The 62570-nt window shown below is 42.1% G+C and overlaps 4 protein-coding genes across 4 annotated transcripts in view; 2 read left to right on the top strand and 2 right to left on the bottom strand.

Annotated features, from left to right (window-relative positions):
• Window positions 1-3969: 3969 nt before the first annotated feature.
• igf2bp3 (insulin-like growth factor 2 mRNA binding protein 3) lies at window positions 3970-25634 on the top strand. The gene is made up of 16 exons (XM_083925550.1): window positions 3970-4428; window positions 5397-5457; window positions 10992-11040; window positions 15432-15483; window positions 15718-15781; window positions 16531-16809; window positions 18338-18472; window positions 18678-18800; window positions 18909-19044; window positions 20133-20264; window positions 20478-20543; window positions 21429-21548; window positions 21692-21766; window positions 22020-22151; window positions 22324-22437; window positions 22744-25634. The coding sequence occupies exons 1-16, from the start codon at window positions 4254-4256 to the stop codon at window positions 22843-22845; spliced, it is 1815 nt and encodes a 604-aa protein (XP_083781676.1). The 5' UTR covers window positions 3970-4253; the 3' UTR covers window positions 22846-25634.
• Window positions 25635-26990: 1356 nt separating this feature from the next.
• gpnmb (glycoprotein (transmembrane) nmb) lies at window positions 26991-35443 on the bottom strand. Its single transcript, XM_083925549.1, has 12 exons — window positions 35252-35443; window positions 33941-34096; window positions 33721-33861; window positions 32807-32980; window positions 32557-32718; window positions 32100-32423; window positions 30875-30931; window positions 30525-30722; window positions 28575-28680; window positions 27997-28217; window positions 27780-27870; window positions 26991-27662 (listed from the first exon to the last, which is right to left on the bottom strand). The coding sequence occupies exons 1-12, from the start codon at window positions 35319-35321 to the stop codon at window positions 27509-27511; spliced, it is 1854 nt and encodes a 617-aa protein (XP_083781675.1). The 5' UTR covers window positions 35322-35443; the 3' UTR covers window positions 26991-27508.
• A 5156-nt stretch (window positions 35444-40599) lies between these two features.
• LOC310955615 (polypeptide N-acetylgalactosaminyltransferase 15-like) lies at window positions 40600-45803 on the top strand. The gene is made up of 10 exons (XM_083925548.1): window positions 40600-41504; window positions 41701-41867; window positions 42158-42362; window positions 43267-43434; window positions 43835-43952; window positions 44429-44623; window positions 44723-44854; window positions 45026-45127; window positions 45211-45354; window positions 45442-45803. The coding sequence occupies exons 1-10, from the start codon at window positions 40978-40980 to the stop codon at window positions 45631-45633; spliced, it is 1950 nt and encodes a 649-aa protein (XP_083781674.1). The 5' UTR covers window positions 40600-40977; the 3' UTR covers window positions 45634-45803.
• A 9376-nt stretch (window positions 45804-55179) lies between these two features.
• kcnh8 (potassium voltage-gated channel, subfamily H (eag-related), member 8) overlaps window positions 55180-62570 on the bottom strand; it is a gene marked incomplete at both ends in the record, with an annotated part of 51482 nt that continues 44091 nt past the window's right edge. Inside the window, 5 exons of the mRNA XM_083926014.1 lie at window positions 55180-55749; window positions 59887-59966; window positions 60244-60350; window positions 60752-61041; window positions 62170-62208. Coding sequence (XP_083782140.1) covers window positions 55180-55749; window positions 59887-59966; window positions 60244-60350; window positions 60752-61041; window positions 62170-62208 — 1086 coding nt within the window. The remainder of the gene's footprint in view (window positions 55750-59886; window positions 59967-60243; window positions 60351-60751; window positions 61042-62169; window positions 62209-62570) is intronic.

Genomic DNA, 62570 nt, shown 5'->3' with positions numbered 1-62570 from the left:
TTCTCACACTTTATCCCCAGGATTTGGCTTTTGTTTGAGGAAATGAGGGTGTACGAGACGGGCAAACGAGCAAAAACTACAGTTTCTGCCCTAATGTTATTCTTTTAAAAAATAACAAAGCTATTTGTGGAATATATGCACCATATTAATACTGCACCAGGTTGCATTAACTGGTCATTTACTGTAAAAACAAAAAAAACAACCACATCTTCATTGGCATGTGTTTTGAGGGGAACACACCGCCATTTTCTAATGAGATGAAGAGTGTCATCACAGGACAATGTGTGGAGAAGACACACACAGTTTTTTTGGATGTTTTTCAGCCTGCATGAAACTCCTTGGTGTAAATAGAAAACATGTCTGGACTCGTGGAAAAAAAACCCACGCGTTTACATCGATAAGGACATTGTTTCTATGAGTTAATGTTACTGTAGATCCTCCTCAACATGGCGTTCACCACTGTGTTCCCTGACTCTGTCCGAAGCGGTCAGTCACTGGATTAAATGCTTACAACTCTAGTGGAAAGAAAACATTGTTAAAGATTAGAATCGCCTAACAATAAAGACGAAATAAAGCAATCTCACCGGAAAACAGAATCCATTGATTGAGTGTAGCCTAAAGGGGTTGGTAGAAATAAAAATAAAAAAAGGAGCCTTGCGCTTTGGCGACGCAGACTATATCTTGGAGTGAGGCCAGCAGCTCAGAGTTTGTCTATAAACTGCGTTTTTACTTAAACAATACCTCCCCTCTCCCCTCGCCTTCTCCCTCTCTCTGGAAATATCCTACACTATGTATAACCACATCGATTTTGTCAGTTCTTTATCCCCTGCACTGACATTAACCGCAGAAAGCTTCCCACATAGGATGCAGTCTAGCCTGAAACTTTATGTCAGTTTGGCCCTATGGAATTTGACCATAGAGAGGAGTCCTGAAGCTGGGGGCGGGGAGACTTGTGTCTGTACATTCCTCGGCGATACATTCACTATTCCTCCTGCAGAGCCTGTAGCCACACACACACACACACAGTCAGAGAGAGAGAGAGAGAGAGAGAGAGAGACACGGCCAGGCTGCAGCCATGCATCAGTTCATTTAAACCGACACAGTCAGGCGAGCCCTCACATGACTGCTGTCTCTATATAGGAACAAATGTGCCATCTATACGGTGCCATCCAGCAGACAAGCGAGCAGAATTTCAAGTGGACCAAGTTCCTGTGCGTTTCGTTATTTAATTAGCAGTGAGACTCATTAAAGCCACATAAACTAGGTTCTAAAAAATTGTATGCGCCTAACTAGGCCGGCTGAAAGCGCCCACGTTGAATGGATCCCTTATATCGGTCCTTACATATAGAATAAAAGGTTGGATCTAACCTGAGTTCAAAGATATTAATACAACTTTCTGGAGTTTAAACTTTAAACAAATTATGAAACGAAGTTAGCAGGGGGTGTATAAGCTGTTTTTTACGCGCTCTCTTTTATTCTCTCGTCATTTAAGCTATTTATATGAATGGTCCATGAATGTAAACACAGCCTTAAACTTCCTGAAAAGTTGAGAAGAGTTGTTCAAAAGCTCCACGGATTTGCCCACTGGCTGGTGTTTTCGTTCTATCTTTATGTCTTGTGACAAAGTCGAGCAGAAGGAACACGGGGAGAAATGCATAGTTGGCGCGCTGATTCATATAGAATAGTGGAGCCGAGGAGCCAATGAATGAGCGCGTTGAGGCCGAGCCAGCAGCAGTAGTACGGAGCGGGGCTGCGGCCCTCTGATTGGACAGCCTCGCGGGCCAATCAGAGAGCTCTGTGTGTTTGTTCAGCAGCAGAGGAGTAAAACCCACTGAGACAGCCATGGCCCCAGCCTGAGCTAGTGGCAGAAGGGCCCACTAAACCAACACTCCCTTTTGTGACCTGCTTTACATGAGCATGCACACCTAGGCCTATTCATTACACCGCAGGGACCGAGTAGCCTGCTATCATTTAAGCTAAAATCAAAGCTGGTTGCACTGGCAATTGCAGGGCTGCAGTGGAGGTTACACCCAGCTAAACTTTCTTTTCCATAACTTTTTTTTTTTATTATGATTCACTGTGAAATACAGTTTAACCAACTTTTCAAACTCCATCTGTTTAAAGGCTAAATGACTCTGAAAATGATTTATGTAGGTTGCAATGAAAAACATACATTCGTATAAAAATGAATGAGGTAATACTGTTATGTAACTGTTTATAGTTTACGGTGCTACTTTCTGGCTACAATTCAAACGTCATTTTTTATTTGTCATTTATAGAAAGCTCTTATAACATAATTATAGGAATTAAATGAGGCCTGCCTACACATGACCCTGAAAAAAACCCTGACAGATTATGGGCCTACACCTCATATCTGAAATTATACCGTCACACGTGCTGTCGGTTGAGCACACAAACAATTATGTAGCCTTGAGACATAAGCCTGGAAATATTGAGGATACAACTTGATATTTGAATGTTATAAATATGCTAAATTTAAATAGCTACACCCGGATGCAACGTTATTAGGTACACGCATCCTAAACTAGTGCAGTCTACAATAATAAACTTACAGCCAACAATGGGGCAATACACTCTACCTGCACAAAGTTTCTAAAGTTTAGTCTTTGTTAAAACTGTTAGAGAGAGGTGTTGACTCAACTTTATTGTCTTTTTTCTAAATTAAGCTACAGTGGGAGGATACCACATTACGCTGATGAGTGTTTCTAATATTTGTCCACCCTAAACTAAATATTGGAAACATCACTCATCAACACTCAATGCAGTGAACCGACCTTTGTGCCATCAACAGGTATGGATTCAACCACCCATGAGTCCTGTAAATACGGCTGTTTTCATGCACAGTGACCTACGCCTGTGATTTACGAAAGATCACATTGACAGTCGTGATATATATTTTAGACATGGAATCCACACGTGATTTATTACCGGACTGTGATTTACGTATGACGCTAGGGGCACTTCGGCGTAGGAGACCCCTCCCTCTCTCTGTGAATGCAGATCCATGCCGGAGGTATAGCACAGAGAACTCGCCATGTGCATTTCGCTCCACATGGCCAACGCCTCCTCGTTGTGCCAGTCGCTCTGAAAGTTGGAAGAAGTGCCGTGGCAGCACTCATCTCGCCCCATACACCCCCCTCAATAGCATTGTGTGTGACCGCGAGCAAAAAAATCGGGCCTGCTGTTGGACTTTGAGTTATGGGTCGCGGAGGGCATGGCTCCACTCTGGTTGGAGAAGATGGATGCCGTCATGTGGATAGTAGTAGGCCTACGTGTCATTCCCATATTGCGCGAAAGCCCGAAGAGGGCGCAGGGGCACTCTCTAGTCAAGTTTTTTCCAAATTAAATGTGTCCAGCATGCAAATTTAACAATATAGTGCAACATCATTTATGAATGGCCCCACCCCCCTTTCCTCCTACTGTGTCATCAGTACTGTGCGCACTTAGCACAGTACTCGCAGCCGTGCGCACAAGCCCCCGCAATATCAGCGTCGTTCCTGCTATGGGCGTGCGCGATCGCACTGCCGTTTTACTATTCCTCAACCGACCAATGAGATTCGCGGCTTTGCAGAGAAAGGCACACGAATGTGATTCTAGTAAAGATACACTGGGTTCTCACGGAATCCCTTTACGCACATAGCTGGCCAGCTTTTTTCCCAACACCAATCCACTCTTCCCCTCCTTTTTTCTCCACTCCCCTCTGCTGTCCCCACCCCAGATTCCCGTGCAATTTTCCCCAATCCCAAACACTTAATTGAGCAATTGGGATTCCTCACGTGTGGGCTGATTTGTAGTTTGAACACGTGGCTCATTCAAAAAAGCCGGAATAGCGGATGATTTTTTTTCACCCCCTTCTTCTTTTTATTCTAGGCTCTAGACTTAGAGGCGGGCGCCAGCCTTACCGTGTGTGACATTCTCTGTCTCTTTGCCAAAGGGTTTGGAGGAAGACACAGCGTAGTTTCTCCTTTTCACCCAGCCCGCCATCGTTTAGAGGCACGAGATTAATAATTGAGCATTTATTTATTGCGCGATAGAGACAGAGGGGCGAGGGAGAGCAAACGCACTGTGCGGCTGCCAGTTTAAATCTATCTGTGGCTTGAGCGACCGGGAAGCACGCCACGGCCACTCCGTAGTAGTAAAGGCGATTTAGGCTACTCCAAACACTGCACATCCGCGAGAGCAAATAACTATCTCTCCCTCAGCGTAAAGATTGTCCCCTTTCGGAGCAGAACATGAATAAGCTATACATTGGCAACGTGAGCGGCGAGGCGAGCGAGGAGGACTTCGAAACTATCTTTGAGCAGTGGAAGATTCCGCACAGTGGTCCGTTTCTTGTCAAAACTGGTTATGCGTTTGTGGATTGCCCGGACGAGAAAACTGCAATGAAGGCCATCGATATTCTTTCAGGTGAGAAATCTTGTTTTTATTAATTAAAAAAAGTGATATTTGAATAGACTCTCAAACTGCTGCAATTGTGTGGAGGTTGTCTTTACTTGAGTCCTGTGGGGTGGTGGTGAGGGGAGGTGTATCCATGCATTTCTTTCTCTCACACAACCTTTACTTGGCCTTTTGACACCGTGGGCTCAGATAAAATAGCTGCCGTGGATTTGAATGAAACCCTACTCTTGTAATTTCACTACTTGATGAAAAATGTCGAGTAAACACAATCACGAGGAGGACAAAATACCCAGGCTGGCTTTCCTAATGCAGGTTCTGTGCCGTTCAGGGCAGTGGGGCGCACAGGCAGCGAGCTGTGGACGCCGTGAAGTGAACCTTATTGTGGGCAATATCACACAGCCCACTTTGGCACGACTAGCAACAGAGGCTGTAGTGTTGCTGCTTTTATTTACCAGCTTCAATTTGAACTTCCACTCTTATCCGGGTTTGAAACTATAGGCCTTCTTCAGTGGCCACAACTCGCTACACTGTGAAGCCATTTCGCCCATGGTGACACACCAGGTGGTTTAATTGTGTTGGTCAAATGTAGGCCAACTAACTGAGCAACACGACCATTTGCTTTTGTATAGGCTTTCACTTCGTCTCATGGTTTGTTGTTAAATTACAGTACGGCCTGCTCATAACAGGACACGTAACATTTTCGCTAAAGTCGTAGCCATATTTTTATTGCGAATTATGCTAATGTCTGGCTCATTTATGTGTTTTTGTGCTCTTAGTGGGTCACACACTTTTCAATTTGTGTTGCTAATATCACAATATGCTGATAATACCCAGGGTGTTGCCATGTGTGCGTACGCCTGTTTAGATTGTTTTACGCAAAACACTACATTTACACAAGCAGGAAAGCAGGCCCGTTATAAGGACGTCAAATAGTATTGACACTGATAGTGTTGTGTTTATGTTTTTGTTTTTTTTAGGTAAAGTTGAACTTCATGGGAAAGTTCTCGAAGTGGAGCACTCTGTCCCTAAACGTCAAAGGTAGGTCGAGATTTTATTATTTGATGTAATACAGTGCTTCTTGGTTCAACTCGTAGGAGCTCCATTTTTTTTTTTAATTCCTCTCACCAGTTTCTTAAGGGAGCCTTTTTATCCCCCCCAAGTGCTATTTATCTTTTATGTTGCTTGAAAACATTGTTCATTCAGAATTACCATTTTGGTCAAACGAGGTGTCTTTTTTAAGTCTGGATGCTCTGGGGTCAAATGAAAGGGGCGTATGGTGGTGTACTCCCTCCTCTCGCCATGGCTGTGTGGGGTGCTCCTTTTTTTTTTTTTAAACAGTCGTGCATTGGGGTTTTTAGCCAGCACATGCCTGTATTTCCTTTTTAGCTGTTATTATTTTCTCCTGTATTCGTACAATACTTATAATTGGAGCTCCAATCTCAGGGCGATGAGTCAAAAGCCCGAGTGTGCTGGTGGAAATGAGTGCAGAGTGAGTGCAGGCGCACAGGCCTTGTGGAGTCGTCCATTTGAGAAGGATCTGCCCGTCATTCTGCCCCGTGCTTCCGCCCTCCTCTGCACATTGTGCTGCTGTTGCATGAGATGGACTCCCAAACGCGAGTGGAATGGGAGCTCTGGGGCCAAAGTGACGGAAAGCCTCAGTTTCAGAGTTAGATCCCCGTAGCCACACTTGGAAAGTCGTGTTTATGTCAGTGATTTCCTGTAAATGCTAGTTTTTATGCAGTCTACGTAATCTGCACCGAGGACGTACAATATTGTGTTTTTTTCGCATCGTGTGCGTATTTTTTGGGTAGTGACGCAATTCGGCCATAATTAATGCTTCTCTTGAATTAAATTAAAATAGCTCTCGCTTCGTAATTGGTTTAATGCATATCTAAGATGTGTTATGTAATATGCATGGTTTGCACTGTTTCTAAAGTTTAAATTAATGTTCTGCTATTTTACACAAAGCAATAACCAGTAAGCCGAGTGGAAACCTGTAGGATACGTGGCACAAATGGATAGGCCTATGGAAATGGCGTGGAAATGAAAAAGCAGGGATTTATTTATTTGTTTTTACATCTTTACAAGCGTCCCCTGGCAGCTTATAGGCTGCCGGTCTAAATTGTATCGTGGGTAAATAAACCAGGTATGCTGCATTGGGAATTTTTGCGTCGAGTCTTGAGACCTTCCTCCAAAATTTTCCTGATCAGGAAAAACTGGTGACGTTGCTCTGTCTTTTTGAGTGCAGCCTGCTGTGGTGGCTATGGCAGCAACAGAGTCGAGTTTCAGCCACACTTCAACAAAGTAAAACGTGCCCTCGCTTTACAACATGGAACACAGCAGTAGTCAATGGGAACAGTATTCTGACACACACACACACACACAGCCCCTCTTTGCATTCCAACCTGCAAATATCAACTGGGGGGCTCAGCCAATCACCATGGCTTAACCTTTGATCCCATCAGCATAGGGGAAGTGCTACAGCAGACTATCAAGGTGGAGTACTTACAGTTTGGGGCACGTAAAGTTAGAAGTGCGTAGCCTGACATGCTATGCTGTGCAGTGTTTTTTTTTTTTTTTTCATGTGTCCAAAAAAATCATGTAATCAAACATCTTGATGTACATTCCTCTGAATTTGTCATGGATGAGGCCTAAAGCCCACTAAAATGATCTCCAGTGCAATAGCAAAACATCTGCTGCGTTCAATAGTGACTGCAGGAAATATACTGTATGCATTAACAACACAACAAAATTCCATCAATTAAAACATCTTGTCCTTGGATGCATTCAATTGTATTAGTACTATCAAACCTTTCAGCAATCTTGTGGACATTTACATTTCACTGCCTGACTTCTGAAAACGTTCTGTACTTGGCTTTGTTTTTTTTTTTAATCTGGCATTTAAAGCTGACACCCACTCGTTCTTGACAATATCTTGATCATTTATCTATTTACTCCCGAGAAGCCATGTAAATTGTGCGATAGGAAACCAAGCATTAATCAGAATATTACAGGTGTATTTACATTTCAGTTAAAATGGCCTATTCAACAATTGACAACTGTTTTGAAATGGCAATTATATTTCCATTTTCCATCCAGCTTTTTACAAAAGCATATTTTTAATTGCTTGTCAGTGCAACTGGGCCACATACATTTATTTTAACAGTTACTAAATGAGCAGTTTTATATTTCTCCCACAATGTATAATTTTGTCCTTGGTTATAAGCCAGACTGAGTTGCAGTAGTGTTATTATTGTGCACACTCTGACAAGAAGGTCAGATTAGGCTCCCCTTGTTGGATGAATTAAACAAAATAAATGTAGCTTGCCCATCACCACATGTACAGAAGGAAATAAAATGGCATGGCTGTTTGGAGGGGTGGTCCCATGTGTGCGGAAGGGGAAATGGACATTAAACATACTTTTGTTCATGTGTACAACCTCATTATTTATTTTATAACCTACGTAGCCATTGCTCAGTGAGTGGTGTAAAGTTTCAGCCCTTTTTATTATTTTTTTTCAACCAAGCATTTTAACACTCCATAAACTAAGACAATGGTGTAGATGGTATTCAGTGCTGTTTTCTAGAAATGGCTCCTGGCTCTTATTACAAGAATTCTGGGTCATGGGGTCACTGTGGGGCCCCACCTGCAAAAAAAAAAAAAAAGACGGATTTGGGATGGAGACTTGGGGTGCCAGAGAATTATGAATGTGGCCACTTGTTTTTCCTAGACTGCAGGCAAAGGTTTCTTAATTCTCCCTCCTGCCAGGCTCAAATCAGAATGACACTGCATGTATGCTTTCTCTTAAATGTATTTTGTGTAGTATAGAAGCAGACACATAGGTTTGGAATTCCCTAAGAAAAATACAATGAGTTGAAGATCAAAAGTAGTAAACTTATGCAAATCTAAAATTACCCAAGTGTTTAATTTAGCTTATTGGGTGCACCGTGTGCATATAAGGCCTGTGAGAGGGCAACGGAAACCAGACTGTGTTGAGTTCAGTCATTCAGAACCTCTGCATACTGAATAGTCGACGGCTGTGGATGGGCGTTGAGCACAGGTCTCTTGTGTTCCACACCATCCCTGATGATGCTGATGTAGAATGCCTCAGAGAGGGTGGCTTATTAAGAAGCTGAATACAGGTGTGGCACAATCTCACGGTGCTTGGTTAGACAATCCTGTGGTTTTTATGGATGCATGCTTGCGTATGCATCTATACACCCACATGGGATCTTGATGTCCAGGGTGCAGGCCCGTAGTTCTCAACCGGGCGGCGAAGGAGTTTGGCAAACATGTAGAATATTGGTCCATTTTTAAAAGTAAATAAGGAGCCCGGCCTCCTCCTGGCCATCACATGATGAGCCAACCCCAGTCACTCCTGGCCCTTCCCTCCCCCTCCCACTTTTAACCCTGCTCTACATGTTCCTGTCAGTGGACTTGTCCGTGTCCATGGCAACAGGGCCCTACCCCCACAGGGCAGAGAGGGCCCTTGTTACCCTAGCTTGAAACAGGGCTAGCGCCCACCCCCCACCACCACCACCATATATACACACACTCTCTCACACACACAAAACACCCCACCCCCCCTCCCCAAATCAAAGGCTTGGACTAGGGAATGTATACCACCCCCACCCCACCCCGTACCCTGGCTGACTTCTTCTGTGTATGGAGCTATAGGTTAATCCGACTGGAAGTGCTTGGTGCATTTGCACATTTCGCATGGTGTTCCCACCGCAATGCAGAGCATACAGAATGTGTGGGGAGAGGGGGCTGGATCAGCCAGGAATGGCACAGTGGGCCGGAAAGGGCTGGAATTCCTCTTGAAAGTTATTTGGGAATTTTCTTTACAATTTGTCCATCTTAGAATTAAGTAGCTTCCTATGTCTCAAAATAAAATACGTTGAAGTGCTGTTGGCTTAATTACAGTCGTAGTGGCTAAACTGAGGAATTTCAACTACAGCGGCCCTTGTTGCACATGTGCATTCATTTTACAGCGTAGATGTTGGTGTGTAGTTTTTGTTTTTTTAATTTTTTTAAAAACCATCATTTTGGTACATGTTTTTTTTTTTTTCTCAAATTTGAGTTCATATGTATGAGTGTGTGTAAAGGGTGATTTTTCTAAATGCTGGCAGTTTTGTAAGGTGTTACCTTCAACACAGCAGATTAGAAAACAACCACCACCAGTGAAGCAGTTTGTACAAGTCGGTCTGCATTTAGAGTCTTTTCATCAGCTAAGTGAAGCTTAATGGAAAGAACAAGATAAAAGTAGTATTACTACTTTTCAAAAAAAAAAATACACTTTTGTACAGACGATGGGAAATTACGTCTACACACAACATAACTTAAATTAGCCGCATATTTAACGAGTGAGCGCAAGGTTGATGTGGCAATGGAAATGGGTTGAGGGTCAGAGTTTGTGATTCCACATTGTGTGTTCATGCTTCAGCTCCCAGCCATATGTACATTGTGTTCCTTTAGATCTGTCCATATCAACAGGCGGTGGACTTTGGAGTGGCCTGCACTTTTCTCACATTTTTATACAACGTCCACATGCACTTGTGTGCACACTTGTGAAACTCTGTGACTCATTGATCCACAAGTTCCATTGTCTGCATGACCTCTACACATATTTGATATACTCATGCGGCTATATGCAAAGTGTAACTAAATTTGGGAACCTTCAAGCTAAAGATGAATTGGGGATTTTGGTCCTTGTTTCTAGTGACGGAGCACAGCGGCACCATTGTAGCCGCTAGTCTCCAGTTGCTTCTGCTTTATGCACACACTCTATGAACAAGCACGCAATTTAGAATCTTCCTATTTAGCGTGATGGCTAGTGGAGATTCCCCTTGGTTTCCGTTTGGCACCTGCAGCCCCACTACTCCCTCCCCTCCTCCCCCCCCATTTCACACAACAGCTGGATGCTCCTAAATGTCTATTTTTGATAAACAGTGGGCGTGGGCCTCGCAGTGGTTAAATCATCATGATGCAATCCTATAGGGCACATGCTTGACTCAAGCTGCGTATACAAGACGCTCCGATGCATCTTTGCCTTTCCAGCCCCCCCTACCCCCCCACTCCTTTCTGCTGCTGCAGAAGTCCTGCTTCTTTATCTCATTCTTTGCACTTTTGTGTGACACAATCGGTGATTTGGGATGGTATGGTGTGTTTTTTAGCATTTTTAATTTTGAGCATGCACAACTTGAATTAGGCCACTTCCAATTCAGACAATTCCAAATCATCCCTTTTCCTGCCTTTTTTCTTTTTCTCCATCACTTTCTCCCTCGTTTAACCCTGGGTGTCTCAGTGCACCTGCGGGGTCGGGAGTGGAATTAAAGCAGAAGTCACATCTGCAGCTTCTCCACCCTTGTCCTTTTCGTTTGATGGTGGAGGATATGAAGCCCTGCTTTGTTTTTAATTAAAATATCTTTTTGTCATTGTGTGCTTGGTATTGTCAGGTACTGATTGTCTGTCTGTCTCTCTCTCTCCCATCTCCCTTCCCATCAATTCCTTTTCTCTCCCTCCTTTATCCCCACACCACCACCCTCTTCCTCCCTTGTTCTCTCTCCAGGAGCTGTAAGCTGCAGATCAGGAATATCCCGCCTCACATGCAGTGGGAGGTGAGTGCTAACAGGCCGCTAACTGCTTCCAGGGCGGGGCACCACAGGGGCAGCCCAACTGGGCTCTCATTTAGTGGCCTCCGGTGTCACCAACCTTTTGGGTTTCAATTGACCATGTGCTTCATGATTGGTTTGATCAAGACTACAAGCTCAGGCCAGTTGGTGTGACCTGTGATTGATGGAACAGAAATGTTTGGAAATACCACTGGCACTTTAGTAATACACAGATCCTACGGTTCATTTTTTTTTTTTTGTGTACAATTTAGCTTCACAGGAGCTTGGGGAAGCTAGGATAGGTGGTCACTATTTACTAAACAAAGACACTGGGAAATGAGAAATAAGAGTAAGGTATTCCAGGTGATTTGGCTGGGTCAGGCACAGGAGGACACTTTAAGCAGTTGCATGATCTTTGTAGCATTATATGGCCACAGGTTTCCTGCTATGCATGTTTTTAAAGCTTTCTGAAAAAGCTAGCTGTTGATTTGAGCTGGTTCTTGAGCTACACAGGATCTGATCTGATTTAAAGGAATATTTCCGGTATTTGAAAGTGGGGTTGTATGAGGTGTTATTCATAGTCAGTGCGTTTACAACTGGTTAAAAGACCTAGTGAACTCCTTCAGTTCTCGATTTATTCATGCATATAAACTGCATTCTCGAATTATCGTGTTTCTCGTCTGCACATGCTTCGTGGGTTCAGGCCAGCTGTATGTTGGCGGCCACCTATTGTACCAGAGGAAGAGTTACTCAGTCATTTTCCCATGCAACCCCTGCTCAAGTATAGGAGGGGAACTTCAATAACCTGATTATTCCCTAATCCAGGGTAAGGCCATTTTCGGGTTACTGATGTGCATATAAATGCACTTACCTTCAGTAGATGGTGATTAGTGTGCCCCGGTTTGGAGAAGCAAGCCATGTACTACTGCAGATGGGGGAAGTAGCAAACATATTTTAGCCACCAAAAAAAAGGGCCACATAAGAAACTTTGTGAAAATGCACGTTATTTTCACAATATTTTCATCACTTTACCGACAGTCTTTACTTCTTTGACTACATTTTCTTAACCGTAGAACTTCCGTAGTCCTACGCATAAGCACAGTTGATCTGTGGCGCTTATGCTTCGGAATACGGAAATAAAATGTAGTCCCAAAGGAAAGGACCTTAAGGTATTGTGGGGAAAATATTCTAAATATAATGTGCACTTGCAATCAGATTTTCTTGAGTTCTTTTTTCCTTTTTTTTTTTTTTTTTTAAGCTGACTAATATTTTTTTGCCACTGCCCCCTCCTGCCCACAGCCGTATATCACTTGGCTTCTGTGCCGGTATTCAGGCCTGCTTCTCCAAACTGGGCAAATACAGACTATGGATTCCTACCTCATACAACCCCACTACCAAATACCCGAAATATCCCTTTAAATGGCAAACGTGACTTAATTGTTCTGTCATGGTGCCTTTCAACACTGCTCACATGTGCTAGTTTGAGAGTGAATGCATTTTCACACCATGTGTTTTCTTGCAAAAACACTCATGAAAATAAAGTGTATTGTGTGAGGGGTTGTGAAACAGTCATGCAACAGGGTTCTGATGAAGTGTGCTGACCCTTATTTGTTTTTTTAAGAAAAGGGCTTAAGTTAAACTACTTTGTGGTGTTATAGCTTTTGTTGTTGTCATAAGCACGATGAATCTGGAAATGATGCGGTTTGAATTTAAGATGCCCATGTTTAAGTGTGTGCTTGACATGTAGAAAATAAAATCAGCGCCTGTACAGTTGAATGCAATCAGTTCTCTGACCATGCAAGAAACATTAAATATCTGGCGTTATTGTTTGTTAAAAATTCCACTGTATCCTAATTTAAGGACATAGTTTTATGGTGTCCAAGATTTATATTACAAGGCATTTTTATGGTTCAACAAACAAAATTACCGAAGCCATCAGCTCTAATTACGAAATAACACTGTTAGATAAAATACAGTATAAACCCTACAAAAGTACTTGAACAATTTTAATGATACAGCACAGTAACTCATTAAACACATTTTGTTGTTTACTATCATATTCATATACAAACTACTGAGACATACAAACTGCTGAGAGAGGTCCTACATTAAGAGAAAAAATCTAAAATAGAAATTAATAACTTGCTGTAAATCCTCTCCAATAGTTGGACACGCAGCTATCCCATCATGGGTATCTTCTTTTCTTTAAATTACTACACAAACTTGACTTGATCTTGTATTTCTAAGCCAGGAAGTGACCCTTTGGTATATTAGGCAAATATACACCCACACATTTTCTGTCACAAAATAATCAGAAATCCATGTTTTGAATTGATCAAGCAAAACTGTCCTCGGTTGCATAACCTCAGATGCCTTCATTGGATGTTCTTATGTTAGGTTTCTACAGAGGATTTAAAGTGAGTTGAAGCAATTAAGTGGTGATCCAGGTCACTGTTAAATCTCCAATACGATCAACTTGTTTTGTATCCCATAAAGGGTTAACAGGCAAAAAGATGTCAAGTAAAACTGAAGAACATCAAAAGAAATTCTGGGCTGTAACATGGTCAGATTTCAAGGCCATTGTCTGATTTAGTTAAAAAAAAACACAAAAAAAAACATGTGTTGAGCAACAGTGGTCTGTATGCATTGCATGTCTTTCTAATGCGATAAGTGCTTAATTCAAACTTTGGTGTTCAGTGTCAGCTACACGTTCTTTGTTTCCACACCAATCTGCTGGGCACATCTAAATTTATCTGGACTTTTAATTTCAACATTCACAAATTTCAATGTAGCTTTTTTTTTCTGTAAACCTTTTGTGTCAAACTGATCCCAGTGTTAACCTCCATGTGGAATCTCATGTGCCAGTTACACCGCTTTACATGACTATTTCCCTTTCCTCTGCAGAGGTTTAGCTGTGCTAGCGTGTGCCTGTAGTTATGTTCAGTTTTAATTCTCTGCTCCATAAAGACCATTAAAGCCCAATGAAAATTGAATTGCACAATTGTTCAGTATTGTAAGGTTAATACATGGCTTTAGATTTCAGCCTGATTCACTCAGTGTGATCAAATGGCTACGGACAGGCTCAGTGCTTTGTAATGGTGGGCTCGCTTTGCCTATACGCATGTTCTTGAACTGCCGCTCCAGATCCACCCATGTTCTAGTATATGACGAAGGAGCTGTTTGCTTTCTTAAGAGGTGACACAGAGGTCCCCCCCCCCCTGAGGTGGAGGGGTTAGGAGAATGGAGGGGCAGAATATAATGCTATCTTTTGATGCAAAGGCCTTGTATGTATCTTATCAGGTAGATAAGACAATGGGTCATTGTGTGTGTGTGTGTCCCCGTACAGCGAGCGAATAGTTGTGAGTAGTGGCGTGTTCACGAGCTGTAGTGGGTGGGTGGGCCTGCTCAGTTTTCCTTTCCTTCCTTTCCATGTGCTCAGATTCATAGAATGTGTAGCATGAACTCGTACCCCTCCCCCAGCCACTGCTTCCTGCTGGAATGCACCCCACCCTTTCCTGAATGGCCTGGATTCCCATTGGCTGCGCTTGGTAGACGGACAGGCGGCGCATCCAGCCAGCAGCCGGCAACTCTTGGCTTAAGGGAACTTGTAACTTGCAGGAGGAGCCAATGATGGGGAGCAGTGATGGCAGGGGGGCGGGTGGTTGGTGGGTGGGTGGAGTGGAAGAGAAGGAACCCAGTCTTGTTGGCTAGAAAGTGGGGTTGAGCTCTTGGGGGTGTGGCCGTGGATTGGACTGAGCATGGTCGGATGTCTTAGCTTAGTTTAGAACCCTCGCTCCCCCTCTCGCCCACATTTGATCACATCTATGAATTGAAATCCTGTGGTGGTCTCTAGTTTTTGGCTGGTGGCCAGTGTGATGTGGCTTTCTTTTCAATAAAGTAAACATTTTTTGTTGTTTGCATTTTTGTTTGATTCCAACATGCTGGGATTAACAAAGTATTTAATCATTTTGCCAATATGTTACGTTTTGAGAAGAACCATACATGGCTTTTATGGTTTATTTTTTTGTGTGTGAAATGGTTGACCAAAAAAAATCCATGTCTATTGGCGGATTAATTGTCTGCTTGTAAATCTAACAAATTATAAATATTTATCTTTAAAGAAATGGTTGATTTAGGACTTTTTAAAATGAATCTAAAACCTCCTTGGCACACGAAGCAAGTGTCTGGAAGGGAGAGTCATAATTTGACAGGCTTTTACAAGACAGCAGCAAATTTATCCACGTAGCTCAACTTTTTCTTTTTTGGGGGGAATGAATGGATTGTGTCCTGGCAGTGAGCTGGGCTGGTTCCCACAGATGAGCTTCCGCTCACTAACAGGTTCTGGTCAAAATCCTTAAGTCTCAGTAAATCATGGCTTTTCTTGCACTTTCTCCCAGGTTTTGGATGGTACGCTTGCTCAGTACGGTGCAGTAGAGAGCTGTGAACAAGGTACGTACACACGGTTGTTTAAGCTTTGTCACAATTATGCTTGAAATATAATTCCACCACCTTGCTTCACATAACTTTTTTTAAAGAATTTATATTCCAACTGTACAATTTTGAAAAATGTTGCAGAATTTCCTAATTCATTTGTAATTGTTTAACCATGTAAAAGTAGCCTGTGTTGGTTTATCAATGCCATTCAATGCGTGTGAATTGACTGCGCTGTGTGTTCTCCCACAGTAAACACTGACACAGAGACTGCAGTAGTCAACGTTCGATATGCTGCCAAGGACCAGGCCAGACTGTGAGTACACGCACATGCAGTGTATTCACGTCATGAGCATCCAGCTCGTGTGTGTGTGTGACTGACTTAACTGCTCAAATTTTAACTTTACCCAGCATACTCTATTTGAAATTACACTAACTTCCTCTGTCTGGTGTTCTTACAGTGCACCTGATTTCTTCCATCCAAAAAGCAGTTTAATTTAATTTGTCATGCAAAGATGACAATGTGGGAGGTGGGGTTAAATTAGCTATTGGTGCCCCCTGGTGTACATGAATCGTACTACAATGTTGCTCTCCGCATGAGTCGTTGTTCAAGTCTCCAGGCATAATAGATGGTTTCACTACAAAACTAAATCCTTCAGTCTGACAAGGCAGGCGTGTATTATGTGGGAATGCTATCTAGTTGAGAGTAAAATTCTCGTAGCTTACGAGAAGCAATGTCCTGCCACTGCCTCTCAGTATGATGGTCTTATAAGGAGCTATTGCCTCCTTCTCCCTTTGTGCTCATCATTGAAGACATAAGCTGTTTCAATTTGGACCGAAGCCACTTGATTTTGTTTTTAATCTCCCCACTCTTTGGATTATCCCATTTGATAAGCAGATGGTAAAGAAATCAATCCTGATGTTTTATGTTTATTGCCTCAACATTTGTTTGGCCAATCAAAGCATTTCAATCAATGGCTGTCTAAGAGCCTACAGCTGTTGTTGTTGTTGTTGTTGTTGTTCAATTGTTCCTGTTTGAGATTGATATATCTTTATGCTCCCCAGGGCGATGGAGAAGCTGAATGGAACTATGATGGAGAACTATGCCTTGAAAGTGTCGTATATCCCAGATGAGATGGCTGCGACAGAGGGCCCTTCAGTGGGGGGCAGGAGAGGCTTTAACCCCCGTGGAACCCCTCGCTCCGGCTCTCCAGGTCTGGGTGCCCGGCCCAAAATGCAGTCAGACATCCCGCTGCGAATGCTGGTTCCCACGCAATTTGTAGGGGCAATTATTGGCAAGGAAGGTGCCACTATCCGCAACATCACCAAACAGACCCACTCAAAGTACGTACACAGCTCACTGATTCTGTATAATTCCTGACCTCTGTGGTCGGACCCATCTCTGTTCAGTTGAAGTAAAGTCCAGCATTAAAGTATGCAGATTTTTATATCATCTTTCCTGTCCTTTCACTACGCTAATGGTAGTTTCTGGTAAGAAAAAAGGTACAATGGAGAAATGCTATACTAGTTAAAAAATGTAAAGAGTAGTCCGAAAGCCAAACCCAAGTGACAAAAAACAAAATTACAGGTTCATAATGACATCTATAAAGAGACTGTCTGTAGACTATTGTATTTATAATTTAGAAATGAAAAACCCTCCTGTGTTATTAGCCCCTGAACCTTTATCCTCTAAGCTAAACTAAATTGATCACGGTGAATTTCAGTTATCTGGATAATTTTGACTATCGTGATGAGTGATTTGACAGGTGAAGTGACTGCAGTGTACTCCAGTTTTTCCTATAACCGTAACATTAATTTGGCCAACGCACCATAAGTAACGGTTCAAATCAAGTAGAATTTATTATAGAAAATACATTTTATTTGATGTAGCTTATTAAAACTAGAACGTGAAAGATCACTGCAAGTATGTATCAACCATAACAACAAATTGTTGCTGTTGGACAGAAACCTTGCATGTCCAAAACTGACACTTTTCAGGAATGTGAGGTTTTTCTCACAGTTTGGTGTTAAATTGACAAAATATGGAGCTACAAAGTGACGGAATGTAAGTTCGATCATTTAATAGGCCCTTGTTGTCCTGCGTTTAAAAATGTTATTTTTAAACCGCATCAAGACAACTCTTGGTATGGTCTTGACATGGACTTAAACACATACTCTTTCCGTCTAAGCATTATTAAAAAAAAATTATTAGACAGACTGAAAAATTGGGTAGGACTGGTTACTGGATCAGTAATTGCACATCTCGACATAAAAAAACTTGACATGGAGTTCCCCTAGACTCCATTCTTGGGTCTGTTCTGTTCAGCATATCCATGCTCCCACTAGTGCAGATCGTGGAAAATAATAAAATCTTTCTCCCCCTCTCTCTCCGGACAGGTAGCCTCTGTCATCACTGTGTGAATGTGACAAGTAGTGTAAAAGCGCCTTGAGTGGTCAGAGGTCTAGAAAGAGGCTGAGAGTCCATTTACCATTTAAAGACCACAAACCCAAATGTGTCCATGTGTTTAGAGTCAACCCCTGTAACGCTGTCTTGCAGCTGATTCAGGACGCTCCTACTGGAGTCCTCACTTAGACCAACAGAAGGGTTAACCTCAGTCCTTTGCACCGGCCTCCTATGTGTCAAATAATTGACTAACTTTACTATATCGTTACATAGCAGATAGTTGTTTGCTGCTTTTATTAATGCTCTCAGTATCGAGTTTAGCCCCTTAACTGTGTCTTAATCCTTTTAAAATCCAATTTGGGTGTCTTTATATTGACTTGCGGGTTTTTTCACATATTGCCTTATATCTTGACATACCTTGTTGTTGAAAGGTGCTATACTAATACATTTACTCTGCCTTTACTCCAGGATTGACATCCATAGGAAAGAAAACGCAGGTGCAGCAGAGAAGCCCATCACGATTCACTCCACCCCTGAAGGATGTTCAAACGCTTGTACAAGCATCATGGAGATCATGCAGAAGGAAGCCCTCGACACAAAGTTGTGAGTTTGTGCTCAAACAAAATGAGTGAGACAGAATATTTACCTAATTTAATTAAACACATCCTTGGCTTAATTAGATTTCCTGTGATCGTCATGCTCAACACAATCGCAGCTCGCAGCATGTGGACAAAATAGACATTTGGAGGAAAGTATGATCTTCATTTTTTAGGAGCATTCAACTAAGCACCCCATGTGTCTTTTGCAGTACTGAGCCGATCCCACTGAAGATACTTGCACACAACAACTTTGTAGGAAGATTAATTGGGAAGGAAGGACGCAACCTAAAGAAAATCGAGCAGGATACGGGAACCAAGATCACAATCTCCGCGTAAGACTACTTGAAACTGAAAGTGCCACTTGGCATAGCATGCATTTTTAATGTTGTCGTCATATGCTTTGGTGTCAGAAATTTTTACCCCTACATTGTTCTGTCCAGTCTTCAGGACTTGACTCTGTACAACCTAGAGCGGATCATCACAGTGGCCGGCACTGTTGAGGCATGTACAAGAGCCACAGAGGAGGTGATGAAGAAGATCAGGGAATCATATGAGAGTGACATGGCTGCTATGAACGTAAGCATTTTTACAAGGACAATTATAGTTCCTCCAAAAAGGTGAAGTGTCAATTATTTTTCCATTGACCAATTGCTTCAGAAGTGAAGTAGGCAGTCTGCTTCAGTTGACATGAAAAACGGAAACCATAGAAACGCTTTCATGTCCTAAATCAGTCATATATCAGTTAACTACACTCTTATAAAAATACACTGTTTTTCCAGCGGGATTATTAGCCAGGTTTCTCTAAATTCCTTGATCGATAATTCTTGTAATTGGGAATAACTAAAAAACAGCAATATTTGGATTACTTAACTCGGTAGTTGGAGTTGAGTTTGCCTTGAACACAGGGGATAGGAGTACTACACATGGGGCTAATACAGCGTATTACAATATGCAGGCTTTTTAGAAATGGACATAATAAATGTACTAACAAAAAAATGCACCAAGAACCTGCCAGGCTTGTCATTTAGTTTACAAGCCTCCCTGCTCAAATCAAGTTGATGCTTCTGAGGGCGCACTCACACTGTCCATTCATACCATGCCAAAGCACGCTCCATAGTTAAAGTCTAGTTTGTTTAACCAGTGTGAGTAGAACTGTTCCACACCCAGGCACAGCACGCTTGCCAGCTGCGGCCCTGTTGAGAGAGGTAGGCTTTTGTGAAGCACGGATGCTCATGTACGCACATGAGCATGGACAGCCGCCCTGATGTATATTTAAATAAGTCTGTTCCCTGTGACGGACATTTAAAAAGATGCAGCCGAACTGTGTGAGGTGGAGTGTTTACTGCAGATTTGGTCGGATGAAAATATTCAAAAACAGTCAGACAAAACTAAATCTCTGATGACGTATAAGCAGTCAAGCCGGGGCTCGGATCATTTCAACTAATGAGTGCAAGCATTGCTGGGCCACAGGGAAAGAGGGAGGGGGTTGGGAGGGTGGGGGGTAACAGTCACGCACGGCATCTGATCTGGCACTGATCATCTGGGCCAAGTGTGAGTTTGCTGGATTATCATTGCAAATAAAATGGATTAGTGGTGTTGATAAGCAAGCAAGCATGCAATCCATGTGTCATATTGTTAATGGAAATGTTCTAACTTCTCTCTAGCTGCAGTCCAACCTGATTCCAGGCTTGAATCTGAACGCTTTGGGTTTATTCCCCAGTGGATCACCAGGCATGGGTCCTTCCATGCCCAGTGCCCCAGCTCCTGGGGCACACGGAGGATGCCCATCTTTTGGAGTAAGTGACAGTCTCCGCGTCACATACAGTTACAGTAGGCTTGCCCCATACACTACACTAACCTTTACGAATCCGGGACTGGCTGTGTCTTTCATTTAAAATTTGCTCAATATTCTGCAACTTTTGGGTCAGGGTAGTGGAAACTACAATTCATTTAAAAACAGACGTGTGGTCGTTAGCAACTGCGCTTCATGTTTCTTTTTTTCCCTTTAGTGCAGTCCTTATGGGGGTGAGGGGCCATTTTGGGCTTCTATGCCATCTAGCAGCCAGCCACTTGCTGTAAGTCACCCGTCCCAAAGTGCTTTGCACGGCTTGCGGCTGCTCGCTGCGGGATTAGAGGGGTAGCATTTGCTACATGAAAGTTCTTCTCCAGCTGCCCCTTGAACTTTTTTTTTTCTTTAGGAAGGTCCTAAACTGTTTGCATGGGGGAAGACATGTTCTTTTTAGCGTGGCTACTAGTCATACTTTAGATCAGCAGATGTTTTACAGTTACTTACTACAAAATGTGCTGCATTCGAAGGGTTTTAGGAAAGTGAATGTTTTATAAACGGCACTTAAAGCTGTTCCCCAGATTTGGAGGCTGCCAAAGCAAGTTGTTAGTGTACCCTGAGCTGACACATTGACTGGAATATTGGACTCCATCCAAAATCAACAGTGCTACATGGTATCCCTCTTGGACGATGCAGACCATCTCCCTTTTCAGAGCTCAAGTCAATCAGACACTCTTAAAAACAAGTGATGTGTACCAGTTTCCAAGGTATTGTAAATGCAGTCTTCTCTAATGAAACATGAACTCTATATCAAAATTCCACTTTCCCACCTGATTGTTTTTTTTAGATGAAATTACTAGAAGCGTGCATGTGGCATACTGGGTCTGTGGTGTTTGATAACAGATTTAGCAAATGGACAAATGGTTTTATTATTATTCTAATTTTGTGGAATTTGGAACAAACAGCGTGCTGTCCCTCAGAAATAAGTAAAAACCCATTGGTTACAAATTCCTTGTGCCGTAGGGGATGAGCTCCAATGTAGCTAAATGACTTGAGCAGCATTTGCTAGATCCACTGTTTGCATTTTTGCCCATTGGTGGCTGAAGCAGGTGGACTGCAGATACATTCTGCGATCTACTGGTTACAGTAGCACTAAAGTGTTTATACCCAGCAGGGACATCCAGAGTCGGAGACGGTTCACCTGTTCATCCCTGCTCTTGCAGTGGGAGCCATCATTGGAAAACAGGGTCAACACATCAAACAGCTGTCACACTTTGCTGGAGCCTCAATCAAGGTGAGTGTTGGGACTGTAAGTGAAGATTAAAATCTCGACGATAACTGTCGATGCCGGCTGTCACTTAACTGATAGGAATTGGAAGCGCAAGTGAAGATTTTTCAGATTTTGTTTTTAAATGCTGGCTGTGTGCCCTCCTTCAGATTGCCCCTGCAGAAGGACAAGAGGTCCAACAGAGGGATGTCATCATCAGCGGACCGCCGGAGGCTCAGTTTAAGGTGATGTACCTCTTCACAGCCATATAAACACAAACACTTGTTGGAATAGAAGAATGGAGCCACATAGTTAAATTTGATGGTGGCAGCTCTTGGATTCTGTTTTTCTGTCAGAATCTTCGTGTTTCATTTACGGCTTTTATTAGTATAGTAGTGGCTCTTTACAGCCAGTATGGAAATGGGTTTTCTTGGGCTAAAAATGTCCCATTTCCCAAGTGCACCATCATAATTTTTACTTTAACCCGTTTGGCTTCAGGCTCAGTGTCGCATCTTTGGAAAGCTGAAGGAAGAGAATTTCTTTGGACCTAAGGAAGAGGTGAAGCTGGAGGCTCACATCAAGGTTCCCTCCTTTGCTGCCGGGCGAGTCATCGGGAAGGGTGGAAAAACGGTAACAAGGGCACCAATTCTTTAATAGACTGACTGAACAAACCTGAGGTCGAATTTTGGAAAGCTTAACTTAAAGTTTGTTCCAACCACAAATTAAAAATGAAGCTTGAAATAATTGTTCACATCCAATGCTTTACTCAGAGTAATTATTGTATTTATTATTGTGGCTGTAGGTAAATGAGCTGCAGAACCTGACCTGTGCAGAGGTGGTAGTGCCCAGGGACCAGACGCCTGATGAGAACGACCAGGTTATAGTCAAGATTAGCGGACACTTCTTCGCATGCCAGGTGAGATTTAAAAAAAAAGGAACCAAACATGTATAGCGCCTCAGAAAGGCAAAAGCCCTTGGCCTGATTTCCCAAAGGCCCATGCCTGAGAAGCTGTCTTTCTTCAGCTCTGTACTTGAATAAAGCTCCTTGCAGTAAGCTACTACAGAGAATTTGCTGTTATTCCCATACATGCTAAGAAAAGCATCGACTGACCATAACGCATAACTTGAGGATGTCCTGATCAGATCCTTTTTTTTTTTTTAAATAAAAAATTGAATCACTTTGTGCTGTGATTTGATCCGAATATGTTCTCATGTCATTCAGCTGGCCCAGAGAAAGATCCAGGAGATCCTGGCCCAGGTGAGGAGGCAGCAGCAGCCTAAACCCACATCTGGAGCCCAACCTCCACTGCCCCGTAGGAAGTAAAGCTCCAGCGGACCTGGAGGAATGGTGACTGAATCTGCCAGGAGACTCGACAGATGGATGGATGCAGCAGAGTCCAGGGGGAGAAGATGATGGGGGTCGTAATGCTCATCTCAGGGGTCAAAGGTTACCTGAACCCAACCAAACATCCACCCCTCCTTGTCTTACTCGATGAACTTTCAAGTCAGGCTAATAAGAGACCCTGTGCCTCTGAACCTCCACCCACCTCACCTCTCTGCATCTCTGAGAATGTACTTCTGAGGGCTCCCAACGTCACCTGCCCTCACGTGTATGCACCCCTCGACCGCCCCCTGCCCCCCTCCCCCACGGGTGTGTTAAATTTTTTTTTTTTTTTGGTCCTTTTTACACTAGACCCACAAAGAAGAAATAAGGATCCCCCTCCTATCACCTCCTTGGTGTGATACTTCAAACCTGACAAGATGTTTTGATTAACTTCAGATTTAGTTTTTTTGTTTTTAGGCTTTTTTTTATAAGTGTTTAATTGGTTGACGCTTTCTCATGAGTTTTCTGTGGAAAGGAAAAGGCATTGCATCAAGGTCCTGGTAGGACCAACAGAGGTTTATTTTGGGGGAGGGTTGGCTCAGACTTGGTGGGCCATGTTAAGGGGAAAGATTCTTGTTTCAGGACAGGACCCCTGAAAGGGTGGATTATATTGGGTGTCCTGATAGTGGCATTTTATAAATTTGGATGCATTTTATAGATAGACCTATATACATAGATGAATATATATTTAGAGGTGAGGGCAGCGCCACGACTGACACTTGAGGGAAACCGTGCCGAACTGCTGCTGCCCAGGAAAACCAATTTAATATGCATTTTACTTAACTACCTCAGGATCTAGTACCTCAGAAGAGAAAAGAAAATGATTATATATATATGAAAAAAAATGTTCCTTTCTTTTTTTATTTTGCTTTTGTGGTATTTTGTATACTTTATAAAGCTGATAGTCTTTGAACATTTTTATTTTTTTAAGAAAATTTAAAATTTGGTCAGCTGCCAACTGACCTTGCCTTCAACTCTGGTGCTTTAGGTGGCATTGTTCATGTGTATGTGTGACTTAAGATGACCCTGTACATAAAGTCTATTTGTACATAGCAGCCCCGGAGCAAGAGTTGGCGTCCCCTCAGCTGGCGGCTGACAGGTGTATCGAGAGAAAATCGCCTCAGTTTTTCCCCTGAGGGTCCACCATCTTCTGAAAAGTACAAAACAATTAAGACATGCAAATCATGCCAACCGTACATAATTGCAGCAATGCCATTTGGTTTTGGGATCGACATTATCGGAAATGGTACTTTAATTTGTCAAAAGAAATCCTTTTTGCCTTCCTAGGAAGGCTGTGGTCAGGGCAGTGCAGCGTGGACTGTAATGGTCCTCTCTCTTGCTGCCCTACAGTCAGCAGAGTGTCTGTTTTTATTTTTTTTTGTCTGTTTTGTTCCCAGGCCATCTGCCACCTTCTTGACGATGGTGTCCTAGCAAGGTCCAAGCCCGACTAGGTTTATTTTCATAGAGCGAGCTTCGTCAGTTTGGAGTTGCCCTTGTAGCCAGGCCATCAAGTCAATGTTAATGTTGTTCACTGCATGGTGAGGGTAAGGGGAGTCACACTCATAGACGCATTATTTTTTATTTTTTTTGCGCTGTAGGAAAATTATTTAAACAAGACATTCTCTGTAACCCACAAATGTAACTTGATGTTTCAATTTGTTGTTCAGACAGGGAAACCGAGCCAGAAAAGGCACACAAAATACTGAATGAACCCTGACTTAGGGGAAAGAAAAGAGGAAAGGAATCCAAAACTTAAATATACAATTTATTTCATTTGTTCTTCATGCCGAATGTAAATATATTGATTGTGGTAAAAGTGCTTGAGTGTATCCATGCTTCCACAGTAGAACGCCGTCTACCTCAGCTGAGGGGGTGGGGGGTTGTTGAGGCACCCCACCCTGCCCCCACTGAGCGCCAGCACGCACTGATACCTCAGTCCCCCCCCCCCCCCCCCCCCCCCCCCCTGAACACTTCTACACGGGCGCGCCATCCTAACACCATGCTTAACTGAGGGGCACAAGTGATACTTAAAAATATCCCAGACACCTTCCGACTCCCTGCTTCCTTCCTGCAAAACCACCCTCCCATCCCCATTCCCCCCGCCGCAGTTTGTTTTGATCTACCTCTTTAGACGCGTATATGAAGTAGAGGCATTCTTCTATCTGTTAGAATTTAGCCCCCCACCCCCCCTCCTTTATGCCTCCCCATGCTTACCCAGATATGAAATGAAAACTTTAATCATGTACTCTTTAGAATTTGAGAGAATAATCGAAAAGTGATCAAAAATATTTTTCTTTTACCAGTGTTTATATATACTCTTTTTGGCTTAATTGAAATCCTCAAACGATGGTTATATCTTTCTGCTTTCTATTTTTGGTGGTGTGGCTTACATGTATTTGAACTTTTGCTTGTTTTTTTTTTTGTGAAAAGTCAAATCACGTGTTTGATTTTGCATTCAGTAGTTAAAACGAGAAAATACAGTTAAAAAAAAAAAAAAGGGCCTGCCTTTTTTGTTTCTGATTTGTAAGACTTCAAAATAGATACAAGTCCTGTCTTTTTTTCCCCCCTTTGTCTTTCACAGACGCTACACTCACTCGCTGATTGGGTAGCTATTTACTTCTGTTAGCATTTTTTGGCTGTGTAACGTGGAACATCCTCTTGGTATGAAACAGATGAGGGACTGGGTCTCTGAGTTTTTTTTGGAAAAGTGATCTAACTTCAGCATGATATTCCCCTCTCTGCAACCATGCTTGTGCCCCTTCACCTCCCTTCACACACAGCTCCACTTGTCAAATGCCTCTGAATTAAAAAAAAAATAAAAAAATTAATTAAATTGTAGTGTTTGTTCTTTTTTCCCTGCCCCTCTTATTTCTTAACATGACTGGCATGCTTGTGGGCCATGGCGTCAGGTCGCAAGAAATCTACTGACTACTAAATGTAATATCAAGAAGCCGGCTGTTCTTGGTCAATGATAGAACCAGATATCGCTCACACGCTCGGTCGGTAACTTATGATAGTTCCTTCTCTAAGAGAAATTGTATCGTGAAGACTTAAGGGTGACGTCTTCAAATTTCAGTGGTCTTCTATTCTTAAAGTAAAACCATACAGTATGTTTCCTTGAATTCTTGAAGAAAAGCCTGTTTTTCTTGCAATTCTCCACGGTGAACAAAGAATACAAAAACGGGGGAAATATGTATACAAATACGTGTGTGTGTGTGTGTGTGTGTGTGTGTGTATTTAAATATATATATTTACACATGTATGTATGTATATATATATATATATATATATATATATATACACACACACACGTGTGTGTAGAAGTAACATTGCACTATAATTGAGTTTTTTTCTCCATTTCCTTGGAATGGTGTAAATCAACAGCACACTTTTTACCTGTTCTTTATCTTTGAGTAAACGCTAAATATGAAAGACCTGTTTAGAATTCATCTTTAATGTGGCTTTGGTACACTGCTAATGCTTTGTGTGTTGTAATGACAAGAACACTCGGGATGGTGCTGTATGTATTCATATGTATGACGGTGAAGATGTTAAACATTAGTCTCACTGTTAGGCTACAGGGAAGTTGTCTTGTCATCATGGATTTCTTTCTCTCACAGGCAAAACCATCGAACTGAATTCTACCAGTAATTTGTGATTGTACTGAAGCAAGGTTGGTAAAAAAAAAAACATAGATATAGTTTATTTTGGCCATTTCACGTACTCTGTACATATTCCAGTTAAATACAACCACACTTATGTGTGCATGAGTGTGTGTATAATGTGTTACATATGTGTGGAGACATGTGAATGTATAGTATTTGTTTGGGAGAATTTGGTCATGACATTTCAATCCTATAGTGTGTAGTGGTCAGAGTTCTGGCCATATTGCATAATTCCCAGATATGTATGTATGTATGTACTGTATGTGTCTTATGTGTTGTGTTGCATATAATAGTTGTCTCATTGAAAAAAAGAACATTAAGACATGAGAAATGGCTGAATGCCTTCAAAAGATGAGTGGTTAGTTCACAACCTTTATTAGAGTCCTCAGGTCAAGTTTCTAGATTTTTTTTTGTGTTCTACAGCTTAAAACTGTATTTTCAATTCACTCAACTGATGAGGAGCATGCACATATCACTAGCAGAGTACATATTATATTGTATTTATATCATACCAAATCAAGGATTTCATATTAAAATGTTGAGTTATAATACAGTATAAGGCACAGTACTGTAAAGCAGCACTCAGCACATTTGCAGAGAAGCAATTATTTTGATCAGAAAGCAGCCACGAATTGAACCCAATTCATCTCCTAGCAACTATCATCCAATGATGAGCAGGAACAAGGAGGTAAAAAAGGAGCAGTGCCTCAGTCAGACATTTAACAGCCATCATCCTATCAATCAGATACTACCGTAGCTGTAGCCAACACTTTAACAACTAAATTATACACTGACAAGAGATAAGTACAGACATGAATATATTCTAACTATCTTGACTTTTTAATGATTCAACGTGGCATTTGCATATGTTAATCATGATTTTTCTTCAGTATTGTTGCCATTAAGGGCAAACACGCTTTGGTGCAACTCTGTAGAGCCTACAGGTGGTGTCTCTCAGTCAGCAGGTGATGGCTCTCCTCGCTGGAGGGGAAGAATGCCTCCCTCAAACGAACCATGCGACCTCCGACCCCAACATGGTCGCAGGCGTCCTCCACCAGTGACCTACGAATGGGACGGTACACCTTGTAACGTCTGGAAGAGAGGGAGAAGGGAGATTAGGGATGAGAGAGGAATATTTGATGAGAAAAATGAGACACTCTGTGTGGAAGCACAAGCTTTAAGAGTAGTCAGTTGTGAAAGACTACTCACTTGCAGGCCAGATAGGCAATGAATGCAAAGACAGCCACCAGCACAGCGGTCGAAGAGAGCACCACCTCTGCAACGTGTGAATTTTTGGACACTACAGGACAGACAATTAGACAGAGAGAGAGCATTAATCCCTCCACTTCCTACAAAGCAGCTAGTTTAAGAGAATAGATTGTGAACATGTGTAGGGTATTAAAATAAATGTCTTTGTGCAACAGACCAGGTGCATCCTGGGACTTGTTGATGGTGACAGTGGTGCTGGTCACGGTCAGGCTCTTGGAGTCCTCCAGGGTGATGTTGACACAGTAGGTGCCAGGCTCCGGAAATGTTCGCCTGAGACGCACTTCACACTCTGGCGATGGCGGCACATCATCGCACATGATGCCACGCACCTGAGTACAGGTGGAGTCTGACACAATGGTACAGGCAGAAGTGGGGATGCTGAGGATGAGGGGATGGAAAGATGAAGGGTTAAATAAAAATCACCAATCACATTTTTAAAGTGCAATAACACCAAATGGCTCTTAGCAAATGGAATTATAAATCTTTAATGTACCATGATTGTGTGAATTTGACTGTGATTTTGTATGACAATATAGTTAAATCTATCAATGACTCAAGTCCTATTTCACTGAAAGGCAATGCTTTGTGTTGTATTTATTCATCTTTATGAGCCAGAAATGTTTAAAATGTGATTGTCTGGAGATGTTCTGGAGATGCAATTCTGGATATCATCCAAAAACAGTAAAGAAAAACACTAGTATAAAAATCTATAATGAAATAATTATATACACTCACTTGCCCAGACATTTCACCAGGAAGCTGATGTCAGTGTTGGTAACTCTGGCAGCTGACACATCCACAATGCGACTGTTTGGCTGGCTGTTCAGTGCGTGCTTGGGCTCTGCGGAGAAAAGATTTATGCAGTTGGTTTAAGATGTATAATCATCGTCTCATAACCTTAAAATTATAACGATTTGTAGGCAGGTAGTGTGTGTGTGTGTGTGTGTGTGTGTGTGTGTGTGTGTGTGTTTGAGTGTTTGACTCTAGCCAAAACGACACAAGAGTTTTAACAGGGAAAAACACATAACTATAAGGAGTAACAATTCTGGTATAAATATATGTGAATACAAAATTGAATTCGATATTTATTAGATTTGCGCAAAAATCACTGCACAATTCAACTTCACAGTCCAGTTTCATTTGACTGCCACTGACTGACTAATCACCCTGCTGAGCTCTGTTCTGCTCAGTTGAGCTGGTTTTCCTTTGAACAGCTTGACAACACAGTCACTTGTTTATTCCCAATGGCGTCTACTTGTTTACAGCCCTGTTTCCCAAAAAAACTGTATGCTGTGTCAAATATATGATGTTGACCACTGTGCTTCACATGTTCTTTTAACATCTAAGAGTTTGGGAACTGAGGAGTAATTTTGAGGGTGGAATGTTTTCCATTCTTGCTTTTCGTAGGATTTCAGCTGGGTTTCCTTTCTCGTTTTTTAAGTTTCATAATGCGAAAAACATTTTCAATGGGTAACAAGTCAAGACTGCAAGCAGGCCAGGTTAGCACCCGGACTCTTTCACTATGCTTTAAATGCTGTTGTATTACGTACGAATGTGGTTTGGCATGGACTTGCTGAAATAAGCAAGGCCTTCTCTGAAAAATATGTTTTCTACTTGGCAGCATATGTTGCTCCAACACCTATATATATATATATATATGTACCATCATTCAGCATTAATGGTACCTTCACAAATATGCAGGTTACCCATGCCATGTGCACTAATGCACCCCCATACCATCACAGATTCTGGCTTTTGAACTGTGTTCTGATAACAAGCAGAATGGTCCCTCTTCTTTCTGGCCTGGATTTCCATGATTCCCAAAAATAATTTCAAATTTTGACTTGTAGCTCAGGTCCAGAGACTGTGGCAGCATTTCTGGATCTGGTTTATGGTTTACTATATATAGTTTCCTGGTGGAGTTTCAACTAGCATTTGTGGATGCAGCAACGATGATCCCATGAAGTGATGTTTCTAATGCTGCTTTTCACTGCTGTCTGTGGGTCCGAAGATCCAAGCCATCGAATACTGGTTTTTCAGCTTTGTCCCTTGTTCTGCAGTCTTTCACAAAATGGTGAGCCCCTATATTCGAAAAGACTTAGCCTCTCTTGGATGCTCTTTTTTATGCTCACCTGTTACCAGTTAACCTAAATAATTGTGAGATGTTCCAACAGGTGTTTTCTTTTAACATTTCACAACTTTTACAGTCTTTAATGCCTCTGTCCTAACTTTCTTGGCATCATATTCAAAATGGCCGTATCATTAAAAAAAACAACAACACACATTGACCTTTCTCAGTTTCAGCATTTGATTGAGTTTCAGTGTTTTGCAAATCATCAAATTTGGTTTCTATTTACATTTTACATAGCCTCCCAACTTTTTTGGAAAGGGGGTTGTACTTGAAAATTACAGTGACAAAAATTACAATCCTCTGTAAACTTAAGGTTCAATTTGTTGAGCTATTTCAATTTCAAACCAAAGCGGTGGCCCAACTGCTTTGGCCCAGCCATGAAATAAATAAATTAAGAGTTAAATTATGATAGGGAAATAAGTATCCAATTATATTTTAAAGCCACAACGCAAGATTTAAAAATATCTGACTCTGGCACCATCTAGTGTTAGTGACGTAAAATACACCTTGACAGACCGCAATGCACGCTGCTTTGCCTACAGCCTTCCACCTACCAATAATGGTGATGTTCCCCATGAAGGTCCCATGAACGTAGCGGTAGCACACGTTGCTGTTGAGGCGCCTGGTGCGGAGCCAGGCCAGGGTGGTGGGGTTGGATTCCGGGGTCGCACTGGCAACTGTTGGGGGGATGGCCTCCGTGGTGGGAACACCTGTTGTCACGGCAGGAAAGGGCTGTCTGGTACTGGGTGGCACTGAAAAATGGATGTATGTGATGCAAAATATTGTATATAAGTTATTGGGTCTGCATTAATGTTTAATGAGCTCCAGCTCAGATACACACAGTCCCTCAGTCTCACTCTCTTTCTCTCGTAGGAACAAACACAGCTTGAGATGTGGAACTCACCTTGGGTGGTCTCCATCTTGACAGTCCCAGCATGAGTGGGTGGAAGTGTGTGAGCCTCTGGAGGTAGGGACATAGGAATACAGTTATGAAACAACTACTATTGTGAGGTAACACTTCAGTGATCTCTGCAGGGAAAGTCACTTATTGCTTTGTCTTGTCCATCAAGTTCAGACTTCAGGACCAGATGCGTGACAGCAGTGGCCTGGTGGTCCTGCCTGAGGTTAGCAGTGATAAGGCTTGCCTCGGTCAGTTCAGCCAAATACAAAACAAAATGTACCATGTATCATGCTGAGATACCTTTCCCTGAGATGTCTGCTCCCACACTTCAAAAAAATGGAGGTGAATATAGAGGAAATATTGCAGTTACTAGAAAATGTTATTTGGAACTTTTTTCCTATAAAATAAATAATCCCTGAATTGTCCCTAGAAAATCTCAAAACCCGGGGAAATGAAACCTATATCTAAACTATGAACGGCTATAGCAGTATGTGAGAGAATAGCTTTTTAGCCATTTGGGTGAACTGACCCTTTAAGGACATAATCTTTACCTATATAATATCGTTCAAGTATAGTACAGTAAGTCAGGCTGGATGTATACATGTTCAAATGTTAGCTGCACAGTATGTTTGTTCCTGTGAGACTACATCATGTGAATGAATGAAGTGCCTACTGTACGTACTAACTTGATTAAAACAGAGCGGTTTAAAATTATTTTTGGCCCGACTGAACTGGTCCAATATTGTAACAGGTGAGATTTCCATGTCTTTTTTTATTATAAGGCAGGTCAAGATGTAATATAAATACTGTGAAAGTATCAAAACGCTCAATCCACAGAGTAATGCACAAGGCCCGTATCCAGAAACCATGCCTTTAAACAAGCCGTCAGGACTTCTGTATGGTTTTGATGTCACAACTATACAATACATAGCTGGAAAGCTGCAATGACGGCACAGAGTCGTCATATGGGGCAGGCTTCTTTGGTAAAAAAAGACAGGTTCTCAAACACAGCATTTAAGACAGAGGGTCAGGTATATCGAGACTCACATTATGAGAAAAATAATGTGTTTTTTGAACATTAAAGCAACTTGTTCTTGTAGAAACCCAAAATACAAGTATGAACCTGTAAATTAGCATAATATGGGACCTTTAAAGGCCACTATGTGTATGATTTGAGAGTCATAACTACATATCATGTATGTTAGAGTCATAACTATGTATCTACTACCTGTGGGAGGTGTTGAGGTGGAGCTCCTCTGAGTCGGGGTGGCAGAAGGGGGAGGACACTCTACAGAGAACGCTGCCTCCACCACCAGCTTCACACTCATGCTCCCCAGCATGCTGTAGCTGTGTGTGGTGATGTTGCGGTGTGTCACCAGCTGGTTTCCATCTCTGAAGTCCCAGATGTAGTCAATGGCAGCTGCGGTTTTGAGGTAGCCACTGGGATCATGGAGCTGGACTTTGAAGACCACGTCCTCACCACGAAAGAAAACATTCTCAGACTGGTTGACCGCAGCCTTCTGAGAGATTGTGACTGCCACTGGGATCTTATCTAAAAGAGTGTGTATGTAAGGGGACTAATGAATAATGCATCCTCTATATTTCTTCTTGCGTTTCAGCTATATGGCCAAAAAATATATCAATAGATAAAGTTGTATGAGCTGTATGTGTGAGCTTGTCTCCACCTGTGATGTAGAAGACGGTGTTGTCAGTGGTGAGGGGGCTGTACTTCCTGCGCTCACGTTTCCTATAGACCATGACCTCCAAGACCTCTGCCCCCAGTGGGATGTTGGTGGTGTTAATGGTCAAACTGGAGGAGGAGCCGTCACATGTCTCGTAGTACTGGCCTGGAACAAACAGAGAAGATGAATGGAGGGTAAAACAGTTTGTTATTGCGCATGCATGTCTGCAAATCTGTAAACCTGGGAGACTCACCCATTGCATGCCACACGTAGACATAGCTCTTGCGGCTCCAGTCGTTGCTCTGAGGGAAGGGTTTTCCATCGGGGAACACATTGCATTTCGTCTTGTCTGTACACTTTCCAAAGCCATAGTCATCCAACCAGGAAGTCCAGTTGTACACGTAACCGGAGCGCACCTGTCCATTGGCTGCTCAGAAGAGAAGAGAGTAAGGTTGTTACTTAAAAATAAAAAATAAAGTGGCACTAATTTATATTTATATATCATAATCATTCCGTCAATAGTTATCTTCTAACATTGCAGTTCCCCTCAGTTCCATTTAGCCCCTTGTAGCTAAATGTTTTGGTTTTACGGCCTGCAATTTTATTGCTTTGGTTCTCAGTCGCAGTCTCTTCGCCCTTGTTTCTAGCAGCAGTGAGCAGCTGTTTTCAGCAAAATATCTTCGATTAACCCACTGTATGCTACTGTACCTTCTCAGGACCAAACAGCACACAGGCACATTTAGCGACTAGCTGGTGGACATTGTGAAGCACTAAACATCTAAAGAGCCAGATGTTTCGCTCAGGAGTTGGTCGAAAACAAAGCAGAGATAAAAGTGAACACTAGACTTATATTCACCACAGAAACTTAACTCCAAATGAATGCTTGTGTTGCTCTGAAAAGCAAAACTTGCCAACATATCAAATTTACAAGGTGATAAAATGTCAATGTTGTGTTAACAGTTTGTTGCGCTGCCTCCCAGTGGCCAAACAAACTTGAATAAGGCTGATTTAAGTGTGCTTGTGCAGCCATTCTGTATTACTACACTCCTGTGGTGTTGTGTGGCTTTCTAATATGATGCAGTGGTGTCTGGCGTGGATGATGATGTAATGTAAGGGGCGTGGGCTGGCCTGGCTTTTTGGCAGCACCTGAGGCCTCGAGCTCCGTACCATCCTCACAGTGCTCATCCCAAACAAGGTTCCCACTGGCATCCTCCTTCTGGCATGGAGGGTACTCCAGCTTTGCGGTGAATGAGATACAAGAGCCGTTGAGAGCCGGACTGTCACTGGTCAGACGAACCTTTGGTTTACCTGCAGAAAGGTGATGAGAAAGGTGAGAAACTCAAGACAAAACAGGAAGAATTCAGGGGAGAAAGATGACTTCACTCACCTCTGTGGTGCATGAGCTCTTTGGGCTTTGGGTTTAGTGGAGGGTAGAGGTAATCATCCCATGGGTTGGTGTCAGGATCCCAGCCAGGGATCGGTGGAATTGGAAATGGTAACTTCCCTGCTACTGCATGTTTGTGGGGGAACATGTCAGCGTATGCTGGAGAGGGAACAAAACACATTTTAAGACTCCCATGGTCCCTTCAAATATGCTGCAAGGATCACTTATAATTGGCTAGGGCTCTCCAATTAATATGCTTTGTTTCATTCATTTATTGTGCACATTTGGAGGTGTATTGGATTTAGCTTACTATTGGAAAACTTCACAGAAAAGATCTTAATTTCTTCATTATTTATATAATTATAAATAATGTATTGTATAATATATGTATTTAAATTATAGCTCGCTGAAGATCATTTTGCGAACATCACTAATGGTCTCAAGAGTAGCTCTGAAAGAATAAATAATAAAACTGACGGGATCAGCTTTTCTCTAGACGGTAAGGCAAGTTAGGTAACCGGTTTAGTCAAATAAAATTCAGCAGTAGAGATAAAAAGCCAAATAAAAAAGAAACAAAATCATTTGGAATTACCCTTTCAAGCATAGCTGTTCTGTGAGGGAGATGACCATACTTAATACAAAATAAAAGTGTGTGGCCCTATCTTCATCAGATCCTACCAAGTGTCTTTTATTTGTTAATCATTTTTTTTTCTCTTTGACTCCATGTCTTTGTGTCTGGCTTCTGTTTTAATTTAGACTTGAGCGAGAATAACATTTTTTTTAACGGATGATAGACGAAAACAACAAATTCCATCCGTGATTAGATTAAAGGAAGAAAAAATAGTTGTGATCTGTGCAGATCATCAGCTCACGGCACGGGAAACAGACTACATATCTAGATGAAAAAAATGTACTTTTGTTATTTTGATATTGATAAGGTGGGTGAAAAATATGTTTTTGAACGGGTTGAGGCTTCATTTTTCCGTTTCCTTTGGTCGTTTTCTGACCGGACACCGTCAGCCAGGACACACGCCTTAATTAAGCTCATGGGACTGAGTGCAGAGCTGATGACACAAACACACATCAAATGTAAAAAGTCCGTTTCACACTTTATAACTACTGCGATAAATCCATTTTTAAATCAAGAGCCATATGATTAAATTATTTCTATGATTTTAGTGTGAAGATGTGAATTGAAGTAGGACATTTAGTAAAGACATAAGGAGTCTATAGTCAATATTTCTATACTGACGGTTCAAAATACATAAGCAGGCAATTAGATCAGCTGACTAACTTTAAAGCAGCACCACTTACTTGTGCGTCCATCAGCCTGAAACACAAAGCAGGCAGAAAACAGGAGTAAAACACATCGCAAGCCTTCCATTTCCACTCTTCGGCAGGAAAATTAGCTGTTAATATATATATCTTTTTTTTCTTTTTTTTAAAAACAGCCTGTCCTCCTCAAAATATCTAATAATAAAGTGTCCACCGCCGACGGAGCTTGTCCCTCTCACTGCTCGTCTCCCAGCACTTCCCCCTGTTTGTCCTGATGTTCAATAATTTAATCTGGGGTGCCGCTGAGCGCAAAACATGTGATGTTTCTTAACAGGACGCATCTCATCCCTTATTATAAGCCTCATGGAGCAGGAAACTCATGAGAGACGAGATGCGCACACGCACGCTATTTGCGCACAGCCCCTTCTCCTTTTGCCCTGATAAGAAATGATTAAGGCTTTTGAATTCGAAAGAGCGTCCTTGTTTTCAGTCATTTAAGGTATTGCTAAGGTCAATACTGATTTATTATTGGCCTTCTTTGAAAATGTGACAATAATAAATGTGTCATAAACAGTTGGTGCAGTGCATATGTCGTTAACACATTTCTCTCAATACTTTTATTTGTACAGCTTCTCCTCAATATGCAGGAATTCATTCTGAGTTTATGAGAGACAGAATGAGATTGCAACCTGCCTATAATAGTCGAATTGTATTAGGCGAAATGTAATCCCTTTTTACATAATTGCATTATAGAGATGTCTTTTTGTTGGGGACTTATGTTTCGAGGGAGTTATGAGTTATGAACTCCTATCATGATGACCTTTAATGTCCGGGTGCGACAACTGAGCACATGACAGCATTATTTCATACATTTGTCTGATCGAGCTGTGTCACGGTGAGACGCACCGCGCACGGTTTGCGTGAGATGTGCGGTCATTGCGCCACACAGACGCACCCCCAAAAAGCAGAAGGAGAGCGTATGATGTGCAGCCGAGTTGCGCTTTTTTTTTTAAAACGACCCGACATGTGATTAATGTCATTATAGCGGGTCCTCTGCTGTCACAAGGTGGAAACGGCACCAAAGGGCTCTCCAAAACGGCAAACTGACTCACATTTACATTTCTGTTCAAAAGTCAAGAAAAGTGTGTTTTCATCAATCCTGCAACACAGAGGGAAATCTATTGTGTGGTAAACATCACTATATATTTAATTTAAAGGTAACTAAAGTTAGAGGAACTTTCACTGTGAAGCCAAACAGTACTGTGAATCTAGATAAAAGCAATTCTCTCATACTGATTTACAGTATTACATCCAGTCATAAACTAAATGGATTTAGAAGTTTGAAACAGCAGGCAGCAGCCTATATATATTGTAGAATAAACTGTCATATCCTTATGATTGGTGTCAAGAAATGAGAAAAATAAAAATGGCAATGGCAGTTTTTGAAACTCAGCTTTCAGAGAAAAAAGCTGAGCCGTTATTCAGAATAGCGTATAAGGTGATCATGATGATTTGTGTGTCTCACGCGCTCCTGGTTTAAATTAATATTACAATTAAATGATTATATGCGTTTATTATTATAATTATTATTATTATAAGAGCTTTGTTGTTGACATTCTTTTTTTCATGAAGGGCTTATAAAGTCAGTCAGAACACACCAGGTATATAGTTTTCATTGGTGATCACGTGTAATCAAACTAATCAAATGAGCAAACTCCTCCCATTGATGAAGGACAGGGGGTGTGACTTAAAGCTGGATATCTAGTAGGTTGACCCTCAATTCATTTTAATTATTATTTTTACTTTTGTCAAATAAGCATGACATTCAGAAAAAAACGTCAGTTAACATTAATACTGCTCATCCTCCAGTAGGGGGCACTACCACTCCGCAGCATCTCGTAGCCTGTTGACAATCTCTCTCTCTCTCTCTCTCTCTCTCTCTCTCTCTCTCTCTCTCTCTCTCTCTCTCTCTCTCTCTCTCTCTCTCTCTCTCTCTCTCTCTCTCTCACTCCCCCCCCCCCCTCTCAATACTTTCAGCAGTACAATCCTTTAGAGCCCATGCCTGCAACTAACTTTTATTAATGAAGATCTTCTGTTTTTTCCCTCGATCTTAGTCCATATATGTCAGATGTAGAGCAGGATGTCCATTACATTTGTCACAGTCCAATGTGATGTCTTCTAGTGTCTTGTTTGGTTGAAAACCCAAAGATGCTCAGTTTTTACAATTATAGAAGGCTATAAGATATTCAGCCAGTTAATCAGAATTATTTACATTTTTATTTCAAAGAAATCGCTTTAAAGCCCCATATTATGCTCATTTTCCGGCTTACATTGTATTTTGGGCTTCTAGTAGAACATATATACATGCTTTATGTTAAAAATATTATTTTTCTCTTGCTGTCTGAATACACCTGTATTAATCCTCTGTCTGAAATATTTGTTTTAGACTCTTTAAACCCAGTCTGCTCTGATTGGTCAGTGTTTCCGGGTCTCCGGCAAGAAACCCGTAAAAGGTAATTGGTTCTTTTAAAGGTCCCTTGGTCTTCTGAAGGTTTCTCTGCACCATAATTACAGCTGGAGAATGACTCTAGCTGCACTTTCTACCTATAGACCTAATCTCCAAAACATACTGCTAACACTTCTGGGTAGACAACTGCAGGCGCGCAGATATGTGAAAACAGCAAACTTGTTTATTTCTGTTGTCATTTTCATCCGTAACGTTAACATTGAAAGATACATAGTTAAGCATGGTGGGCCGACCTATCTGACGTTTCTGCAGTGCTTATTTGATGTAGGCTAGTGTGTTGCTTAGCTAGTGTCTTTAATAAACCAAAGCTTACTTTAAGAACATACAATCTATGATTAAGAACAGCGACATCTCACCTCTGGTCGGACTGACTACTATAGTTTTGGGTGGTGTCGTTAACTGTACTCTGTGGCCCAACAGGTCAGGTCTCCAACCTAACTTTAGTGAACATGTTGTTGTTTTAAAGTGTTACTTCAACCCCAGGTCTGACGCTAACTCTATTCACTGCATCATTTTAAAAAATGCAACAAAGCGTGCAAGGGACTGCTGACGACTACGGTGTTAAATTGTTCTACACAAAAGTTATTGTAAGCAAATTTTCTGTGTGGGTCTAGATACGGTATTGTTGTGACATCACAACTGTACAGAAGTTCTGACGGTTCATTTAAAGCTACAGTTTCTGAATACAGGCTGTGGGCATTTCTCTTTGGTTTGAGCATTTTGATACTTTCACAGTATTTATTTAACACCTCAACCTGCTTAAAAAAAAATAAAAAATTGCTTCCAGATATCAAACTTTTACAATATGAGGATCTTTAAATGATTAGTCTGTTAACAAAACTGTTGCAGATTAATTTCCTGTCTTTGGACTATTAGATAAAATAAATCAACCAATAGTTTTGGCTCTTATAACTCAAAACAATAAAACAAAGTCTCTGTGTCTCTTCTTTGTCAGAAAAAAATGAATGAACAACCCAGAAATACATTTTGCAGCCAAAAGTCAGTGTTATTCTGTGTCTTTGTGCTTCTCTCTCTGTCTCTCTCTCTCTCTGGATATCTATCTGTACATGTGTGTGTGTGTGTGTGTGTGTGTGTGTGTGTGTTTGTGTGTGTGTGTGTGTGTGTGTGTGTGTGCGTACGAAGGGTGGATGCATGCAAGTACTTGTCGTGCCTTCTCATTTACAACTCTGGCTTCTAGTCGAATGGTGGAATTCAGGCACATTCTTGAGAATGTGGACTGGGCCCGGGACCTTGTGTGTGTCCAGAAGGGTGTGTGCGTCCATGCTTCTTTGGTGTTTATGTGGGAATCTGCAAATGTGCTGGCAGTGGAGACTTCAATTCAGTGTATTTTGGCTACAGGGTGGAACATATGGGAGTGTTCACTGCGCAGCACTGGAAATACATGAAGACTTTCTTCCTTTTCAGTCTTGGGGCTTATAAACATGATTCCCACAAGAAGACAGAAGTCAATAGCTGGTCACTTCTAACTCTCTTTCTGTCTCTGCGGCCTTTCATGTCTCGTTCATTTCCACCCTCTTTGCAACACCCTCACCTTGTCATTCTTTTCAGACTCTGAAGCCATCCTTTGCTCTTTCAACTTCCACGGTCTGTCCCTGCAGGTGTCCTCCTCCCTCCTCTGTGTACTGTAATCATAATCATCAGAAGACATTCTGCCCTGTCATCCTGAGTGTCTTTGTGTATAATGGGAAGAAGGCAGGGAGCTGCTAATCCCACCCACTCACTCAGACACAACCTGACATTTGCCACCACCACCAACTCCAGGACAGGGAACGGGTCTCTGACTGCAGCCAAATTGGCTTCGAACTCCTCCTGGCTGCACTGTCAAGTTGCATGCAGTGGACTCTTACAGCTCCAGTCATCCACAACACAACAGAGCTGGAGAAGCAGGCTGACACAGATGGTCTTCATTTTTCAGTTATGTGGTGAAGAAAAAAAATAGGCCTGACCTCTTGTTGGCCATCACCAAAAGAAATATATCACCCTGAGGTGACTTGGAAAATGCATTAGGAAATTATTAGGCTACATGATATTGGGGGGCGTTTTCCCTTAAACGTTCCATAACACCATTTTGGTGCCACTGGCTGTGTAGGCTGGCTGCGTTCAATTCCTTGTGATAAAGTAGGAAACAATTTTTCACTTTTCAAGAAAAGGAGGAAGGAGAAAAAACTCTGAAACTGACACGGACTGAGGTCTTTTTCTCCGCTCAGTTGAAAACAGCAGTCTGTGCTGCCAATTTCTCCTCGGATAACCGGGGTGATCGAAGCTACGACCGCCCCGCTTCCCGGCAACGACAGACTGTCATGGAACTGCGAGGCGAGAACCGCCGCCAGCTGGCCGGAGAGTGCATCTTTGATGTGTGACGCACCGGGCGGGGAGACGCCTGCACCAACCGACTCTCTCTCTCTCTCTCTCTCACACACACACACACACACACACACACACACACACGCACGCACACACACACACACACACACACACACACACACACACACACACACACACACACACACACTGGAGGAAATATAAAAACACTGTCTCATTCCACTGCAATGTGGGATTATTTATAGTTTACTGTTGTTTCTGGTAGGAAACCGACTTTTGTAATACGGAGTTTTAGTATCCTGTAGGCTACAAGCCATATTAAAACTAAATACTGAGTCCAACACACATTTAAATACCTAAATAGATTTATTCTAGTGGTTCAACATTCAAAAACACCATAAAATGACACTTTGAGTGTGGAAACTGGAACTTGATTTATTTGTTTTGTCCATTGGAGTTTGTCTGAAAAGGCGTTTAAACCCGGTTATCATCTGAACTCTTTGAGGAACAACATCAGCAGGTGCAGGAGCAGGTGGATGTACCAGGTGCATCTTCAAGCCACATGTGAGCTAAAAACTAACTCGGGCTTTAGGACCGCGGGATGAGCTGGATGAGAGAAAAAAGTCTGCACACCTCCACCCTGAGAAGACGAAGTTGAGGGGTTGTCTTGAACCTGCCCTGTCGTGTCCCAGGTCCGGTGCCCGATGGATGCAGCGCTACACTGCAGAAGACTGATGGGCGACTTATTTCTTGTTCTACTTTTTGGATAATCACTATAGTATCATCACCTTGGTGACATGTAATCGTCTTCAAAGTTCAGTCTAAGCTCAGAAATGGGGAAGTCAAGGCAGCACTCGGCCAACTTCGTATCCCCCCGTTCTCTGCGCTCTTCATCATGAGGCGGTGGGGCAGAGTTGCTGTCCGGAGGAGGGTGCTCTGCCTCTGGCTGCTTCTCCTCGGGTTCGCCCTGGTTACTCTGGCACTCTCGGACCTCTTGAACCGGGACCGAAACCACAGTCAACAGAAACCTGGCCCTCCCCGCCGCCCTCTCCAGCGGATTCCCAATGCACCTGACCTGGAGGTCATCGTGGATTCCCGGGACCCTGCATTAGAGCTCGGGGTCGATCTCGCCCCGCTAAAATCTTTACAAGAGGACCAACTTTTATTCGTTCCATCGACTCAGGGCACCAAGAACCCACCGCAGAAGAAGGGGAGTTACAAGGTGCTTCTACCCGGAGCAAATAAGGATACGCGCGCTCCTGCGCCTCCGACGCACGGCGAAATGGGGAAAGCAGTGCGGCTACACCTGGAGGGAATGGAGAAGGACATGGAGCTATCTGCGGTGCAGAAGTACGGTTTCAATGAGGTGGTCAGTGAAAGGATTTCACTCCATCGCAGGCTGCCCGAGGCGCGTCATTCTCAGTGAGTACACACAAAGATCCACCAAAAACTTTGCGATGAAGATTCAAAATTCAAAGTGTTTATTGTCATGTGCACAGTAAAGTAAACGTGTTTCCCTGTACAATGGAGTTCTTCATTTGTTGCCCGCAGAAGGCCAGACAATGTATAAAAGAAGAAAAAGATTTTTAAAAATGCGGCTTTGTTCCCCTTTTAACAGGTGTTTGGGGGAGCAGTACAGCGAGACGCTGCCGTCAGCGAGCGTTATTATCTGTTTCCATGACGAGGCTTGGTCCACGCTCCTGCGCACCGTGCACAGCGTGCTGAATACTGCGCCAAAACCGCATCTGCAGGAGGTTCTGTTGGTGGACGACCTGAGCCAGCACGGTAAGTTTCTCCATCCATCCATTCATCCATCCATCCATCCATCCATCCATCCATCTATCTATCCATCCATCCATCCATCCATCCATCCATCCATCTATCCATCCATCCATCCATCCATCCATCCATCCATCCATCCATCCATCATCCATCCATCTATCCATCCATCCATCCATCCATCCATTCATCCATCTATCCATTCATCCATCCATCCATCTATCCATCCATCCATCCATCTATCCATCCATTTGACCTGTGCTCACTGCATGTCTTTGCCTTTGTTCACTTCTCAGGTCACCTGAAGAGTGTGCTAAGTGAGTATGTGTCTCATCTGGATGGGGTGCGTTTGATTCGCAGCACCAAGCGCCTGGGTGTTGGAGGGTGCCGTACTCTGGGTGCTGCTAGAGCTGCAGGGGAGGTGCTAGTGTTCATGGACTCCCACTGTGAATGCCACAAGGGCTGGCTGGAACCACTGCTGGAGAGAGTGTCCCAGGACAGGTACACTATTATTATTATTACTCCAGTTTTCAACATACATAAGGAAACAGAAGTGCAACATTCTTGTTATTCCATTGCCCGACTCCATTAAACTGTAAGATGGCCAGAGTTTTGTAATGAAGAATAATGAAGTTAAAATTATTAAGTATTTGATGTGGAAAAATCCAACAAAGCAGCTGTGCCCCTCTGTCTGTCTCCTTCTTTCTCTATATTGTGTTCTGCTGTTTGACAGAACCACTTAAGAGAAGTGAGAACACAAAGGGTTCAAAGTTATCGGTTGTCCTTTCTCATTAGTAAGGCATGGGATACATGTGCTGCATGTATCCAAAGCTCTGCTCTCATGATTTGGCTTTAGTCTTCTGTCTCAGGCTGCCTGCAGCGTGGCTCTAATTAGACTAGGTAATTATGCTGAACTTTCAGACCTGGAATCTGCAACCGCTCAACTGTCTCAGCCACATGTTTGACCCTTCTCCCATTTCTTGCTCTGTTTCTCCCTCCTTTAATCTCCTACCTCCATTTCCTCCGAGCGTCACATCACATATGGCCTATTAAATATTTCAAAAAACATATGTGAACCAGCACACACACACACACACACACACACACACACACACACACACACACACACACACACACACACACACACACACACACACACACACACACACACACACACACACACACACACACTGATTAGGAAACATTTCAAGCTCACTACACACACACTTTGAATAATATCTGAAAATGTAACCAAGGAAGTCTTGTTAGGACTTTTAATTCTCATTCGTCCAAAAACTTGACTGATAGGAACACACTTCTCATTCATAGCACCAACCTCAGTTTGATTCAGCATATATTTTGATTTTTAATATAAAAGTGATTGTTCAGATGAATCTCTGTGCAGGACCAGAGTGGTTTCCCCCATCACGGATGTGATAGACGGGCATACCTTTCAGTACAATGCCACCCAGTGGCCAGTCAGGGGAGTGTTTGACTGGAGACTGGACTTCTACTGGGAGTCTAACCCTCAGCTGCAAGATAAGAACCCAGACTCCGCTGTTGGACCTGTGCAGTGAGTTTACAGCAACATGATGTCGGCTAGGCTTCAAGTATATATGACAATATATGTGTATATGCCTAATGGGAAGCACTGATCATGCATGTTTGCTTTTTTTTTTATGTTTATGGGACGGGTGCAGAATTTATAATCTGTAGGACACAAAACACTTTCTCTTATCCGTGCAATTGTTCTTGAAACATTGTATAGTTCACTCTCTTTTAGTCTATAAAAGCTATTCTGATTAAAAACAAACAGAGGAGGTTAAAATCAGCCTTTGCTTCAAGTGCTCATGGCTCATGAAAATATAAAACATTTGACAAGAAGTCATAAGTTAACTTAAGGAACCGTTGCTCCGGGCTTTGTGCTGCTATTTGTGTGTCCTTGCTAACTAAGAATGTAATGTCTCTGACAGGAGCCCAGTGTTAGGAGGCGGAGTTGTGGCCATGGACAGACATTTCTTCCAGAGTGTGGGAGCCTACGACCCTGGGATGCTGCTGTGGGGAGTGGAACAAATTGAGCTGTCAATCAGGGTAAAGCAAAAAAAAGAGAAGAAAACAAAAAACAAAACCCAGGATATTATCAACTTATCATGACAGAGACATGCGAGATTGCTTTTGTCTTTCACCTTAAATCAAACAGGCTTTTTTAGGTGGTGGCTGAGTGATTCTGTTGCCTTCTGTTGGGCCTTTAGGAATGTTGTGCTGGGACATGATGCCTTTTGCAAATGGGAATCTCAGGTTGAATGTTGTCTGGGAATGTCTGGGCTGTTTGACAACTGCACAAGTATGAGAAAGTATTATTACTTGACCACTTGTTTTCCTTTACTGACCATTAAAATCAATATTTTGGAGTTGTAACATGTGACAGATTAAAATGTAGAAAAGTGGCAGTTTGTTGAAATATCCGGATCGACAAGTGCATTCGACCATAAAGAAATCACCAAAAAGTGCTAGACTCAGGGAACATCAGGGTTATAAGCCTGTTTTTGCCGTTCCCGCTATCCTAGGTGTGGTCATGTGGGGGTTCCATGGAGGTTGTTCCCTGCTCCCGTGTGGCCCACCTACACCACCGCCAACTGCCTTATCGCTTCTCAGACCAGGAGCTGCTTCAGAGGAACAAAATCCGGATTGCAGACACTTGGATGGACGCGTACAGGAAGATCTTCTACAGGAGAGACACACTTGCTCATTTCATCAGGCAGGTGTGTATGATTGGTGTGTGGACTTGGTCAAGAGACCAGTTGCTGAGTGTGCCAAATATAATATAGAAAAAAACACAACTGTTTTTTTCTTCTGTGCAGTCTGAGAGCCCTAACATCACAGAGCGTCTGCGGCTAAAAAGGAGCCTGGGCTGTAGGAACTTCCACTGGTACCTGACATCAGTTTATCCACAACTTTACATCCCCCAGGACAGACCTACGCTATCAGGCGAGGTAGCACACACACACACACACACACACACACACACACACACACACACACACACACACACACACACACACACACACACACACACACACACACACACACACACACACACACACACACACACTATTTGACGGACACATGACAGACTGATGTGTGCCATTTGTGCCTGTTTGAAGCTGTACAATGTCGGCACTGGCAGCTGTGCAGACTACCCCCCAGGGCAAGGACTGCAGGGCGGGGCCATGAATGTGGCACCCTGCAGTGGGACGGGCAGCCAGGTAACCATGGCAACAGTTGTAAAAAAAATCAAATACTGACAAGTAACACACAGTGGCAAAAATGATCTCTCTTGTCATCGCAGCACTGCGACCTAAACTCTGAATTTGAAGTGAGATGGGGTCCTATGGGGGCTTTGTGTTTGGACGCCAAGGGAGAGATGGTGGTCTTATCTCCATGCCCCCCACATCTACCAACCAACAGCAGACTCCAGTGGAAGTTCATAAAGGCAAGGCAAACATTGTAGTTATGTATCTGAATAGATATGGTCACAGTCGCTGTTTGGCTAACTCAGCGTGTCTGTTTTCTGCTTCAGCTGAGCGGTCAACTCGTTCACCAACAGTCCCAGTTGTGTCTGGAGGTCGTAAAGGAAACAGGGCTCCCACAAAGCAGCCCAAGAGAAGTCAACACCCACACAAAGACAGGAGGTCTCTTCCTGCGCCCCTGCACCCATCACCCCAGACAACAGTGGCACTTTGAGCAACTAGTAGCTCCTAAAGGTGCCTGATGCAGAAAGCACAGAGAGATTCATGGAGCACTAAATCCATATCCTCATATTTACTACACATAGTGGCATACCTTAGTGAAATGAGGTACAAAAATACACAAAATATAACTTTCTTTGCTTCACTTTGCCACTCAGCTTTTTTTGTTCCTGTTTTAAGGATTGAAAATACAATTCAGTGTGTGAAATAATAAATATCAGATGATCTAAAATAATAAAATACAAGATTATGTTGAAACATTATTGAATTTTGAAAAGTCTTTATTTAAAACTAATATTTTTTAGCAATACCTGTTTTGTATTAATGTACATTTAATTATATGTAGTGTGAAAAACATGTAGAGAAAATGAAGTTAAACTGATCTTTTACTTGAGTAAATGCTTTCATGAATTCATGGGTAACTGTTTTGTGCACATGTATAAGTATTCAGCAGATAGACTCATATTGAAAACTAATACATATCTCTGAACTGACCTCTGGTTAAATGGAAACTCTCAAGGAAAACTGGTTCATATCAAGTCCCAGAACAAAACTTTAATCCATACACCACCAGGGCACCCTTCCTCTCTCTTTATCTTAAAGTAAAGTTAGAATAAAAAAATAAATAAAACCAATTTCACCATCAGAATAAGAAGACCTAAGAATAAATTGCGCCTATTTTCTGAATGGTTCCTTAATTACAGATAAGGAGCAGGTAAAGATACTCAAATTTACAGTGAAAGGTAACTTCCTGTAGTCTATAATATTCTGGCATCCGCATACTTTTGGCCAAGAAGTGTAGTGGAATAAAATCCCTGCTGCAAACCCAGGTGTGTTCAGTTATGTTGCTGATTCGATGTCTGCTCAGCAGAGCTATTCATTCACATTTTTGACTTGTCATAGTAGGAGACTCACAGGCGTGTCTAATCACATTAACGATGGCTCTATTCAAGTGTCCAAGTAATCCGTGACAGTGAGACAGCCAGCAGACACAAGACCAGACACCGCAGCAGCTTAATGGAATATAGCCACCATTCATTTTTTTATCATTTATAGGTGTGCATCACTGGGACATGCCAGAATGCCCTCTGTTAAAACCTAACAACAACAACACCTAACAGGAGAGTGAGGGAGGTGTCAATGAAGTGGTCCTAAGAAGAGGTCTAATCACACCACCACAAAAAAAAATAGTCATATGGTTTCAGCTGCCAACAGCAGAGGGAGCTATCTGCCTTCAAAATATTCTCTGAAGCCCCAACTGGTCACATTGTTATTGCTATAGTACATCAATAACCTCCCCATATGACGTACTTCCAGATGTTCGCATATAAACATCCTGTATTTGAAGCTAACATAATTATGCTAATACAGTAAGTCTACCATGTGACAGCAACATCCACAAGTGCATGTGACAGCGATAAGAGGAGTGGAGGCTGTCTGTAATTAGCATCCAGACAATAGTGTCATGTGTTTTTGTGTCCTGCTATCTACTGTAACTCGTAGCCCAATCATAAGTGTATAGGTGTTATTTAAGCCACAGAGCCCATGGTTAGGATGGCAACCAGCAGGCAGGGATGACCCTGAGCTCATCCTCAGTCACTTTCTCTTTGCCCCCAGGCACTGAGTGCTAATAACCGCCTATACTCTGTCACAGTAATGCTTTTCTTAACCCATGGTGCACTTAGCCCAGTCAAGTATGCAGCACCTTTTCAATAAAAACCAGTCATATGGTATGTCTGTGGCTCGGAGGCATAGGTCAAACACGGACAAACAACATGTTGTTGATTAATACGTCTTCTCTCAGTTACATAACTTTAGGCTACTTGTACATGAAGGGCAACGTCTCTTTGCTTTGGGTCTTCGGACGAAGACAGGAGGTCGCAGACTCATTGTGTGAATAATTTCACTGTGGAAAGCAATCCATGTTCGCTAAGAAGATTTTAGGAGATAATGTGAGTAAGAAGTATATAATAAATGAAAATCCAAAACCAGGTTTAAATAGTCTGAATGAAAGGCCGATTTTTTTAAAAATATGAGTTTATTGTCGTTAAATTATAACTTTTTCTCATAATATTATGTCTTTTCCTCAAAATATCACAACTTAATTTTCAAAACTGAAGAGAACACAGAAGGCTTTGAGCACGAGCTGAATTTCTGGTGAAACACATATGGGATATTAAAGTCCAGGTGTTTCTAAATTAATTAAAATGAATTAATTTATCATTGATGTGAACAGGTGACACATTTAAAGAGCTTACTTCCCCAAACAAAGGACAAAAGAGGGACAGAAGGCTGAATCATACATGTGTGCTGACTCTGCATAGATAACATTAAATGAGAAAAGTACAACATAAAGTGCTGAATTATATTCCATTATATTTTTAATCGTCACTGGGCACCTGCATTTAATGTTTTCTTTTACATTAATAAAGATGGGAATGTCTTATCAATCTTCATAAATTTATGATTTGTTCTAAATCTGTCATTGGAAACAACTCTTCTCTTTACGCATTTTCTTCCCCAAATGACAAACAAAGTCTTTTTTGATTAATGTTGAACCTCTCTGGGGCATAACTTCACAATGAGAGATAACAATTACATTGATTTGCTTGTGAATGTAATTTTGGCAAATAAAAGGAATATAATTATGATAATTATGATCATTGTAGTATTTTGTCTGATATGCAAGCTCAGTTTATGACAAAGGCACGGGTTACCACTTCAAAACATGTCTCCATTATGTATTAAAAAAATACTTGCAGGGGGGAAATACTATTTGAGTAGCCTAAGCCATGATTCATGCGTCAGACCTGTCCCATCGTAGAGCCGACGCCTAATACCACACTAACACAAAGGACCCTTGAAAACAAAAAGGCAGTGAAAGTGAAAAATAGACCTAAGATCTTATCCCTCTGACACCCCTGTTAAAATAAAACTCCTGTAACAGTTTTATGAATTAAATCCAACAGCCTTTAGGGGTCTCAGATGTCACTTTATATGCAGAGTAAGGTAAGATGTGAGAACATTTCCCGTTAGAGGATAATAGGCTACATAAAGTAATCACAATCATTCACTGTGGTCGCTGTGAAGTCTCTCAGCAAAGTCAAAGGAACGCCTTATACAACATTGATGTTTTAGAGGGAATGCAATTTGTTCAAGATTTATATGGCACCTTAAGGGGCTGTCATCAAACACTTATTTAGGGGAAGTCATTACATTATATTGAAGACTGGCATTTAAGAATTTTGTAAAAATGTTTCAAATAAGCTAATTTTCTAAATTTCATATAAAATGGAAGAAAACTGACAACTGGGAAACCACAGAGAGGAACTGCACTTGGATATAAAGGACTCTTCAGCAGTGTTCAAACTTTAACCGGGTTGTTTGTTCATCTGAATATGTAAGTATTTAGTTTGTGGCAATTTAATGCAAATCTCTTCATCTGTCTGCATTCAAATGCTCTTTCTCCTGAGACTCTTCTACTGTAGGCTACTCCCTTCTGTCCCCAAACTGTCCTCCTTCTCTCTTGCAGCATGTGGCCTTTTGCGTGCCCTCCCCTCCCCTCCCATCACTAGCATTCTTCATCTCTTCTCCATGCTGAGGTGAGTGTGATTAATACAGTGAACACCCACATCAAAATGCTGATAGCCGACAGGGCAAGCCGCATTCTCACAAACACACACATCTTCCGATGAACCTGTGAGACTCAGACGGATGTCAGCTGCTGCGGTGCAGGGAGCATTGGCCTCTTTATGAAGATTCATGGGGCTATTTCACACAGGACGAAGGTGGCTACACTTACTGTGGACGCCTTTAAGAGCTTCGGGTGTTCTTCACAGGGACACTATTGTTTCCAGTTATTCGTTATGTGGTTGTTGTGCAATTAGGTCTATGTGGATGGGCCTCAGGAGCCAAGGCTGACACTGAGTAAAGATTAAGTGCACTAAAATGTGACAAAAAACGTGGCTCGCAGCAGCAATTAAGGCCAGGGACAAAAACAGCTTTTGAATGTCTCATTTAGAAAGTTCCCAGTGACACAAACACTTTATACGGGTACCCTTTAAATTCAGAATCAGTGTTTCAATGATACCTGTATGTATTTGTGTAACATCCCCGGGTCAAAAAGTAGTATACTTTAGTGTATTGAAGTTATTACAATATATTTATAATTTCTGTTGTTAAAATATATTTAATAATTACTCAAAGTATACTGAATTGTAAATGACTAGTGGTGATTTAGTGTACTTAGAATTCCCGTGTCCTTTTAGGCAGGCTTTATCACAGTGAGCTTTAATTTCACTTAATCAGAAGTATAATTAAGTCTACTTACAAACAGTGCACTTTAATGAGAATTCATTTTTAAGCTGTACTTCAGTGTACTTTAAAAAAAATATGCTACATTTTAATGACACATTTTGATACATTTTGTTACATAAGCTTGTCTGGCAAAGGACTCTCACTTTTTTTCTTCTCTCATTTTCATGGCTTGTCGTCTCCTCATAGATGGGTTACTGAAAAGCAAAAACATGGACAATATATAGGTAAGAAACAGAACCAACACAGATCAGACAAAATTGTGCAGCCATTAGTGTACATGAGAGAGGGAGCACCAAAAGATTACATTTGAATATTTTTTAACATTTACATCATCCCAATAACGATAACGCCAACTTGACGAGCGTGTTAGTTGACGAGCGTGTTAGTTATCGCTCATTTGGAGTTATATATTTTGGCCACCGGGCAAATCTTAGCCAAATACTCACTCTCATTTATCTCTGTTTTGTCTCTATCAGCTCTATGGAATTATCTGCCTGATTAGCTAGTCACTGACTTTGTCTCCTGTTGGTGCTGAGCAGGTAGAGAAGTCGCATTTTAAGAGCTTTAGGCTGAAAGCAATGAAGCGATGCTTCTCTGTAATTCTCTTCCAACTTAAAGAAATTAAGTTTCTGAGAGTGTTACATAAAATGAACCAATACTGGCCGTGTCATTACAGTCTTTCCATGTATGATGGAAACAGGTAGCTGACAGACAAATGCTCTGAGCCCCATCACACATGCAAGAACAGAGCCCTACTGCTATCATCTTACCAATGTTTTTGCAGTCTCTGATACAATGACTATAAAGAAAAGCTGCAGGTTCATTTTGTTATGTCAATTTTAGTCTAGTTATCCTGGCAAAAACCCACCATCACTTACCAGAATGCAAAGGTACATCATCTACAGCTGTCTAACAATGCTTTTAGGGTAAAATACTTCCGTGTGTTCACATAACAGAGGAATGCATTCTGTCTTCAATAAACGAGTAAGCATTTTAGTGTATACTTTTCAACTGGAACCCTTAGATCACTGTTACATCAACACAATGGAAGACAACTATTTCACACAGCTCTACATGGTGATGATCCTCCTATCTGCTGCTTTGAAAATGCCAGACTACTGTCTGACAGGTGAGCAACAAAGGAGGTAATTTAGCAGCCGTTCCAGTATCCTTGCTTGATGGGCATAGCCAGACCTACACTTCTCAGAGAAGAAACCACCATTAATCTCCACTTCTGACATGCGCATTGTTCTGCCACCTCTCCTACCACCACCACCACTTGTACCATAACACCCAGGGGAGCAGCACAGACTCATTTATCAAACACACAAGATGTCCTGCAAGCTCTCCTCTCTCTTACGGTTTTACGCCAATGCAAATGTAACGATGTGGACGTGCTACAGTGGCTGCTCTCTCCCCCAGAGTTGAACAGATAAATGTAAAGCCCTTGTGTGAAAAAGCTTTATCCATATTTGACATGTGTATGCACACTCTTACAGTATGTATGCAGGCACAGACACTTGATATATATGGACGTACACACAAGCAGAAGCACACACAAGTTGGACCGCACACATTTTCAAAAACAAACATAATGCGTCCTTGGTTCAGCACACAGCTCAGCCTATTTTTTTGTTAGCAGGCAGCCTATCAGGTCTCAGTGAGGGCTGAATGGAAACACCTCACCACAGCTGGCAGATTTCAACATATCTCCATTATGTCCGTGGAGATGAAAGGAGAGAAATAGAACGATTTTTATTACCTGAGAGATAAGTTCACACCTCCTGCACAGCGATGGTGTTTTTTAGTACTGAAATCTGGGGCGAGGGACAAGTGAAGAGGCCCTTTTCACTGGGATAAAGTGCTCATTTGAATGGAAGAGTGAGTGTGTGTGTGTGTGTGTGTGTGTGTGTGTGTGTGTGTGTGTGTGTGTGTGTGTGTGTGTGTGTGTCTGGGCTCACAGAGCATTTCAGTGTGTGTACAGATGAAAAGAGTGGCCAGGGATGAATAGTTGCTGCATTTGGGTCAGGGCCATCATTAAACAATATTAAAAGAGTGGATTAAACAGACACACAGCAATAGAGGGAATATGAAACACAGTTTGATGTATTTTAAGTATAGATATGCATGCTCATAAATCACCAGTCCACGTCGCCCCTCTTTTAATCAATTTCTCCTGTTAGCATATGTGTTGCACTTTCCACCATATTTTCCACCTCTGCTCTGTCCTCCTCTCCATCCCTTTGAGTCAGACCCAACTTTAATCAAAAATCACAAGTAGAAGGAAAGAGGGAAGCAGGGGTGCAAATGAGGAAGGCAGATGGGCCTCAGTTAGCTAATGACAGATTGTGGGAAGCGGTGAATAAAAGATGAGTTCGCTAGCAGGTGGATAAAACGATGCATAAACAGCCAGGATGGGATTGTGTGTACACCATTAAATATGGATAGGTCTTCAAGACCCAAGGCTAAATAACAACATTCCCACAGATGTGCTGGAAGCGCTGCTAAACACACAAATAATTATCCGCAGTGCAAACACATACTCACCCACCTGCAAGTCCCGTCTCAGTAAAACACACACAAAAAAGATCTAAATGGGGGATTTTTTGACCAAGCATATTTTCATTTTCACTTTTTCTAAAAGCATTGACACATATGCATGATAAATGAGAGAAAACATCGCCACATCACCATGAAGTATGCCTCACCTGCATCCCGGTTGATTGTTCTAAGTATTCCATTCAGACAGATACAGTATTCCCCTCACTCCACTTCCTACACACACACACACACACACACGCGCACGCACGCACGCACGCACGCACGCACGCACGCACACACGCACGCATGCACAGTGGAACAGCACCTCACCAGGTGAGAGCAGCTGAACCTACTGTATGACAGATGTGTCAATGAGATCCACAGCACGCCTGCTCAGTTTTCAACCGCTGCCCATGTCACCAGTGGGACATGATGACTGCTGCTCTTTCACCTCAGATGAACCATAGCAGTAGCTAACAAAAGACATACGTACATGCACAAAACAAATACACACTACTATTATAAACAGTGTGAAAAAGGAACAGTCTTGCAGGACAGAGATCTGGCATTATGAACTTTGTGTGTTTGTGTATTTTGGTGGGCATGTATGTGTTGTATGACGAATACAAGAACATATCAGCAACAGCTGTTGGATGGAATTCCATAAAATTAGCAAATGTTAGCTTGCTAACATGCTAAACTAGGTTGGTAAACATTACCCCATTAAAGTTCTCATTGTGAGCATGTGAAATTAAATTAAATTTATTTGACAAGTTGCCATCAGTCATCCCATCAAGAGTGACTTGTTATTATTCATCTATGTCCATGAATATGATTAGGAAATCAATTTTACGTTATAATTATTCTACATGAGCAGAAATGTTATTCTCTGACATCCAAAACACAATAACTGAGCTAAATTAAGGCCTTTTATAGCCATCAATCAATGCACTGTACATGTACAGGTACTGTACAGGTGTGACAATCATTAATAACCTTTTTAAGCCTTTCTGAATGTTTCCGTGAACATCAAACAAAAAGCCAGGACATAACAGTCATATTTGTCATTTATTAGCATAACAGTTTTTTTGTATCTAATTATATCAAAATGTTAGGGGAAAAAATGTTTGATTACAGTACATTCCATTTGCAGAGAAGCAGAGTCAACCCTACATGATTTCAAAAGAGAACTGTACATCTGTCGAGACGACAGTTCGGACCTTTTTCCTGGTTTAAGATTGCATTGACTGGTACCAGCAAGTAGCACTGCCAGAACTTCATATACAGTAGCATCATTAACTGCCCTCCCACACTCTTGCATCACTTGAGGTAAAAAAATACATCTTTAGTATAGATACATTCATAGAAATATAAAAGCGTCTGTATTTCCTTATTGTGCTTTCATGTGGGAATATTGCCTTTGCTCTGAACAGCTGAGAAAATGGATCTCAGAGATAGTAACCCTAGGTGACGATCAGGGAAATGGCCTTCATTGTAGATTATGGACCAATTTAGTATTGGCAGTTTGCTCCAGGCCGCTTCACTACAGGGGTGACTACCTTGTGCCTAAATTACCCAGTTGTTTAAACTGAGCCAACATCCAATAAATATGCATCAGTAAATGCCAGGTTCAGCTATGAAACGACTGAAACCCTTTTTTCTTTTTCTTTAAATAGATAGATAAATGGCAAGCTGGATTTCCACAGGGTGACATGCAGCATGTTAATGTGAGTCTACAGGCACTACTCAAAAGGCTCGAAAAGCATGCAGAGAGCAAGATAAAGAAAGAGAGAAAAAGAAAGAAAGAGAGAGAGAGAGAGAGAGAGAGAGAGAGAGAGAGAGAGAGAGAGAGAGTAGGTGTGTGGCAAGAAACACTGAAAAAGAGAAGCAGAGGGAGAAAGAGTTCCTGTGCTCAGTGTGACAGACGACAGCAGGGGCTGTGGTGCCTTAGGCATAACATACCCCCCACCCCCCCAGCCCCCAACGCCATAACCAACTTCCTCCACCCTCCATCCTCTCCTTCCCTGAGGGCCAGCGGTAAAGAGCACAATACATTCCATTTCCCCTCTCACACCATTGTGTGCTCCCAGTCTAACCAGCCCCAACCAGCCACGCAATGGTACACACAATCCAGAGCACCAAGCGTGGGTTGAGTGCGCAAGGAAAGAAGGATAAAAAGAGAGGAAATGGCAGAGATAGGGAGTTGGAGGAAGGACGTTGACTGTGACGACCGCCTCAACAACTCACAATGCTTCCTCTTCCTGTAACCAGCCCATCCGACCTGAAACCATCACTTGCCCTAAGCAAAAAAAAAAAAAAAAAAAGATAGGACAAAAAGAACTCTCTCCTCCTCTGTATCACTCTTGTCCTCCATTATGGCACAATCCCACCTCAAGATAAGGGGGTTGGGGCTGGGCTGTGCCCAGAGAGCTGCCATCCTGCAGCTCCACAACTGCTCCAACTGCTAACAACACTACGTTTCTATAAGGTAAAGCTAAAACACCTAAACCTTCTGTACTTGTTTTCATGCAACAAGATTTTTAAACACGTGCCTTTAAAACAAAGGGAATCTGAGTTGCATCCATGCAAACGTCCTCCAGTGATAATGGGGGACCCCAGCTGATCAGTATTCTCTTTAGTTCAGGAGGATATCCCAAAATAAATCCAGGAAAAAGCGCTGCAGAGCCCAGGAATGTTCAGATGGAGGGCTGCTACAAACCCATAGCTGGGTTGCGGTAGGTGCCCCCAAGTCCAGTTTCACACCCAGAGCTGTCATGAGGGTCCTCATCTCCCTCGTCTTGTGGACTGTGTACCCTTGACCTGATGGGGACATAAACCCCATCTGTGTAGTGGGAAATCTCTGGTGAACTGAGGGGTGAGGAAGGCGGGTGAGGCTCTGTGGTGACAGCCTGCAGTTGAATGGCAGACGAGTTGCGAGTTAGAGGTGCAGTTGAGAGGGGGTACCCCAGCTGGAGGTCCTGGGGTCTGTGTGTGAGGGAGTCCATGTGGCACATCGCACCATGTTGTTGAGGGCTAATGAGCGGAGAAGAGGGCAATGACATGGGCGTGTCCGTCCAGATGGAGACAGTCTGAGATGAGGATGGTGAAGGGTAAGACATAGGAGGGGTAGGATGGGGCAGGTATGTGAGGTGTGCTGGGGAGTAGTGTGTGGGGCAGACTACTGTAGGATGTGGTGGTGATGACATGAGGGTCTCCATGAGTTGGGTCATTCTCTTCATGACTTGTCCCAGTTCGGCCACTTCCCTCCCGAGGTTGCTCACCTGCAGACACAACACAAACCGTCTTTAGTTTTAAAGTGTCTCAGGCCTCATCCATAGGTGGGGCGTGAAATAAAAATGCCAATATTAGGCACTCAAGTGGATGGATAAAAATCTTTAACTTACAATAGCATTTAAAGTTATGATCCTAAGGATTTTAATGAAAGTAGTAGTGACGAAGTCCGCCACTCCATCTCAATTTTATCTAAAAGCCTTACTGTTTACTGTCTGCTCTCTTTACACGTGTGTTTTCTTTTTTAAGTGACTGCCAATGCAAACTGAATATTTCCTGCTGTCGCTGCTTTATATTAAAAGCATTCAACTGGCAAAATTTAGGGTGGCTTCTATTGTGAAGTCAATGATCACACAATGGTAATTTTTTAACATTTTCAATTTTTTTGGACAGCAGATTCATTATTTTTGACAGATTCTTTAGAATAAAAAAAATAGTAAACAAAAGTCTGTTCCTGCTAAACAAGAATTTGATGTAGTATGAAATTTCTTTTGCTGCAGGTTTCATCAAATAAACCAGGACTAAAATCAGGATCACAACTTAAAACTTTTGTAAATACATCAACAAGTACCAGCATGCTTGCCTTCGTTGTAAAGTATGCCTCTCATTGCTTTAAGAGTTTGATTCTGTCACCACCTCTGGTATCCAAACCGATGCTTATAACTCTCAAAGTGGAGTCCTTGACATATACAGAAGTTTACTTTTCTGGTGATAAAATACAGCCACATTTCTAGGATACACCATTTATGAATTTTGTATTTTCAGGTCAGTCGTTCTGGGTCAAAATATTTCTGTCCCCTGCCTGCCATTTAACACCGTGTTACTATAATTGGTCATTACACTGATTATAGGTGCAGGGTGGTGGTTGATTGGTTGCTCTCTGCACGTGGCATGTCCACAGAAGGCATGACCATGAAGCCCTGCCAAGGTGCCATCTGCTTTCGACCAGTCAAAGCACTCATGGCCATTCATCAGGCCAATCATGCACATCAGTGCTACTGGACACACATCAGTCCCCAGCAGGACACAAAACTCCAGGTGGGAACTGCTCCAGTCGCTGTGTGAATACGTCAAAGAGGTGATTAAGTACACTGCAATCACGACAGATCAAATAAGGCAGGAAGCTCTCTTCTTCTTAGTGGCTTGTCACTTAATAGCCAAATGTATATTTAATCATACTTTCTATTCGATTTTGATACCCTTCAACATTGAGGATGTTCCCAGACACTAGATATTAAAAATGATCCCCCCCCTTTCACAAGTCTCCCATCTCTCTCCCTCTCTAGAGTGGTTGATAAAAGCCTGGGTCCAAGCTCTGGCTCTGATAAAAATAGACAGGACAGTCCAATCTGACACGCTGTCAACATGATTCCAGTACTCCCACCTCAGAGACAACCGTCTGTGGAGATAGTCAGACAAAACAGCAGCCATGGATGACCAGAACTCAAGCAGCTAGAGGTACGTGTTAAGCCCGCCCCTGAAATAAGTAGTTGCATCATTAGATCATACAATGCTTATGCTTACTTAACCATGAGAGTTATAAAACATACCTGACTCTGAATCAATGTTTTTGAGTAGTACTAGAGCACAGAAACACAGTAATCCACTAGATTAAGCAACCTGGGTTGAAGGTATAGTGCAGAGCAGCATTTTCTTTAATACTAAAGAGTTTTGATGACAGTGGCTCTGGAAATGTTGATGTACCTGAGACTGTGAGTTTTCAAAGCAGAACTGGAGCATGAGAATGACAAAACTAGCTCAAGCGACGAAGAGCGGTAAATGTGATAACTGTCAAGATCATTTCCAAATTGCAGTCCCAAGAAAAGAAGCACTGAAGAGGGAACCTGAGACAGTTACCTCGACGGCCTCGACCCATATTCAAACACAAGCAGTCTTCCTGGCCAAATTCCCAACTTGGAAAGTCAGAAGAGTTGCATATTATTTGGAAAACCTTTCCTGGAAAGAGGTGCTACAACTTCCCAAAGCTGCCGCCAAAAAATAAACTGTTTTATGGTACTGTTTAGACAAAATCCGTTTCATACTTGCTCATTGCTTTCAGTATTAGGTTTTCTTTCTTACTGTCATTTACAAAAGTAGGTCACCACTTCTGTGTGCATGTACCTACAGTGTGTCTCATTCTCAAGTGAAATTCCGGTGTACTTTATGCAAGCGTTTCTAGCCTCTTTTTGTATCATCGGTGCAATTACTCAGACTGTTCGGGCAATGCTCTCATTCTTCCAGCTCTCCCGTGTAGCTGCACGTTATGATTTCCATGACAAGGTACTGAGGTCATCATGTTAGGCCTCTCTTGAACTTTACTAATACATCTCCCGCTAGAATACACCCTTCGGTGGCGCAGATGTAGCACAAGGTTAAAGGGGGAAGACTAGAGGTCGGAGAGCAAATTTATGATTGTGTTCACACATTCTGTAGTTCATTAAAATGCTGTCACTTATGTGTGTTTCGGGTCAGTACGAGCAAAGACATTAACCTCATCAGCTAGTTGTGTGGATGGCCATATCTCATGTTTCAAAATGCAGTTTTTTATTCACAGGTCTCAAAAGGCATGAATATTTTGGCATGTGTTTTTTTGTTCAGTTGTTAAGTTGTTCAGTTGTTGTTGTCGTCGAGTGGATTTCTACCCACAGTTGAGATGCAATAACAAAAACACTAGAGTGGAACAATAGCTGATTTTCACTGCACTTGCTGAAAAACTGTGCATGAGTTGACCACAGCACTGAATTACAGTACCTTGGACTTATAATAAACATTATGAAACTCCTGTGTGTGCCACATAACAAACAGTGCCCTAATTTGTCATTTATATTTGTTATTTGTGGAGAAAGCAGATAGGGCTTAAACCAACACACCCTTTCCATCTCCTGTGGTTTTCAGAATGGATGGATCCAAGTGAGGATTAAGAACTTACAAGACCATGCTGAGAGACTTCCTGTCAAACACCGCTAACCCACAGAGACACGGAAAGGACAACAGAGCCAATGTGTGTAACCGTGAAGCTGCTGTGTCATTGTCTTTCACACTTTTTTCCCATCATACTCTCATTTGCTTTTAGTTTCTCCTCACACAGTTATTTGCCTTTTCCTTTTTTTTCTCCTCAATTTCCCCCCATTTTTTCTCTCTCTGCCTCTATCTGCTCATCCCAGAATACAGACTGAGGCTTAGCAGGAGGAAGCAAGCGCTTCTTCCTACCTGCCAAAAGTCTAATGTCAATTTAGCCACACGCCAATCAAAACCATAGGATACAGCATGAGAAGCTGTGTGTGTGTGAACCGATTACTTCAGGCTGGACAATGAACCACTAAAGTCTATAAAACATCCAAATATAATACTATACCAGGAGACTGATCAAGTACAGTAGGTCTTTTTAAAAATAATATTATAAAGCATGTCTAGGCGCTAAATAAATACTGTGAAAGTAGCAAAACGCTCAATCCACAGAGAAATGCCCACAGCCTGTATTCAGAAACTGTGTCAACAAACCGTCAGGACTTCTGTACGATTGTGATGTCACAACTATACTATATATAGGTAGCAAGTGCAGCTACAGGGCCATTGCAGTCATTCTCTGGTTGTAGTGACGGTGCAGAGATGCAGAGAGCGCAGATCGGAAGACCCAGAAACGTTGACCAATCAAAGCAGACTAGGCTTTTTAAGGAGTGGGGCTTGAAGAGATGGAGAAACAGAGCGTTTCAGACACAGGGTGAATACAGCTTTATTCAGACAGACAGTATGAGAAAAATAATGCATATCTTTTAACATGAAAGCATGTAAACGTGTTCAAGTAGAAATCCAAAATAAAGATAAGAAGCTGAAAATGAGCATAATATGGGACTTTTAATATTTTTTTCTTTCATTATTCTGTCAATCCTTCCATCTGTCTTGTGCCTGATATGCTGATATCACCATATTGCTAGTGCTTACCTGTCTCTCTCACTCTTTCTTTCTATCTCACACACTACTACACACACACACACACACACACACACACACACACACACACACACACACACACACACACACACACACACACACACACACACACACACACACACACACACACACACACACACACACACACACACACACACACACACACACCTTCCTACCTGCTGGTCGAGGTGTCGCAGTTGTCCTCTTGTCTCGTCTGCTTTAGCTGCTAACTCTGCTGTGCTGATCTGCAGTATATCTGTGACACAAATTAGCGAGTTACAAATCACTCCAAGTGCTGAATAAGAAGTGCCATTTTATACCCAGCAGTTACTGCATCGAGGCAGATAATAAATACTATAGGCATTGACAGGAATGCACATTTACATAAATCACCCTCATTATTCAACACTACTGCAGGGATTTGGGTGTGAATTATTTTGACTTCCCAGGATGTGGGGAGTTGAAGGAATTGTAAATGTTTTTTTAGGTCATATTTGAGGGGTAAGTTGTTGAGTACTGTAGGATGGGAAGACCTGTGGCAGATGCTGAGGCACTGGTTGGTTCATTGTCAGAACAACCTCGGTTGGTAGAGAAGGGGAAAGCCAGGGAGCCCTCATTGTCTTCAGTGCCGTCCACTATTCTGAAGAGGGACAGAAATGTATGTAGTAAAGCTTGTTATTGATTGTAATGTTGGATAACTTAGAAATAATACAAATATTATCAATGAATAATACACATATTGTTGAATTGTGTTTCCGTGGTCTTAAAGGTATAGTTCAACATTTTGAGGAATGTGTGTATTTAAGATTGATATTACTAGTAGCATTTATATGGTAAATATGAAGTTACAGCCAGAAGCCGTTTAGCTCACTTCCCAGGATAAATAAAAACTGGATACAGAGGGAAACAGTAAGCCGAGCTCTGTCAAAAACATTTGTCTTGAGTGCCCAGCCCTTTGTTAAAGAATGCTGAAAAAAATCGACCCAAAACAGAGTCACAGAGACACAGGCAGACGGACAAATCAATGGCGATCAAACTCACCTGGGGCTGAGGTTGGATGGGTCTAAAGCAGTGAGAGTCATTTCCTGGATCTTCCTTTGAGACCTTCTGGAGCTCTGTCCAGTCGTCTTTTGGCTGGATCGGCTCAGTGGAGACTTCTCACCCGTGTCCCCGTGGTTCACCGGCCGGTTACGTTCCGATGACAGAGACACAGACATGGCCTCGTCTTCCTCCTCCTCCTCCTCCTCCTCTTCCTCATCCTCATGTTCACCCTGTGCTTCTATGATGGGAGGATAACCTTGAAGCACTCGTCCGTTTCTTCTCACCCCAGACTGGAAATAAAATGTAATTTTGAAATACAACAAACGTAAGTGTGGATACTAGGAGGCCTTTTGAAGAAGCTACGGAAAAAGCAGAGAGGTGAAATGAAATGGAAATCTAAAAAATGCAGATCTGAGTCATTTGAAGCATCAGCCTTGGTGTTGTCATATGCCTCTTTCTTTAAATCCAGCGATTCTCTACAGCAAATTTTGCCATTCTCATCTGTTTTCCTGCGTCCTCCGAAGATGCTGAATACACTAAGCTGTATTTGTACAGTTAATACCATGACCCTGAAATACAAAGAGAAGTCTTTACACATAGATGTGCACTTATGCACTTCTAAGTGCAAGGAGCAGACCACTCAGCTGGATTTATGAGTGACAAGGTTGACCAAAAAATCCCCAGATCAACATTTTAGACTGAAACTGTGACCTGCAGAGTAAGGTAACATTAATGAACTCTGACATCAGTATTGTGTCCTTTTTTGTCAAGGGTCTGCATGGATACGGATGAACATAATATGAGGAAATGATTAGGTAATAAGAGAAATAAGGACCACAATAACCTATCGATCAGCGGCCTATGACCCAACTCTCTCGGAATGATGGCGACACCAGCGTGAGGTTAATGGCCCTGATGGCTGAATTGATTTTATTGTGTAGAATATCTGACTACAGATTATTATATTTGTGTTATTTGTAGAGATTCTGAACATTCAAAGAGCAGCAAGGCTCTGTATTCTGGGGCAGAATGATTAAACGACTGCTAAACTGTCCTGTGCAAAATTGCTAAATTTCTTCTCTATCATCCTCCCTACCTAAAAAAAACCCCTCTCCCTTCATCAGAATGATTAATTCTAAAAGAGTCCATTATCGGTGATGGAGGCCTCCTGCCAGGTCGCCCTGCAGACTTTTAACAGGGATGGAAAAATTGATCTGCGGTTGAACGTTAATTTGAATTTCATTATGTTCTATTGCGGGCGGCTTAAAACGTTGCCGGCTGGTATCAACAAACAGGGTGAGGTGATCGACGTCTGACAAGCCCTCTGAAGTAACGGTACCTGTGACAAAGTGGGGGTATATTGCCTTTATATTGTAAATCATAAATCAGTGTTTGAGTGTGTTGCAGTGGTCCGTTACCTGAGTATCTAGTGCTGTTGTGGAGAGGCGTGCCTTAACCTGGTGGAGAGTCAGAGAAGAAATATAATATACAGCGAATGAACTGCAGGAAAGAGCAATCAAGATGTGGCCTTTCTTCTCTCAGCTTTAAATTACAGAAGAGCTATTTCACAATGCTCACCAGTAAATTATTTTGGCACAAGAAGACTACAGTATATGGCTTGCGGTTTTCCCATGATGAAAAATAATCCACTCTATCACACTGATGCTATTGTGTTGTACTCATATATAGTACTCTATATCTAAGCAATCTCAACCTCTAAGCCACAAACAGAACCTCCATCCTGAGCTGCCTCCTTCCTCCCGTGTTCATTTAAACTAAGTCCTGAGATTTGGGCTGCCCCTCTACACATTGACTTCAC

Source organism: Echiichthys vipera (genome assembly GCF_963691815.1).
Source record: "Echiichthys vipera genome assembly, chromosome: 13".
NCBI classification, from domain to species: domain Eukaryota; kingdom Metazoa; phylum Chordata; class Actinopteri; order Perciformes; family Trachinidae; genus Echiichthys; species Echiichthys vipera.
Note: the sequence above shows the minus strand (reverse complement) of the source record. Positions and strands in the feature narration are given on the sequence as shown.

Bases quoted from the DNA above. Each gene is read 5' to 3' on its own strand.
- igf2bp3 (XM_083925550.1), top strand. From the start codon at position 4,254: ATGAATAAGCTATACATTGGCAACGTGAGCGGCGAGGCGAGCGAGGAG. The intron at 20,265-20,477 runs GTAAGTGACAGT...TTTTCCCTTTAG, and splicing joins GAGGATGCCCATCTTTTGGA to TGCAGTCCTTATGGGGGTGA. The intron at 21,549-21,691 runs GTGAGTGTTGGG...GCCCTCCTTCAG, and splicing joins TTGCTGGAGCCTCAATCAAG to ATTGCCCCTGCAGAAGGACA.
- gpnmb (XM_083925549.1), bottom strand. From the start codon at position 35,321: ATGGAAGGCTTGCGATGTGTTTTACTCCTGTTTTCTGCCTGCTTTGTG. The intron at 30,723-30,874 runs GTGAGTTCCACA...TCCATTTTTCAG, and splicing joins CAAGATGGAGACCACCCAAG to TGCCACCCAGTACCAGACAG. The intron at 27,871-27,996 runs GTCTGTTGCACA...TCTGTCCTGTAG, and splicing joins CAAGTCCCAGGATGCACCTG to TGTCCAAAAATTCACACGTT.
- LOC310955615 (XM_083925548.1), top strand. From the start codon at position 40,978: ATGAGGCGGTGGGGCAGAGTTGCTGTCCGGAGGAGGGTGCTCTGCCTC. The intron at 42,363-43,266 runs GTACACTATTAT...ATCTCTGTGCAG, and splicing joins GAGAGAGTGTCCCAGGACAG to GACCAGAGTGGTTTCCCCCA. The intron at 43,953-44,428 runs GTAAAGCAAAAA...CCGCTATCCTAG, and splicing joins AAATTGAGCTGTCAATCAGG to GTGTGGTCATGTGGGGGTTC.